Consider the following 55,721-nt stretch of genomic DNA (forward strand, 5'->3'; position numbering starts at 1 on the left):
CAGTCCTCACTAAGACCAGGAAAGTAGATCCTAGAACTCCAGTCCTCACTAAGACCAGGAAAGTTGATCTTACATTCCCAGTCTTCACTAATACTAGGAAAGTAGATCCTAGAACTCCAGTCTTCACTAAGACCAGGAAAGCAGATCCTAGAACTCCAGTCCTCACTATGACCAGGAAAGTAGATCCTAGAACTCCAGTGCTCACTAAGATCAGGAAAGTAGATCCTAGAACTCCAGTCCTCACTATGACCAGGAAAGCAGATCCTAGAACTCCAGTCCTCACTATGACCAGGAAAGTAGATCCTAGAACTCCAGTGCTCACTAAGATCAGGAAAGTAGATCCTAGAACTCCAGTCCTCACTATGACCAGGAAAGCAGATCCTAGAAGTCCAGTCCTCACAAAGACCAGGAAAGCAGATCCTAGAAGTCCAGTCCTCACTAAGACCAGGAAAGTAGATCCTAGAACTCCAGTCTTCACTAAGACCAGGAAAGTAGATCCTAGAACTCCAGTCCTCACTATGACCAGGACAGCAGATCCTAGAAGTCCAGTCCTCACTAAGACCAGGAAAGTAGATCCTAGAACTCCAGTCTTCACTAAGACCAGGAAAGTAGATCCTAGAACTCCAGTCCTCACTATGACCAGGAAAGCAGATCCTAGAAGTCCAGTCCCCACTAAGATCAGGAAAGGAGATCCTAGAACTCCAGTCCTCACTAAGACCAGGAAAGTAGATCCTAGAACTCCAGTCCTCACTAAGACCAGGAAAACAGATCCTAGACCTCCGGTCCTCACTAAGACCAGGAAAGTAGATCCTAGAACTCCATTCCTCACTAAGACCAGGAAAGTAGATCCTAGAACTCCAGTCCTCAGATCTTTACACTGGTTTCCTCCCTGTTCACAAGGACCTGAAGGGTTTAGGACCAGAATCCATTCAGGATCTTCAGTTTGATTATGGATGAACCAGATCCCTCAGGTCATCAGGGTCAGGTCTACTTTCTGTTCCCAGAGTCAGAACTAAACATGGAGAGGCAGCGTTCAGCTTTATTCTCCTCACATGTGGAACAAACTTCCAGAAACCTGCAGGTCTGCTGACTCAGCAGTTTTACGTCAGGGTTAAAACTTTTCTATTTGCTGCCTTTTATCAGAACAGCTGTTAATTCCCCACACTGGAACTTTATTTCTGGCTTTTATCTGCTTTATTTTAGATTTTTCTTTCTGTTTTGATTTCATTTTTCATTTTCTTTCATATTTCACTTCACTGGAAGAGAACCGATCCAGGAGACTCCCAGACCAGAGTTAGTTTCTTTAGTCCGAACCAGGTCCAGGTTGGTCAGTGACAACATTAAAACAACAAACGGTCTCTGCCACGAATCCTTTCATTATTAGTTGATTGATCAGTGATTGAATTTTTTTTATTTTCCATCTGAATCCATGGATCATGTGACTGATCACTGAGCGTGTGTGTGTGTGCGCGCGCGGGTATGTGTGTGCGCATGTGTCTCCCCTCCTCTGATTGGCTTGTGCTGTGCAGCATCCTCTGCTGCACGCGCTGCTTGGTCAGTGTGGACTCGCGCTTACAACGAGTCTACAAGGGAGATTATGACCGGGATAAACCCGGACCAGGACCAGAATACAACCGTTCTAACTAGTTCCGGCGCAGCAACATTGGAGCGGCTTGGTCGTCCTCAGTTGTGGGTCTGTGGCGTTAATCCGTCCCGCCACGGACCGACATGCGGTCAGACCTGAACCGGACAGGATCGTGCGACACGAGGCTCTGAACGGCTGGTCCGCCGCGTGCCAGAGCGCGCGCGTCCGATGGGATGTATGAATGATGAAGATCGAAAAACTCCTAAGTCAGGTAGGAGGGGGTGGCGCGTGCTGCTGCGTGTGTGTGTTTCTCAGGAATAAACATTGTAACTGATAATGGAGACAGACAGGGGCGTCGCGAGAAGTGAGGCTCTGGGGTCCCGGCCCGCACCAGCCAGGTTTCTATGATAAAAACCCCTCTGTCCACCTCGGCCATTTTTTACTGATCAGCAAACAGATAAATAATAACAATAACATGAATATGAACAACTTTATTGATCCAGAATGAAATTTTTGCCAGAGTACAGGAAAAAAATCTAACAATTATAAATAAATAAATAAACAAACAATAAAAGTACGAGAATTAGAAACCACTATACAGTGTCATAAGCAGCAGATAAATAAGGAATGCTGAACTAGATCGAGAGACATTCATTCATTTATTCATTGTCTGAACCGTTTAGTCCATTGCGGGTCGCAGGGAAGCTGGAGGCTAACCCAGCATTTAGCAGGTGAGAGGCAGGTACACCTGGACAGGTCACCAGTCCAGTGCAGGGCCGACACTGCAGGGAGAATCCAGGGTGACCACTTAACCTCACATCATGTGTGCGGATGGTAGGAGGAGCCAGAGAGAACCCATGCATACATGGGGAGAACATGTAAACTCCACAGTTGAGGTTCGAACCAGCGACATTCTTGCTGTGAGACAACTGTACACTTTAAAGGTCCCATATTATGCAAACATCATACGTGTGCTCATAGTTTGTGTATGAGGACCAGAAATGAGAAAATTCTGTCTCCTCTTTTCACTTGCTGAATGTGTGCTCAAATGGGTGAGTCTGAGATCCTTCCCTTTGTGACCTCACAAAGGGAAAGAGTGGAAATGAGGAGCCAAACAAAAAAACAACGCTGGTGAATCACGTGTTGGGGTAGCGAGGCGGCTTAAATCAAAAACCCAATATAACAGCTACTTTCCAAATTCAACTCAAAACAAGCCAGTAAAAAGCAAAACCAAGAATAACCAAAAGGGTGAACAAAAAACTGGCCAAATAATCTCCCATATAATGACAAAAGGTGAAGCAGCTCCAATATGTACAATTTAACCAAAAAGTACTATACACAACTACAAACCTAACTAGCCCAACACATCAACTACAACGGAGAAGCCAAAAGTGCTTTAAGTCTTACCAAAAAACAGAAAACAAGACTCATCAGTCAGTAAACCAAAATCTAAACACAAAGCCAAACAGTTTTAACACTGTTGGAAGAAAACACTAATCCTACCAGTCAAACACCACCAAATCCAAGCAAAGCACATGGTCACAAAATTCAGCAGCCAAGGGCAGACTGTCTGCAAACAGTTGCTGACGAGTCCACAGCTGCAGCTGGCTTTTATTTCCTCAAAGTGGGGCTGCAATGTTGATGATTGGCCAGCGAGTAACCAATCAGCCGGTAGAAGGCCAAGGTGTGTTGAGCATAGCCAATAGCTGATGGGTGATGGCACACAGGTATTTACATGCAAAACAAGAGGGTAATTAGAGAAAGGACAGGCAGCCGTAACAGTTTCCTCTGTTGCTGTTAGATGGTAGTCCATACCTGTCAGTGTGCCTCCATAGATCTTTGTTGTTAATTTTACTTTGTTAAAACCTTTTCCCTACACGAGTTCTTATGTCCATGGCTTTCTGACAGAATGAACAGGCCATACGGACCCAGCGGGGCCTCCCAACTGGTGAGCGGACTGGGGCAGTGTGCCTCTTTGATGGAAGATGCTCCCAAGAGGTTGCTGTTCTGGGGGTCCAGACTGGCGATCTGGACACCTCCTGGCAGACCCACGTCTCATGGATCTGCACTGACTGCAGCAGGAACCAGAAGGAAGGGAGGCTCCAGCTTTCCACCATTACCTCCATCTCCATGGTACACATCTACAGTGTCGCCTCCAGCTCCATAGTACACATCTCCAGTGTCACCTCCATCTCCACGAGTCAGTACTGTAGCAGTTGCTGAGTCTATGGTATAGAAGTCGCTGAGTCAATTGTATAGAAATTGCCGAGTTGGTACCGTAGAAGTTCCTGAGTCGGTGGTGTTGAAGTTGCTGAGTCGGTGGTGTTGAATTTGCTGAGTCGGTGGTGTTGAAGTTGCTGAGTCGGTGGTGTTGAAGTTGCTAAGTCGGTGGTGTTGAAGTTGCTGAGTCGGTGGTGTTGAAGTTGCTGAGTCAGTACTGTAGAAGTCGCCCCCAGCATCCATCTGATGGCTGCTCATCTCCTAGCTCCTCTTTCCTCAGTTCCATGTCTCCTTTCCTTTCTAATCATCTTTTCTCTCCATGTCCAGTACTGGACAGCTAGAGTAACTGGTTTAATAAACATGTGTCTGCTATGGTTGCTCCTCCCTGAGCTGCCACCTTACCGTGGTGGAGGAGTTTGTGCGTCCTGATGATCCTAGTGGCTATGTTGTCGGGGACTTTATGCCCCTGGTAGGGTGACCCATAGCAAACAGGTGTCTAGGGAAGGGACCAGAAGAGGCGCGGCTCCCTTACCCCGGTAGACGAAAGGGTAGCCTCCCTCTGCCTTCAGGTGGGGGGACGGGTCCTGACTGTTTGTGCTGTGTTGGAGAGCACTCCTTCCGGGGATCCCTCGTTCTGCTGGGGAACTTCAATGCCCATGTGGGCAATGACAGCGAGACCTGGAGGGGCGTGATTGGGAGGAACGGCCCCTCTGATCTAAGTCCTAGTGGTGTTTTGTTGCTGGACTTCTGTACTCGTCATGGACTGTCCATAACGAACACCTTGTTCAGACATAGGAGTGTCCACATGTGCACTTGGCACCAGGACACTCTAGGCCGCAGTTCAATGATCAAGTTTGTTGTCATGTCGTCGGACTTGCGGCCACATGTTTTGGACACTTGGGTGAAGAGAGGGGCGGAGCTGTCAACTGATCACCACCTGGTGGTGAGTTGGCTCAGATGGTGGTGGAGGCAGGCCAGGCAGACCCAAGCGTGTTGTGAGGGTCTGCTGGGAACGTCTGGCAGAGTCCCCTGTCAGAAAGATTTCAACTCCAATCTCCGGCAGAGCTTCAACCATGTCCCGGGTGAGGCGGAGGACATTGAGTCCAAGTGGGCTGTGTTCCGTGCCTCTATTGTTGAGGCGACCAACCAGAACCGTGGCCATAAGGTCGTCGGTGCCTGCAGTAGCGATAACCGCCAAACTTGGTGGACACCAGCAGTGAGGGATGCCGTCAAGCTGAAGATGGAGTCCTATCGGTCTTTTTGGCCTGTGGGACTCCAGAGCAGGGGCGTTTCCTGGACCTGGGAACATTAGGGGCTGAGCCCACACCCTCGTAAAGAAATCTGAGTGAACCAACAAAGTAAAAATGGCTTTTTACTTAAGCTTTCTTGAGCATTGTTTAAAGGCAAATACTGTAATATGTGCTTCAATATGTATTTATTTTCAATCCTAAACGTGACCATGTAAACAAGATCTCTAAACTTTTACTTTTCCAGACATCTGCTGTTTATCTCCACAACCTGCTCTTTAGTGCACATATTCTGCAACAAAACGATGAACGTGAACTGTTTTCAGTTACTTGCAATTTTCAGAATAAAGATGATGCTTTAGTATTTACTGTCTCTATCATCTCATCTGTCTCTTCCTTCTTTCCCTACAGGCTTCATCACTTGTTTTCCTTCCATCATTTCCCTTCTTTCCTTCTTTCACTTGTTTTCCATCTTTACCATTACTACTTTTTCAGTAGTATAGCCGAGTTTAAACTAGTGGTATACTCTGATTTTTCCTCCCAGTCTCGAACACCCCTGTCCTGGAGCAACATACAAGAACCACCAGCCTCATTAATACATAAAGTAAACACCCACACAAAGGTGAGATCACGAAAGACTGGTTTTTATTCCAAATATAAATGTAGCAACATAAAATGTAAAACACTCTTTAAAACTCTTTAACTACTGACGAGCCAGTGACCTGGAGGTAAACAAAAACATAGTAAATAAATTTATAATAAAGCTGTTTATTATTTATTTATATTCAAACTAAAGCAGCATCTAGAAACCAAACATCCAACACTGGGAAATCCGTTTCCATCTACTACAACACAAACGCATGCACGCGTGCGCGCACACACACACACACACAGCAGCGGGTAAACCAGCGAACCACGTAGACTTCACCACTGGATTTAATGTAAATGTGTAGAACAGAAAAGGGCAGGGCTAACGGTTTAGTACAGCTAGCTTAACCTTCGAAGTACCAAGTACTGTCATGAATGATCTGCTTAACGTTCATTTCATTTTAAGACATACAGAGTTTAAATTATTTGTGGTTTACCTGTTTCATGTCTTGGCTCAGAGTCTTGCTGCCCATCGGCAGCGACCACAACTGAAGAGTTTCTCTCTTCTCTAAATAAAAAACTGTCTGATGTCCATTTTTCACCCCTAATAATGACTCTCGAAATAACACCAGAGTTCAGATTAGGGATAAAACGCCGGGCTGTCAGCCAACACGGAGGATTCCCTGCTTCCATAAAATTCCTCTGTGATTGGTCATATTGTACCTGTGTTGCATTCACATAAGCCAGGAAATTACAAAACTACCATCTTCTTTAATGTCATAAGGTGGCTGAGAGAATGTAAACGTATCCTGGGATGAAAAAACATTCGGGGCTTGATGTGAAATGTTTGAGGCTAGAGCCGGGAATGCCCAGGCCAGGCCACGCCCCTGCTGCAGAGGCAGCTGATGGGTATCGGAGGGCTAAGCGTAGCGCAGCCAGAGTTCCTTAAGGTTTCTGGATGCAGCATTGCGGAGTGCCGGGCCCACTTGAACGATCTGTCTGGTCCCTTTACAACCAGTGTCAGAGCTTGGTCTGTATTACAAAACAGAATCGTTTCCAGTGCGGGTTGGACTCCACCAAGGCTGCCCTTTGTCACCGATTTTGTTCATTACGTTTATGGACACAATTTCTACGCGCAGCCGAGGTGTTGAGGCTGGCTAACTCCTGACTAACCTCTGACTCACTGCTGTCTAACTGCAGGCTAACTCCTGACTAACTGCTGGCTAACTGCTGACTGTTGACTAACTGCTGATTAACTGCTGACTAACTGGTTACTAACTGCTGACTAACACCTGTATAACTGCTGACTAACTGTTGACTAACTGGTGACTAACACCTAATTAACAGCTGGCTAACTGCTGACTAAATGTTGACTAACTGTTAACTGATCGGAGACTAACTGCTGACTTACTGTTGACTATCTCCTGACTAACTGCTGGCTAACTGCTGACTAACTGTTACTAACTGGTGACTAACTCCTGACTAACTGCTGAGTAGTTGCTGGCTAACTCCTGACTAACCCCCAACTCACTGCCGACTAACTGCTGGCTAACTGCTGGCTAACTGCTGGCTAACTGCTGACTAACTCCTGACTCACTGCTGAATAACTGTTGACCAACTCCTGACCAACTGCTGGCTAACTGCTGACCAACTCCTGACTAACTGTTGACTAACTGCTGACTGTTGACTAACTGCTGGCAAACTGCTGATTAACTGCTGGCTAACTCCTGTCTAACCCCCGACTCAGTGCTGATTAACCGCTGACTAACTCCTAACTAACTTTTTACTAACTGGTGATTAACCCCTGACTGTTGATAAACTCCTGACTAACTGCTGGCTAATTACTGACTGTTGACTAACTGCTGGCAAACTGCTGATTAACTGCTGACCAACTGTTGACTATCTACTGACTAACTCCTGACTAACTGCTGGCTAACTGCTGACTGTTGACTAACTGCTGGTTAACTGCTGATTAACTGCTGACTAACTGGTTACTAACTGCGGACTAACACCTGAGTAACTGCTGACTAACTGTTGACTAACTGTTAACTGACCAGAGACTAACTGCTGGCTAACTGCTGACTAACTGTTGACTAACTGGTGACTAACTCCTGACTAACCGCAGACTAACTCCTGACTAACTGCTGACTAACTCCTGACTCACTGCTGAATAACTGCTGACTATCTCCTGACTAACTGCTGGCTAACTGCTGACTAACTGTTGACTAACTGGCGACTAACTCCTGACTAACTGCTGACTAACTGCAGACTAACTCCTGACTAACTGCTGACTAACTGCTGACTAATTGTTGACTAACTGTTGACTAACTCCTAACTAACTGCTGACTAACTGTTGACTAACTGTTGCCTAACTGTTGCCTAACTGCTGGTTAACTGCTGACTGTTGACTAACACCTGACTAACAGCTGGCTAACTGCTGTCTGTTGACTAACTGCTGGTTACCTGCTGATTAACTGCTGACTAACTGCTGACTAATTGTTGACTAACTGTTGACTAACTCCTAACTAACTGCTGACTAACTGTTGACTAACTGGTGACTAACACCTGACTAACTGCTGGCTAACTGTTGACTAACTGCTGCTGACTAACTGCTGACTGTTGATTAACTGCTGACTAACCGCTGGCTAACTATTGACTAACTGTTGACTAACTGCTGGCTAACTGCTGACTAACTGCTGACTGTTGATTAACTGCTGACTAACTGCTGGCTAACTGTTGACTAACTGTTGACTAACTGCTGGCTAACTGCTGACTGTTGACTAACTGCTCGCTAACTGCTGACTAACTGCTGGCAAACTGCAGACTAACTGTTGACTAACTGGCGACTAACACCTGACTAACTGCTGCTGGCTAACTGCTGACTGTTGATTAACTGCTGACTAACTGCTGGCTAACTGCTGACTACTAACCATCTCTTAAAATGAACGTATTGTCATCCATGTGTTTTCAGGTGGTTTCTGTGAGCCTGTTGCTGGTTGGAGGAGTTTCTGCAGCTGAGTTAACTTGTGAGACTTTGACCCTGTTGTCCACCAACCTGTCAGGTAACATCCTCTTAGTTTTAATTCCCAAATGTCTGATTAGCTGATGAAAGGACTGACTTTTCCTATCTTTCTTTGTCAGCGAGAACATTGGTGTTCCTGAACCAGACCTTTATTACCAGGAACTCTTCAGGTCAGTAGTGACAGTCAGTCTGATTCTTCTTCTTTACAATTAAGAGCATCACCTTGTGGGTAAGATGTGGGAGGTGCATGTAAGGAGAATCTGACTTCTAATACTAGCAAAAATAATACAGAGCTTAAAAATACAACATTCTCTTTCAATTTTTATAAATTAACCCAGACTGACATGGAACCTCTCAGGACAACAACACCACCATCTGTGTTCTCAGGATTATTTTTAATTAAATATTTATTTGTATGATCCTTTTTTAAAACCAAAGTAATCAGTTCATTATATTCTACATCAGTCAAATCAAATTTATTTATTTGATTGGGACAAGTATGTTCCATGAGTCCTGTCACACCACAGCATTTTAGCCAAGGCTAATTCTTTATGCCCGTCCCTAATCTGGCTTTTACACAAAACACAGACAACAGTGACTGTACACGATACATTACAATGCAAAACAATAAAAGATCCCAAATACAACATGGGATGTTCACGTCTGACCTCTCAATAAAACTGCCATTTAACATCCACACATGAAATTACAGTATTTAAAAATGAGAACAGTCCTGGTTTGTCTTTACCAGTTCTTATGCCATTGTAGCGAGAGTGGATCGCTGTTTGCCGTTTTTGGATCTCGGCATCTCTCCAATGATCTCCTCATGGTCTCAGATAAAGGACTCTGGTCTGAACTCATTGTGTTAGATCTCATCATAGCCCAGAGACAGACCCTGTGAAGGTCACCTATGATCTTCTCATGGCCTCAGATAAAGGACTCCTGTCTGGACTCATCCTGTTAGACCTCAGTGCTGCATTCGACACCATTGATCACAACATTCTGCTACAGAGCCTTGAACAACTTGTTGAGATAAAAGGAACTGGATTAGGCTGGTTTAGGTCATATTTATCAGATAGATTTCAGTTTGTTAAGGTAAACGAGGAGTCTTCCTCACACACCAGAGTAAGTCATGGAGTTCCTCAGGGTCCTGTACTTGGACCAATACATTATACATGCCTCCCTTAGGTAATATCATTGGACAGGATGGTATAAAAGTTTATTGCTATGCAGATGATACTCAGATTAACGTCTCCATTGTCATAACCCGGCTCACAGCTATAACAAAATTACGCCAAACAACAGATAAGGCCAATTATGATAATTTATTAACAAATGATGAACCAAAACTAAGGCAAAATAAGATAACCATGAAGTGTGGCTGTCTGCAAAATCAGAAGTGTAGGTGCGTGCATGGTTGTGTGTGGAATGTAATGAGTGCAGTGTTGTATGGTGTAAAGCTAAACTAAAAGTAAAGCTAAAGGCAAGGTGCAGCGGGCGCAGGTGCGGCCTGGGAGCAGAGCGAGGAAAAGAGAGAGGGAGAGGCCGGCCGTAGGCAGGTCTTTTATAAGCGCGGAGCGTCGGGCCCTTGACTCATGCAAGCACAGCCAGGTACACTCCAGCTTCACCTGCACACACACATAATTAAAGAACACGGCCACAAGGAGGAAGGGGCCGTGACACCATAAAGAATTAGAATGTGTTATTGTCATTGCATGTACAACACAAATGCCTGGTTTCTCCTGAGAAGAACAACCCATTGCCCTCCCTTCATCCTCAACTCTCCCACAGCATCAATCAAAATACTCCTGTGTCAATAAAAACTGTCGCTTGCTTATTGAGTTGAATTAAGGCAAGATGTCTTACAAAGCACAGGGACACATGACCCTAGACCTGACGCCATTATCTGGTCTATCTGCAGGTCTGTACTGTGACCTGTCTGTGGATGGTATCGGGACCTGTTGGCCTCGCAGTACAGCAGGAGAGCTGATTTCTAGACCATGTCCAGAGCAGTTCAACGGTATCCACTACAATACCACCAGTAAGTATTACTGAGTACCCCACTTGATAGAAGTCTGTCATGTATCATCTGTATCTGCAAGGACTGATCAGGCCCAATTCCTCCTAATTGGGCCTGATCAGATTGGGTTCTTGCGGAACGAAGGGTTTATAGAGACCAGAATTTTAACACCACACACCGGGTTCACATGCAGATTTCCACCTACAGCTCATTTTCAGGAAAGATGTCTGTCCAGTGAATACAAGGAGCTGCTGTGTTTCCTTCACCTGAGCAAAGACACACACTGGGTGGTAAGTTTGGCATGAGGGTGGAGGTTTCCTTGAAACATTCAACGAAACATTCACAAACATAGTTTTGGAGCTTGACATGAGTGATGGTCAGCTTCATGTTCCATCAGTGCAGTAGTATGTTTTACTAAAATGCCTTGGTACTGGAATTCAAACCGTTCTGATGGATGATGTCAGATTGCTAGCTAACAAAATGGTTGGAGGTCTTTTACACGTCTGTGCGCGCCAACATGAAGTTAACTCATATTTGCAGCTCTGCTTCAACACTTTCTACATGGAGACGATTTCTCTATGTTGTCTATGAGGTTGTCATTGAAAAGCTGCATTCTGTACATGCACTGCTGGGTGGAGAAGATGTAGCCGCATTCCTCGGCATCACCAGTGGGACGTCGGCTTTGGAAAACAGCTTTAGATAGCCCTCCTCCTTGTGGCAAACCTCCTTTTCTGGGGAGCTGAGAATAGCTTCCACCATGCCAGATTCCTCATGGAGTTCATCCATGCCAATGTTTTTCAGTTTGCAGACCTGGACTTTATCACAGCAGTGGTGAGGCTGAGCTTGTTGCTGTGAATGCTGTTCTCACAGAAGTCACACCTTTCACCCACACGTTTCTTTGCTCTTTCATGGAACTGAATGAAATCAGCCTCAGATTTCTTCTCTAAATGAGGAGTTACCTGTTCACAGCACAGACAAACAAATGCTCCTTCAGCCTCCTCTGTAATAGTGGGGCAACCTAGTAAGTGGGTATAGCCAAGCAGGTCGGTATAACCTAGAAGCTGGGTATAACCTAGTAGGTGGGTATAATCTAATAAGTGGGTATAAGTTAGTAGGTGGGTATGACCTAGAAGGTGGGTATAACCTAGAAGCTGGATATAACCTAGACAGTGGGTATAACCTAGTAGGTGAGTATAACGGAGACAGTGGGTATAATCTAGTGGGTGGGTATAATGTAGACAGTGGTTATGACCTAGATAGATAGATAGATAGATAGATAGATAGATAGATAGATAGATAGATACTTTATTGATCCCGAGGGAAATTCAAGCATCCAGTAGCATATACATACATCAAAGGTTAGTACTTGACATTAGGGGTTAGTACTTAAGCATACCTAGACTAATTTAAAATTAAATAGAGGCAACGGTAGATAAAGAAGACCATTATTATGGTCTATGTACATATATACTGTACAGGTGATCAAGTATGTACATATGTTGACGGTGGTAGCCAAACAAGGTGCATGAGTGAAAAAGTGCAGGATGTGCAAAAACTGCTGAGACAGTGTTTACAGAATGGGATAAGAGCAAATGTGCTTCCAAATGAGAAAAAGGCACATGTCCATAAAAACTATTCAGACTATGGTAGTGGTTGTGACCCCTGCGCCCTCAGTGAGATGTTGTACAGCCGGATGGCCCGGGGTACGAAAGAGTTTTTGAGTCTGTTGGTGGAGCAGGTCAGGGACAGTAGTCTGGGGCTGAACACACTCCTCTGCCTGCTCAGAGTTCTGTGCAGAGGGTGAGAGGAGGAGTCCAGGATGGTCAGGATCTTGTCCAAGGTCCTCTTTTCTGCCACTGAGACCAAAGAGTCAAGCTCTGTGCCCACCACAGATCCTGCCCTTCGGATCACTCTGTCCAGCCGTGCTGCGTCCCTTTTCTTTATGCTGCCTCCCCAGCACACCACAGCATAGAAAAGGACACCGGCCACCACAGTCTGGTAGAACATCAGCAGCAGTTTCTTGCAGATGTTGAAGGACCTCAGCCTCCTTAGAAAGTACAGACGGCTCTGTCCTTTCTTGTGGATAGCGTTGATGGTCTCTGACCAGTCCAGTCTGTCATCCAGCTGCAGTCCCAGGTACTTATATGAACTGACCGACTCCACCTCCACACCCTCTATGGAGACGGGCCTCAGGTCTGATCTGTTCCTCCTGATGTCCACCACCAGCTCCTTGGTTTTGGAAGTGTTCAGCTTCAGGTGGTTCGCCCTGCACCAGCCAACAAAGTCTTCCACCAAACTCCTGTACTCCTCCTCCTGTCCATCCTTAATACATCCAACTATGGCAGTGTCGTCCGAGTACTTCTGCGTGTGGCAGAGCTCAGACTCGTACTGGAAGTCTGATGTGTAGATTGTGAACAGGACAGGGGAGAGCACAGTGCCCTGTGGTGCTCCGGTGCTGCTGACCACAGTGTCAGATGTGCAGCCACCCAGCCTAACGTACTGTGGTCTCTCTGAGAGGTAGTCCACAATCCAGGAGACCAGATGTGAGTCCGCTCCCATGTTATGCAGCTTGTCTCTCAGAAGAGTGGGCTGGATGGTGTTGAAGGCGCTGGAGAAGTTGAAGAACATAACCCTTACAGCGCCACTGCCGCTGCCTAGACAGTGGGTACAACCTAGTAGGTGAGTATAACCTAGTAGGTCGGTAGAAGCTAGTAAGTGGGTATAAGCTAGTAGGTGGGTATAAGCTAGGAAGTGGGGATAAGCTAGGAAGTGGGGATAAGCTAGTAGGTGGGTATAACCTAGAAGGTGGGTATGACCTTGAAGGTGGGTATGACCTTGAAGGTGGGTAGAAACTAGAAGGTGGGTTTAACCTAAAAGGTGGGTATAGCTTTGAAGGTGGGTATAAGCTAGAGTATGTGTATAACCTAGTAAGTGGGTATAACCTAGTAGGTTAGTGTAGCCTATTTGGGGAGTATACGCTAGTGAATGGATATAACCTAGTAGGTGGGTATAACCTAGAAGGTGGGTATAACCTTGAAGGTGGGTATAACCTAGTAGGTGGGTATAACCTACACGGAGGGTATTAGCTTATAGGTGTGTCTAATCTAGAAGGTGGGTATAACCTAGAAGGTGGGTATAACCTAGACAGTGGGTATAAACTAGTAGGTGGGTATAACCTAGAAGGTGGGTATAACCTAGATGGTGGGTAAAAGCTAGTAGGTGGGTATTACCTAGAAGCTGGGTATAACCTAGACAGTAGGTATAACTTAGTAGGTGAGTATAAGCTAGTAAGTGGGTATAAGCTAGAAGGTGGTTATAACCTAGAAGCTGGGAATGACCTGGACAGTGGGTATAACCTAGTTGGGGAGTATAAGCTAGTAGGTGTGTATAACCTAGAGGGTGGGTATAACCTAGACAGTGGGTATAACTTAGGAGGTGGGTATAAGCTAGTAAGTGGATATACCTAGTAGGTGGGTCTAACATAGACAGTGGGCATAACCTAGACAGTGGGTATAAGCTAGTAGGTGGGCATAAGCTAGAAAGTGGGCATAACCTAGCAGGTGCGTATAACATAGATGGTGGGTATAAGGTAGTAGGTGGGTATAACCTAGTAGGTGGGTATAACCTAGACAGTGGGTATAAGCTAGTAGGTGAGTATAAGCTAGAAGGTGGGTATCACCTAGAAGCTGGGAATAACCTAGACAGTGGGTATAATTTAGGGGGTGGGTAAAAGCTTGTAAGTGGGTATAATCTAGTAGGTGGGTATAACCTCGATGGTGGGTATAACCTAGAGGGTGGGTATAACCTAGTGGTGGAGTATAAGCTAGTAGGTGTGTATAATCTAATGATGGGTATAAGTGGGTATAACCTAGTAGGTGGGTATAACCTCGACGGTGGGTATAACCTAGAGGGTGGGTATAACCTAGACAGTGGGTATAATTTAGGGGGTGGGTAAAAGCTAGTAAGTGGGTATAACCTAGTAGGTGGGTATAACCTCGATGGTGGGTATAACCTAGAGGGTGGGTATAACCTAGTGGTGGAGTATAAGCTAGTAGGTGTGTATAATCTAATGATGGGTAAAAGTGGGTATAACCTAGTAGGTGGGCATAACCTCGACGGTGGGTATAACCTAGAGGGTGGGTATAACCTAGACAGTGGGTATAACTTAGGAGGTGGGTATAAACTAGACAGTGGGTATAAGCTAGTAGGTGAGTATAAGCTAGAAGGTGGGTATAACCTAGAAGCTGGGAATAACCTGGACAATGGGTATAACTTAGGAGGTGGGTATAAGCTAGTAAGTGAATATACCTAGTAGGTGGGTATGACATAGACAGTGGGCATAACCTAGACAGTGGGTATAAGCTAGACGGTGGATATTAGCTAGTAATTGGGTATAACCTAGAAGGTGGGTATAACCTAGATGGTGGGTAAAAGCTAGTAGGTGGGTATTACCTAGAAGGTGGGTCTAACCTAGAAGCTGGGTATAACCTAGACAGTGGGTATAACTTAGGAGGTGGGTATAAGCTAGTAAGTGGATATACCTAGTAGGTGGGTATAACATAGACAGTAGGCATAACCTAGACAGTGGGTATAAGCTAGTAGGTGGGCATAAGCTAGAAAGTGGGCATAACCTAGCAGGTGCGCATAACATAGACGCTGGGTATAAGCTAGTAGGTGGGTATAACTTAGACGCTGGGGATAACCTAGACAGTGGATATACCTAGTAGGTGGGTATAACATAGACAGTGGGCATAACCTAGACAGGGGGTATAAGCTAGTAGGTGAGTATAAGCTAGTAAGTGGGTATAACCTAGACAGTGGGTATAACTTAAAGAAGAAGAAGAAGAAGAAATACTTTATTAATCCCTTTGGAAAGTCGTTAGGGAAATTTGTGTTTCCAGTACAACCCGTCCAAGACTACACAGCAACAACATATAACACAAACAGGATCAGGCTTACTGAGGCAGCAGCCGTTTCTACAGCGCTCCTTTGTATTAGATATAGGAGAAAGATAACATTAGGGGAATAAGATGTGGCTGGAGAGAAAAAAAAAGGCATCTCCACACTGGGCCTCAGGGCCCATTATTGAGATACAAAAAAAAACTCCTCGGTACATAAAACACATAACTCAGACATTCACAAAATCAGAAACACGTGGCGGGGGGGAGAGGGTCTCCCATCGCAGCAAAGTGTGGACGCAGCTGAGCGCCTCCAGTCAACCCGCTGCCCGAGAGTGGAGGGAGGGGGGGAAGGGACAACCAAGGCAGTGAATCATTGGGGGAGGTGCATCTGTAGTGGTGTATGTGAGTGTGGTGCATGTGTGTTTGCAGTAAGTGAGCATGTGAACTTTATCCAAGTTCTCCATCTCCAGTCTCTGCCACCTGATGATAGTGGGCGTCCTTGGGAGCTGATCCAGGTAAAAGTCCACTGCCCGTGAAGAGGGTGGGGGGACTGAGCATCCGTTAACATAACATTCCAGGGAGCTTTTTAACCAGCCATCGAAGGCCAGCACAGGGAGCCGAATTCGATAACAGCATTTGTTTTGGTTTCAGGCCAGAGCTGTTTCGTCTGCCTTGAGTCTATCAGTGGTCATAGACATAAACAGTGGCTATAACCTAGTAGGTGGGTTTTACCTAGACATGACTTTTGAAGCGTGGTCTGTTGTAATACAAAATTGAATATTTTTCTATTGTCTTGCGTCACGTCATGGGCACGTCTATGTGAACGAGCGCAACATTTTTACATGCACGAATGTCTCCTGTCGCCTTATTGCGTAAGTTCCATAGAAAATGAATGGAGAAGGAGCAAAGTGGCCTCCCGTGTGTCCAGCCCATAACTTGAGAAGTGTTTGCAACTCGACTTGAATAAAACCAAAGTGGCTGGGACTATGGGAGGAGTCTGCAGCAGAAAACTGCAAGTGGAGCTCGATTTGCAACTGAAAACAGCACAAGACTTAACTGAAAAGGAGCAAATAATTCTAACATCTCATTTTTATGATTGTTGAAAACCCAGATTGTAATTGGGATTAAAATTTGATTTATCGCCCAGCCCTAAGGTGGGTATAACATAGAAGGTAGGTATAACCTAGAAGTTGGGCATAACCTAGACAGTGGGTATAGCCTAGTAAGTGTGTATATCCTAGTAGGTGGCTACAAGCTATTAAGTGGGTATAAGCTAGGAAGTGGGTATAACCTAGTTGGTGGGTATAAGCTAAGACGTGGGTATAAGCTAGTAGGTAAGTATAACCTAGAAGGTGGATAGGACCTTGAAGGTGGGTATAAGCTAGAAGGTGGGTATTAACTAGTAGGTGGGTATAACCTAGTAAGTTATAAGCTATCAGGTTGGTATAAGCTAGTAAATGCGCATAACCTAGAAGGTGGATATAACCTAGAAGGTGGGTATACCCTAGTGGGTGTTTAAAGTATGGCTCCACCGTGTTTAAGGTATGGCTACACCATATTTAAGGAATGGCTCCATTGTATTTAAGGCATGGCTACACCATGTTTAAGGCATGGCTACACTGTGTTTAAGGTATGGCTTCCCCGTGTTTAAGGTATGGCTCCACTGTGTTTAAGGTATGGCTCCTCTGTGTTTAATGTATGGCTCCACCGTGTTTAAGGTATGGCTCCACTGTGTTTAAGGTATGGCTCCACCGTGTTTAAGGTATGGCTTCCCCGTGTTTAAGGTATGACTCCACTGTGTTTAAGGTATGGCTCCACTGTGTTTAAGGTATGGCTCCACCGTGTTTAAGGTATGGCTCCACTGTGTTTAAGGTATGGCTCCACCATATTTAAGGAATGGCTCCATTGTATTTAAGGTATGGCTTCCCCGTGTTTAAGGTATGGCTCCACCGTGTTTAAGGTATGGCTCCACTGTGTTTAAGGTATGGCTCCACTGTGTTTAAGGTATGGCTCCACCGTGTTTAAGGTATGGCTCCACCGTGTTTAAGGTATGGCTCCTCTGTGTTTAAGGTATGGCTCCACCGTGTTTAAGGTATGGCTCCACTGTTTTTAAGGTATGGCTCCCCCGTGTTTAAGGTATGGCTCCACCTTGTTTAAGGTATGGCTCCATTGTGTTTAAGGTATGGCTCCACTGTGTTTAAGGTATGGCTCCACCGTGTTTAAGGTATGGCTCCACTGTGTTTAAGGTATGGCTCCACCGTGTTTAAGGTATGGCTCCACTGTGTTTAAGGTATGGCTCCTCTGTGTTTAAGGTATGGCTCCACCGTGTTTAAGGTATGGCTCCACTGTGTTTAAGGTATGGCTCCCCCGTGTTTAAGGTATGGCTCCACCTTGTTTAAGGTATGGCTCCATTGTGTTTAAGGTATGGCTCCACTGTGTTTAAGGCATGGCTCCTCTGTGTTTAAGGCATGGCTCCTCTGTGTTTAAGGTATGGCTCCACCGTGTTTAAGGTATGGCTCCTCTGTGTTTAAGGTATGGCTCCACCGTGTTTAAGGTATGGCTCCACCGTGTTTAAGGTATGGCTTCCCCGTGTTTAAAGTATGGCTCCACTGTGTTTAAGGTATGACTTCCCCGTGTTTAAGGTATGACTTCCCCGTGTTTAAGGTATGGCTTCCCCGTGTTTAAGGTATGGCTCCACTGTGTTTAAGGTATGGCTCCTCTGTGTTTAAGGTATGGCTCCACCGTGTTTAATTTATGGCTCCACCGTGTTTAAGGTATGGCTCCACTGTGTTTAAGGTATGGCTTCCCCGTGTTTAAGGTATGGCTCCACTGTGTTTAAGGTATGGCTCCACCGTGTTTAAGGTATGGCTCCACTGTGTTTAAGGTATGGCTCCACTGTGTTTAAGGTATGGCTCCTCTGTGTTTAAGGTATGGCTCCACTGTGTTTAAGGTATGGCTCCACTGTGTTTAAGGTATGGCTCCCCCGTGTTTAAGGTATGGCTCCACCTTGTTTAAGGTATGGCTCCACTGTGTTTAAGGTATGGCTCCTCTGTGTTTAATGTATGGCTCCACCGTGTTTAAGGTATGGCTCCACCGTGTTTAAGGTATGGCTCCACTGTTTTTAAGGTATGGCTCCACCGTGTTTAAGTTATGGCTCCACTGTGTTTAAGGTATGGCTCCTCTGTGTTTAAGGTATGGCTCCACCATGTTTAAGGTATGGCTCCACCGTGTTTAAGGTATGGCTCCACTGTGTTTAAGGTATGGCTCCACCGTGCTTAAGGTATGGCTCCACTGTGTTTAAGGTATGGCTCCACTGTGTTTAAGGTATGGCTCCACCGTGTTTAAGGTATGGCTCCACCGTGTTTAAGGTATGGCTCCACCGTGTTTAAGGTATGGCTTCCCCGTGTTTAAGGTATGGCTCCACTGTGTTTAAAGTATGGCTCCACCGTGTTTAAGGTATGGCTCCACTGTGTTTAAGGTATGGCTCCTCTGTGTTTAAGGTATGGCTCCACCGTGTTTAAGGTATGGCTCCACTGTGTTTAAGGTATGGCTCCTCTGTGTTTAAGGTATGGCTCCACCGTGTTTAAGGTATGGCTTCCCCGTGTTTAAGGTATGGCTCCCCCGTGTTTAAGGTATGGCTCCACCTTGTTTAAGGTGTTACTGTGTGTGTTAGTGTGTGTGATAGTGTCTGTGTTAGTGTCTGTGTTACTGTGTGTGTTACTGTGTGTTACTGTGTGGTAGTGTGTGTGTGTTAGTGTGTGTTAGCGTGTGGGTGGTAATAAATATACTGTTTAATTAGCGGTTTGTTGTTGATCTGACTAAATAGCATGTATTTTGTGTGTGTGTGTGTGCCTGTGAACCAGCTGGAGTTTATGTCTCACTCCACCTTCCTCCTGCTGCTCATCATCATCATCATCACTTCTCAGACAAAGGAATACTTTGATGTAATCAAGAATCTAGTCTCTGATTGGCTGCTGCTCAGCAACCACTGACTCAGCGGACCAGTGAGTTGTCTGTCAGTGGGAGTATTGATACACACAGGTGATCAGTTGTTGGAGCACTGATCAAACAACATACACACTCCTGTACTCTATGGGTGGGAGGCAGTAGTAGGGACCAGAACTTGTGTCGCTATGGTTACAGAATGACTGGCTGTTGATTTGTCAGTGATGAGTGGGAGTTTGATTTCTCTGTAACTGTGAGGATTTGTTACTGTGAGGAGTAGATGAAACCGACAAAACTTTCTGATCCACAGGTGATTCAAGCATTCTGCATTCCACAGGACCACCTGTCCAGTCACACACCTGTGCAGCTCCACACCCCTTCATCTCAACACGTGTTCATCACCATACGTGTTCATCTCCACATCTGTTCATCTCCTCACATGTACATCTTCACATCTGTTCATCTATTCTATTATATTCTATTCTATTCTACGGTCACGTAGCAGACGCTTTTATCCAAAGCGACTTACATTTGAGAGTAAGAACAACACAAGCAAGAATTCAAACAAGATGGACGTCATCATTAAGTGATAGTCAGACTGCTGGAGTCCAGGTGGACCAGGTGGTGTCATGTAGTGCTAGAGGCAGTGCATATAATATTTTTTAAGCTTTTTGTAGTTTTTTGGTTTTTTTGTAAGTGATTTTGTTTAAATACAAACATCACAATTTCATCAAACAACATCATCTTGGGCATAAGTGCAGCAGCTTCTTCAGTACCTGGTTGAGCCAAAGAGCTGGACAAATCTTTCTAACTCATTCAGAGCAGAAGAGTTAAGCTAAGTGTGGAAATGCTCCTTAAACAACTGAGTCTTTAGCTTGCTTTTAAAAGTGGATAAGGACTCTGCGGATCGGACGGAGTTTGGTAGATGGTTCCACCACCGGGAAACAACAGAGGAGAAGAGTCTAGCTACTGATGTGGCGCCACCTTGTGGTGGGAGCACTAGGCGTCTTTCCCTGGCAGAGCGTAACTGTGGAGCGGGAGTGTAGCTCTGGATTAAGGAGTGGAGGTAGACCGGAGCCATTTGGGTTATTGTTTTGTAAGCCAGAAGCAGAGCTTTTAATCTGATGCGCTGCAACTGGAAGCCAGTGGAGAGCGATTAGCAGCGGAGTGACATGAGCTCTTTTGGGCTGGTTGAAGACCAGACGTGCTGCTGCTGTGTTCTGGATCATCTGCAGAGGTTTAACTGAGCATGCAGGCAGGCCAGCCAGTAAGGAGTTGCAGTAGTCAATGCGTGAAATGACCAGAGCCTGGACCAGGAGCTGGGCCGTGTGTTCAGTCAGGTAGGGTCTGATCCTCCTGATGTTGTAGAGAGCAAATCGGCAAGATCGAGCAACCAAGGCAACATGGTCCTTAAAGGTCAGCTGGTTGTCTACCATGACACCAAGATTCCTGGTAGAAGACGTAGACACAAGCGTGATGGAGTCAAGCTGCACGCTTATCTGTGGAGGTAAGGAAGGATTGGCTGGAAAGACAATAAGCTCGGTCTTGGACAGATTTAGCGGAAGGTGGCGATCCTTCATCCATGCGGAGATATCAGCAACATGCTGATATTCACATTGAGACGGTTGTGTCGTCAGTTGGGAAAGAAAGGAAAAGCTCAGTGTCATCTGCATAGCAGTGGTAGGAGAAACCATGAGAGCTAATGATGCACCGAGTGAGGATGTGTATAGTGAAAAGAGAAGAGGGCCAAGCACCGAGCCCTGAGGCACCCCTGTTGTCAGCCCATGTGATCTGGACACGCCCCCTCACCAAGATACTCTGAAGGATCTTCCTGTGAGGTAGGACATAAACCATGAGAGGACAGATCCTAAGATGCCAAGCTCCGAGAGTGTGGAGAACAGTATATGATGGTTGACCGTGTCAAAGGCAGCAGACAGGTCCAGCAGTATAAGGACTGAGGATTGACCAGTGGATCTGGCAACCCGTAGGGAATCAGTAACTGACAGGAGAGCAGGTTCAGTAGAGCGGCCTTGCCTATAGCCAGACTGATATGGATCTAACAGGTTGTTGTCTTGGAGTAACGGTGAGACCTGACTGAAGACGGCACGCTCTAGTAGTTTAGACATGAATGGAAGCAATGAGACCGGCCGGTAGTTTTCAGCCTGGACTGGGTTGAGTGTGGGTTTCTTCAGCAGCGGGGAACCCGAGCTTGCTTGAGGGCAGAGGGAAAGACAACGGATTTAAGTGAGGAGGTGATAATATGGGTTACTGCAGGTTTGATTGTAGGTAAAATGCTCTGCAGGATGTCAGAGGGAACAGGATCAAGAGGACAGGTCGTGGGTTTTGATTTGACTAGAAGTTTAGAGACTTGGTCCTCATTTAGAGAGCAGAAGGAGCAGAGTGAGGCACCAGTAGCTGGTTTGGTAAGGCTGGTCAGGCACACATGTACATCTTCACACATGTGCACTCATGTTCGTCTCCACATGTGGTTATCTGCACACCTGTTTATCTTTACATGCGTTCAACTCCACACCTGTTTATCTCCACACATATTAATTACCAGACATGTTCATCTCCATGTGTTTGTCTTTACGTGTGTTAGACTCCACACGTGTTCAACTCTACATGTGTTCATCACCACACCTGTGTAACATTTTGAATAATTTCAGATCTGAAGTCTTGATGGTAGATATTTGATCCCAGTCATGTGACTTGTCTAGTTTTTTTCTCCAGACCGGGTCTACAGGGAGTGTCAGTCCAACGGTTCCTGGGCTCTTCGAGGAAACTACAGTCAGTGCACTGAGATCATTGTCCTGGTGAGTTGTATGAAGACATCAGTCTGATCAATATCTTCTGATCAGGTGTTGGCCTCTCATGCTGTCCTCCATCAAACAACATTCTGTTTTCTCTGAGTGGTGTTTTCTGCAGATGAACCGGACTGAGCAACTGGCACATTAGTTCTTCTGTTTGCTTTTTATTTGTCTAATGCGTGTTTTAGTTTCTCTGTTTCTTCTGTTTTTGTTTGCATGTTGCAGGTTTTTAGTTTCTCTGTTTCTTGGTCCATTTGTTTGTCTATCATTTCGTTTGCTTTTCTGATTTTACCTGATTCACAGCATCACTGGACAGAAAGTTCTTCCCTTTTCATCATAGTGGATGTCGAGTATTTTGTCCCTGATCTTCACCAAACCAACAATTAGCCACGCACACAAAGACACATGCTTATGCGCGCACACACACAGGCACACTCTGAACCAATCAGAGCTCAGCTTTGAAACATGGCTCAGAGATGAAAACACCAGCAGGACCATCTGGACTCTGAGTGGGTGGTTGGTGTGTAAGGTTTGAGTCTTACATCTTGTGAGGACATTGTCCTCATGAGCTCAGACATATAAACAAGCACTGATTTCAGTCAGCGTTGGTCCAGTCAGTTTGGTGAGTCACTGCCTGAGTTTCTGTCTTGGTTTCGGGTTATTGTTTACATTGCTGGTGTGGGGCTCTGTCGTTAGCACATTCTCTCTACAACCAGTTGAGGCCGTAACGCGGGTCACACCCACTGTGTACTGCTCAGGGCAACGCAGATAGAGGCGGTTTCAGCCGGTTGCAATCCAGCAAAGTGACATCAGCTGTGTCAGCTGCAGGTACTTTACCACACATGGTGCACTGAAGCGTCAGCAAGGCGTCGGCCATTGTGTCAGCCCAAGTCGGGTTAAGTTCTGTGAGTCTACCTATGCGAGTCCACCAAGCAAGGGCACAAACTTAAACCTCCTCACTACTGAATCAACGCACAATGTGCTTCAAACCATCCCTGTCAGACATGGTACAAACCAAGAAGTGTCACCCATAGACACCACGATCCACAAAACCCGTCCTTTCCAATGGCATGCACGTCTGCCACATCCTCTGTTACCTTCGGTCTCTGGAACTGTCAGCCTGCAGTGAACAAAACAGAATTTATCAGATCATTGATAAATGTCTCTGACATTCAGGTCCTAGTCTTGACTGAAATATGGATCCGTCCAGAAAACACAGCTACACCAGCTGCCCTTTCTCTCAATGCAGAATTTACCCAAACACCTCGCTCAGCTGGACGAGGAGGTGGAACGGGCTTTCTTATTTCTACAAAGTGGAACTTTACCTCTCCGTCCTATGGCTACCTGCTCATCACCTGAGTATCACCAGTAAAGGTCTCTACACCCATCACTGCATACATTCTGGTCATTTACCGCCTCCGGGTGGCAGTATAGATGAGTTTGTCTCTGAAATGGACATGATTCTCTCTGACATTCCTGATGATGACACACTACTAACTGTCATGGGAGACATGAACATTCACATTGACAAACCACAGCGACTGACTTTCTGGCTCTCATCTACTCTTTCAATCTCAAACTGGTTCAGACTCCTCCAACACACAAAGCTGGTAATACTCTTGTCTTGGTACTGACCAGAAACTCCTCCACAGCCGATCTGTCCGTCACCCCGCTGCACCTCTCAGACCACTTCCTGGTTAAATTCTCTGTCTTCCTTCCTCATGTCACTCAAGCGGCTCCAAAAATGGCGTCCTACCGCAGAAACCTGAGATCCCTCAGATCACATGAGCTGACAACAGGGGTGCCTCAGGGCTCGGTGCTTGGCCCTCTTCTCTTTTCACTATACACATCCTCACTCTGTGCATCATTAGCTCTCATGGTTTCTCCTACCACTGCTATGCAGATGACACTGAGCTTTTCCTTTCTTTCCCAACTGACGACACAACCGTCTCAATGTGAATATCAGCATGTTGCTGATATCTCCGCATGGATGAAGGATCGCCACCTTCCGCTAAATCTGTCCAAGACCGAGCTTATTGTCTTTCCAGCCAATCCTTCCTCACCGCCACAGATAAGCGTGCAGCTTGACTCCATCACGCTTGTGTCTACGTCTTCTACCAGGAATCTTGGTGTCATGGTAGACAACCAGCTGACCTTTAAGGACCATGTTGTCTCGCTTGCTCGATCTTGCCGATTTGCTCTCTACAACATCAGGAGGATCAGACCCTACCTGACTGAACACACGGCCCAGCTCCTGGTCCAGGCTCTGGTCATTTCACGCATTGACTACTGCAACTCCTTACTGGCTGGCCTGCCTGCATGCTCAGTTAAACCTCTGCAGATGATCCAGAACGCAGCAGCACGTCTGGTCTTCAACCAGCCCAAAAGAGCTCATGTCACTCCGCTGCTAATCGCTCTCCACTGGCTTCCAGTTGCAGCGCATCAGATTCAAAGCTCTGCTTCTGGCTTACAAAACAATAACCCAAACGGCTCCGGTCTACCTCCACTCCTTAATCCAGAGCTACACTCCCTCTCCACAGTTACGCTCTGCCAGCGAAAGACGCCTAGTGCTCCCACCACAAGGTGGCGCCACATCAGTAGCTAGACTCTTCTCCTCTGTTGTTCCCCGGTGGTGGAACCATCTACCAAACTCCGTCCGATCCACAGAGTGTTGTCTTGCAGGCCTGGGGGGGAGGTAACTGATCTCACATGATGGCTGAAATGTTGGCAGCTCTTCAGTAGCTTCAGCAGAGGACATGTCCACTGTCCAAGAGTTTATATGGCACATTGTAGGCTACTCAAATACACGTGTAATAACAACAACAACAATAATAATAATAATAATAATAATGGCAAACAGGTCTCTTGGGAAGGGACCAGATAAAGCAGACCCCTATGATGACTCAAAAGAATGGATCCAGGTTTTCCTTGCCCATATGTGGATCACTGGGGCCCTCCTCTGGAGCCAGGCCTGGAGGAGGGGCACGGAGTTGAGCACCTGGTGGCCGGGCCTTTGCCTATGGGGTTGTCCACGTAATGATCTGTTCACATTGGTGGACAGGTCTGTAAGTACTGTAGCAACTAAATACAACTAATATTGATATTCAATCTTAGTAAAACAATTCCCTGTTTCCTGTGTTCAATCGTCCAACGATTACAAGAAGAAACCGCTGCACAGAGCTCTGGCTTCTTTCATCTGTAGCAGCTGCTGTGTAGGTTGGCTGAGCTGGGACCATCCCAGGATCGCGGCAACATTTCTCACGCTCCAGTAGATGATGTGGCATCTACCCCTTATGTCTGGTTGTGAGACCTTCATATGGCTGCTGGAGGGTTCATTTTAAACACAGGTTGACTCTCATCATCCTTCATGTGTGTCTCAGAGAGTCCTCATGAAGACATAAACACCAGCATGATGTGTTAGTGTCCATATGGTGTGTGTCTCTCCCACTGAGAGGATCTGTTACCTTCTTCCTGCTCTGCTGTGATTGGACCACAGAGCTGGCTGTTAGCCAATCGGTGCTGTGATGAATGAGAGAAGGACCGATGTGTCATAAGTCTGCCTCGAATCCTCAGAGGAGGCAGCGTTACATTACACTTCACACAATTCATTCCTCATATCACACACACACACACACACACACACACACACACACACACACACACACACACACACACACACACACACACACACACACACACATACACCCACAGATGCATGCTCAACACACACATACATACAAACACACTTGTTTTACTTGTTGATGATTTTCAGTTTGTCCTGTAGGTGCTCCTGATGTTTGTCTGATGGGTTTCCCTACAGGGTCTGTCTTTTCCATTTCTGTGTTTCAGAACCAGCAGAGGAAGAGTAAAGTCCACTACCAAGTGGCTGTGATCATTAACTATCTGGGCCACTGCATATCTCTGGGAGCTCTGCTTCTCGCTTTCATCCTCTTCATGAGACTCAGGTAACCTACCATCCAGCTGTTCATTGGGTCGGACAAGAAACGAGAGCCCTCTAAAAGCCAATCAGTCCTGACAGGCTGCTCTGTGGGACTGGGTTAAGTTTACTAGATTTTCTGTCACAAACTTCTTGTTAATGTACAGCCAGTCTGACACTGAACCATGACCTCTAACACAGAACAGTGACCTCTAACACAGAACCGTAACCTCTAACACAGAACAGTGACCTCTAACACAGAACCGTAACGTCTAACACAGAACAGTGACCTCTAACACAGCACAGTGACCTCTAACACAGAACACTGACCTTAACACAGACCAGTGACCTCTAACACAGAACCGTGACCTGTGACACAGAACCGTGACCTCTAACACAGAACACTGACTTCTAACACAGAACCGTGACCTCTAACACAGAACAGTGACCTCTAACACAGAACAGTGACCTCTAACACAGAACCGTAACGTCTAACACAGAACAGTGACCTCTAACACAGCACAGTGACCTCTAACACAGAACACTGACCTTAACACAGACCAGTGACCTCTAACACAGAACCGTGACCTGTGACACAGAACCGTGACCTCTAACACAGAACACTGACTTCTAACACAGAACCGTGACCTCTAACACAGAAACGTGACCTGTGAAACAGAATAGTGACCTCTAACACAGAACCGTGACCTCTAACACAGAACAGTGACCTCTAACACAGAACAGTGTCCTCTACCACAGAACCTTGACCACTGACACAGAACACTGACCTCTAACACAGAACCGTGACCTTTAAGACTGAATAGTGACCTCTAACACAGAAATGTGACCTCTAACTAAGAACAGTGACCTCTAACACAGAACCGCAACGCCTAACACAGAACCGTGACCTCTAACACAGAATAGTGACCTCTAACACAGAACACTGACCTCTAACACAGAACAGTGACCTCTAACACTGAACAGTGACCTCTGACACAGAATAGTGACCTCTAACACTGAACAGTGACCTCTAACACAGAACTGTAACCTCTAACACAGAATAGTGACCTCTAACACTGAACAGTGACCTCTAACACTGAACAGTGACCTCTAACACAGAATAGTGACCTCTAACACTGAACAGTGACCTCTAACACAGAACAGTGACCTCTAACACAGAACAGTGACCTCTAACACAGAATAGTGACCTCTAACACAGAATCTTGACCGCTGACACGGAATATTGACCTCTACCACAGACGCGAGACCTGTGACACAGAACAGTGACCTCTAACACGGAAGAGTGACCTCTGACACAAAACAGTGACCTCTGACACAGAACCTTGACCTCTAACTCAGAACGCTGACCTCTGAAAATGAACCATGACCTCTAAAACAGAAGCGTGACCTCTAACACTAAAGCGTGACCACTAACACAGAACCGTGACCTGTGACACAGAACCGTGACCTCTAACACAGAACCGTGACCTCTAACACAGAAACGTGACCTGTGAAACAGAATAGTGACCTCTAACACAGAACCGTGACCTCTAACACAGAACAGTGACCTCTAACACAGAACAGTGTCCTCTACCACAGAACCTTGACCACTGACACAGAACACTGACCTCTAACACAGAACCGTGACCTTTAAGACTGAATAGTGACCTCTAACACAGAAATGTGACCTCTAACACAGAACAGTGACCTCTAACACAGAACCGCAACGCCTAACACAGAACCGTGACCTCTAACACAGAATAGTGACCTCTAACACAGAACACTGACCTCTAACACAGAAAAGTGACCTCTAACACTGAACAGTGACCTCTGACACAGAATAGTGACCTCTAACACTGAACAGTGACCTCTAACACAGAACTGTAACCTCTAACACAGAATAGTGACCTCTAACACTGAACAGTGACCGCTAACACTGAACAGTGACCGCTAACACAGAATAGTGACCTCTAACACTGAACAGTGACCTCTAACACAGAACACTGACTTCTAACACAGAACCGTGACCTCTAACACAGAACAGTGACCTCTAACACAGAACAGTGACCTCTAACACAGAACCGTAACGTCTAACACAGAACAGTGACCTCTAACACAGCACAGTGACCTCTAACACAGAACACTGACCTTAACACAGACCAGTGACCTCTAACACAGAACCGTGACCTGTGACACAGAACCGTGACCTCTAACACAGAACACTGACTTCTAACACAGAACCGTGACCTCTAACACAGAAACGTGACCTGTGAAACAGAATAGTGACCTCTAACACAGAACCGTGACCTCTAACACAGAACAGTGACCTCTAACACAGAACAGTGTCCTCTACCACAGAACCGCAACGCCTAACACAGAACCGTGACCTCTAACACAGAATAGTGACCTCTAACACAGAACGCTGACCTCTGAAAATGAACCATGACCTCTAAAACAGAAGCGTGACCTCTAACACTAAAGCGTGACCACTAACACAGAACCGTGACCTGTGACACAGAACCGTGACCTCTAACACAGAACACTGACCTCTAACACAGAACCGTGACCTCTAACACAGAAACGTGACCTGTGAAACAGAATAGTGACCTCTAACACAGAACCGTGACCTCTAACACAGAACAGTGACCTCTAACACAGAACAGTGTCCTCTACCACAGAACCTTGACCACTGACACAGAACACTGACCTCTAACACAGAACCGTGACCTTTAAGACTGAATAGTGACCTCTAACACAGAAATGTGACCTCTAACACAGAACAGTGACCTCTAACACAGAACCGCAACGCCTAACACAGAACCGTGACCTCTAACACAGAATAGTGACCTCTAACACAGAACACTGACCTCTAACACAGAAAAGTGACCTCTAACACTGAACAGTGACCTCTGACACAGAATAGTGACCTCTAACACTGAACAGTGACCTCTAACACAGAACTGTAACCTCTAACACAGAATAGTGACCTCTAACACTGAACAGTGACCTCTAACACTGAACAGTGACCGCTAACACAGAATAGTGACCTCTAACACTGAACAGTGACCTCTAACACAGAACAGTGACCTCTAACACAGAACAGTGACCTCTAACACAGAATAGTGACCTCTAACACAGAATCTTGACCGCTGACACGGAATATTGACCTCTACCACAGACGCGAGACCTGTGACACAGAACAGTGACCTCTAACACAGAAGCGTGACCTCTGACACAAAACAGTGACCTCTGACACAGAACCTTGACCTCTAACTCAGAACGCTGACCTCTGAAAATGAACCATGACCTCTAAAACAGAAGCGTGACCTCTAACACTAAAGCGTGACCACTAACACAGAACCGTGACCTGTGACACAGAACCGTGACCTCTAACACAGAACAGTGACCTCTAACACAGAACGGTGACCTTTAAAACTGAACCATGACCTCTAACACAGAACCGTAATCTCTAACACAGAACAGTGACCTCTAACACAAAAGTGTGACCTCTAACAGAGAAGCGTGACCTCTGGTACAGAACAGTGACCTCTAACCCAGAAACTTGACCTTTAACACAGAAGTGTGACCTATAAAACAGAACCATGACCTGTAACACAGAACAGTGACATCTAACACATAACAGTGACCTCTAACACTGAACAGTGACCTCTAACACAGAACCGTAACTTCTAACACAGAACCGTGACCTCTGACACAGAACTTTGACCTCTAACACAGAACACTGACGTCTGAAAATGAACCATGACCTCTAAAACAGAACAGTGACCTCTAACACGGAAGCGTGACCACTAACACAGAACAGTGACCTCTAACACAGAACAGTGACCTCTAACACAGAATCTTAACCGCTGACAATGAACATTGACCTCTACCACAGACACGAGACCTGTGACACAGAACAGTGACCTCTAACACAAAAGCGTGACCTCTGACACAAAACAGTGACCTCTAACACAGAACCTTGACCTCTACCACAGAACACTGACCTCTGAAAATGAACCATGACCTCTAAAACAGAACAGTGACCTCTAACACGGAAGAGTGACCTCTAACACAGATCCATCACCTCTAACACAGAACAGTGACCTCTAACACAGATCCGTCACCTCTAACACAGAACAATGACCTCTAACACAGAAGCGTGACCTCTAACAGAGAAATGTGACCTCTGATAGAGAACAGTGACCTTTAACAGAGAACCTTGACCTTTAAAACAGAAGCGTTACCTCTAACACAGAACCATGACCTCTAACACAGAACAGTGACCTCTAACACAGAACAGTGACCTCTAACACAGAACAGTGACCTCTAAAACAGAACCATCAGAATAGCTGTGGAATCAATGCCGTGTCTCCTGATGGCATCCCCAAGAGGCAACATGTACAAATTAAAAAGTATCGGGCCTAAAATTGATCCTTGGGGAACCCCACATTGGATGTTATGGCTTCTTGAGGCGCATGTATCTATACTTAGATAAAACTGTCGATTTGTGAGATAGGAGTTAAACCATTTAAGAACAGTTCCTGAGAGGCTCACCAGACTTCTGAGGCTGTCTAGTAAAATCTGGTGATCAACTGTATCGAAGGCGGCACTAAGATCCAGTAACACCAGGACAGAACGTTCTAAGGTCATTAACAATTTTTAAAAGGGCCGTCTCTGTACTGTGGTTTGTCCTAAAACCAGACTGATATTTTTCTAAAATCTTGTGTTTATTCAAAAACTCATGCAGTTGAATAAAAACAGCTTTTTCTGTCATTACTTAAAAATGGTAAGTTGGATACAGGTCAGTAATTATCAAGAATGTTTGGATCTAAATTACTCTTCTTCAGATGGGGTCTCACCACTGCTGTTTTAAAGGCAGCAGGGAAGACGCCCGTCTGAAGAGAGTAATTTACTATGTTTAAAAGCTCAGGCTCAAAGAAACCAAAAAGTGATGTGGGGGTCTAAAAGGCAGGTTTTTGGGTTTAGTTGGGAGAAAACTCTACCAAGCATCTTTGCATCAACCAGGACAAAACTCTCCAGGTAAAAACAAATATTCAGTTCTGTTAAAATCAACAAGTCGTTGAGATAAAAGACTGGATCTAATAGTATTGATCTTACTTGTGAAGTGTTCTGCAAAGTCCTCGCATGCAGTGTCTGATGGAGGCATGGAGGACTTGTTAAAATCTGGATTTATTAAAAGATCAATGGTTTAAAAAAGAATTTTGGGTTGTTTTTATTATCTTTAATTAGGTTTTTTTTTTTTTTTTAACTTGTCCTGTCCAGCATCATAGCAAGCAAAATGATAACCTGGTTGCTGTATCGTGCTGAACAAATTTGCTCTGCCAAGGGGAGACCTATGGGTAAGGCTCCTCTTGATAATGTGATTAATTTATTTATTTTTTTACTTTGAATCACGGAATCTATGTAATCTTGCTGGACCTGACCGGAGGGGACAGAAAAAGATGGAAAATAGCAAAAAAAGAGCAAAAGGGAAAGAAGAAAGGAGACAAAAAGATCACAGACAGAAGGAAAACGACCCTTCAATCCACACCATCACCAGACAACAAACTGTTACACCTGTACATGAACACACCAGAAAATTTTCTACAACTTTTAGAAAAGCAGAAACACACACACACAGAAAAAAAAACAAAAAAACAAAAAAAAAAAACAAAAACAAAAAAAAAAAAAACAAAAAAAAAAACAGGGCTGCCAGTCATTAAGAGTTTGTAAATAATAACCAAATCAAATCAAAAAGACATAACAGCGACCAGATACTAACTCACAGGAAAAATACCATTTTTTTTTTTTTTTTTCTTTTTTTTTTTTCCTTTCCTTTTAATAATTATCGCTTAATATTAAAGACCCACTGGACAACTCAGTGACTGTGTCAGCATGCAGAGCATGAGAAACAAGGAGTGATCAGTGATGAAGAGTGGTGAGTGAAATCATACAAATGCGACCTCGCCTCCACGGAGGCCAGAGGCAGACCAGGGCCTGGGCCAGGCCCTCAGCAGCAGACCCGGAGCACCAACCCATGCCACCCCACCACAAAGACAACTCCAGCCCCACCCGAAGGGCGGCAGAGGAGAGCCCCAGCAAGAGCCCCCCACGGTCCCGGGGCACAGGCCCCAGTGGGCCAAGATCAGCAGCCGCCGGCCCCGCCAGGGACCGGCCCACCCAGGGCAGCCCAAGCAAAGGGCTCAGGGCCCCAGGAGCCCAAAGGCGGCCGCCCCACCCCCCAAAGGCAGAGGGCCCGCAACATGCCCAGGAGGACCAGGCCCCCCCAGACAGCCACCCGGCGTAGGCCAGCACACACCCCGATGGTCCAGCTGCACACCCCGGGAACCAGGGTGCTATCGGCCCCCTCCCCCCATTCCCCATCTACTTCAACCTGCATCCCATATAACCCCACACTCACACCCTCCCCCGTGCCGCACCCACAATCGCTCACCACCACACAATCACGCCACACACAACCCTCCCACCATGCCCCGTGGGGGACACCCCAGGCGGACCAGCGGACAGCGGGCCCCAACCCCCATAGAGCCAGCAGCCCACCAGCGCAGCCATCCCGGGACCCGGCCCGTAAGAGGTCTCCAATACCCTCTCCCTCCCCGCTCCTGACTGTTTATGTAGTGTGTGTTGTGTGCAATTAAAATTGAGGGGCAGTGACTGCAATGAGCCTCGAGCCGGGCCACCTAAGTGGCCCCGCCCGCCATGCACCGCATGCCATGCCCCCCAGGTGTTGTTTGTGTGTTGTGTTTCTTGTGTTTTGGTGTCTTGGTGCAATTAAAACTGAGAGGCGAGCAGCCACGGGGTGCATCCAAGGAGACCACTGAATGGTCTCCTCCGTTCCACCCCTCATGGCCCCATGCCTCCCAACTCCCTACGTGTGTGTGTGTGTGAGACAGAGAGAGTGGGAAGTAAGAGGGGTCCGGGGATGTACGTCCAGAGGGAAGCAAACTTCCCTCTGGATGATGAGCCTTTAGTGGCATTAGGCACCCCTGCTCCCCAGGAGGCCCCCCAGGGCAAGACAGGCCAGGAGAGGCCGCCCCCCACGACCGGGCCATTCAGGGACCGCAGCCAGTGAGCCGCCACCCACCCCAGAAAGTTCCCACCCTCCCACACCCCTAACGGGGAATGAGAGGATGGGGACAGCGGCAGACCCACGGCCCACCACCCCCAGGCCCGCCCAGGCCCCTCCCCACAAGTGCACTTAACCCCGCCCCAACCACACACAGAAACACATGCACACACCTATTTCCTTGCACACTCCCACTCATCCTAACTCACATATGCCCTCAACCTAAACTTTAATTAGGTTTGAATAGTAGAGTTTTCTTGCCTGTTTTACTGAATTATTGTAGATTTTGAGTTGTTCTTTTAAGATTTCATAATTGACTGTTAATTTTGTTTTTCTCCATTTCCTCTCTGCTCTCCTGCAGCTTCTTTTTAACTCATTAATTTCCTGGCTTCTCCACAGTGTTTTTGATTTTACTCCTAATGTTTTTTATTTAAGTGGAGCTGCTGAGCCAATGGCTGATTTTAGTTTGTTGTTAAAATGGTCAACAATAAAATCACACGATGCAGGTAAGATCTGAGCAGGAGTTGGGTTTAAAATGTTAATAAAATTTGCAGCCACTTCAGAAGTAATATATCATTTCCTCACAGTTCTCACCGAGGTCTCCCGCTGGCTAAAACTGGTGATGTTAAAAAACACACAGTAGTGGTCTGATACAGCCAGGTCAACAACAGAGGACACACCAGTGGAAAGGCCATAAGTTAGGACCAGGTCCAGGGTGTGTCCTCTGTTGTGAGTAGCCTGTGTGACATGTTGATGAAAACCTAGGCTGTTTAAAATGTTTAAAAACTCGTTGGCATGGGGATCACTACTGTTGTCAATGTGAAGGTTAAAATAACCAGTTATTAAAATTTTATTGTATTTAAAATGTATGGTTGATAAAAACTCTGAAAACTCTTTAATAAAACAGGAAGGAGGGTTTGGTGGTCTATAAATTGGGATATGCCTGTACTGTCTACTGGTAATGTGTACTGGTATGTGATGTGTCTGAGAGGAAGTTTTAACTGGGGGAGGTGTGTACTGGCTGGGCTGTCAATCTGAGAAAGCTTTGCAGGACTTGAGGGTGAGATCAATGTTCATGGTGAGAAGATGAGAACCTATGTGATTTGGATGTATGCCGTCTGATTTGAAAAGATGAGTTCTATTGTAGAATGTGGTGAAGTTGTCAATGTATGGGATGTTGATGGAGTGACAGTCACCTTTTAACCAGATATGATGTTGGCAGATGCGGCTGAACTTGACGTCACCGTTGCCGGATGAAGGAAGTGGACCAGAGATGATGCAGTGTTTATTTACCTGTTTGATGCTGTTGATGATGTTAATAAAATCCATTTTTAGAGTTTCTGACTGTTGGAACTTGAGATCATTTGTACCTGCATGTATTACAACAGTAGAAGCTGAGAGGTGTTGATGGAATAGATGGTGGGCGGAGTTGATGTTTGCAACAGTAGCCCCTGAATGTGAAGATGTGATGCACCAGCTCCAGGCACTGAGAGCGTCCGTTTTTTCATGCTCATAGTCCCACAGGGTGAGGTGCAGGTCTTTGCAGGAGCGGCAGTGGAGGTGATCCTCATCGAATCAACGGCAGGAGCAGAGGCCGAGGACCATACATGACTGACTGCTGGAATGGAAGCGGTGTTCCTCGTTGGTGCAATGGCTGGAGTTGCAGCTGAGTTTAGTGCTGCTCGGGTGGAGGTGATGTTCTCCGTGGTACTGACAACGGGACTGGAGGTGGAAATCTCCGCTGCAGCAACTGCAGGTGGAAATGTGGCCGTTCCAGCCCCCGCAGGAGCACACTCTTTGTCCGAACGGCGACGGGACCCAGTGTGACCACTCACTGCATCTTTTAGGAGCTGCCGACGCTTTGCTGAAGATGAGCGTCGGGATTCTCCGTCATTACGGATGCCAACAGAAGCAGTCGCCTGTGGAAAGCCACCCTGACTCTCGTCCCCATTATCGGCTTTAACTGAATCACAGCTGGTTGGAGGAGCTATCAGCCCTTCCTCCGATGCGAGTGCAGACAGAGTGTCAAAGCTGTTGGAGAAAGCAAGTCTACCTCTGTCTTTCTTTCTGCGGCAGACCACCTCGGACCAAAGTTGTTGTTTTGGTGTGGAGCTCAAAGAGGGACATGGTGAAGTGTTTGAGTCCCATTATCCTGGAGAGCCGCCTTTAATGAGGCAATATGTATGGAGCGCTGTTGGTGGGCCAGGTCCAGTAGACTATCAAGCAGCTCATTTTTTGATCAAAGTTCATCAATGAGCTTGCTAATATATTCTTTGAGGTAAGTAATTCGCTTGTCAGTGTTTGTAGATTCCATGTCATCATAAACAGGCACTGAGGCAGCCATTTCAGAATCCTGGACTCGAACCAGATAAAACTTTTTTCTGAATTAAAATCGCATTTAAAAGTAATGTGGACTTAAAATGCAATGTTTTAAAAGGCTTTAGTGCTGGTAAAAACAAGTAAAAGATCTGTTAAAATCCATAAAAACATTAAAAACGGTCAGATTCATCAGAACGTCTCACCGGTATAGGAGCAAAAACTCTTGTCCCTATGGTTCCACTGATTCCTTTGGTTCATCTGGTCCCTGTGGTTCCGCTGGTTCCTTTGGTTCATCTGGTCCCTGTGGTTCCGCTGGTTCCTTTGGTTCATCTTGTCCCTGTGGTTTCGCTGGTTCCCTGGTTTACCGTGGTTCCTGTGGGTCCTTGTGATCCTGTGGATCAGCTGGTTCTTGAGGTTCTTTAATTCCTCTGGTTCTTTTGGTTCCTCTGGTTCCTGTGGCCGCTGTTTCTCTATCTTTCTGTAAAAGTGTTTCATTTTGTGTGTGTGTGTGTGTTTGCATGTGTGTGTTCAGGAGTATTCGCTGTCTAAGGAACATCATCCACTGGAATCTGATCTCAGCCTTCATCCTGAGGAACGCCACCTGGTTCATCGTACAGTTAACCATGAACCCCTCAGTTACCGAGGGCAACCAGGTGACCACACACACACACACACACGTACACATTGTGCCTGTGGACATGGAGATAAGCAGTGATTCCTAGAGCAACAGATTTCCGCTCAGCTTTTTCTCCTCCTCAGGTGTGGTGCAGGGTGGTGACGTCGGCGTATAACTACTTCCATGTGACCAACTTCTTCTGGATGTTTGGTGAAGGATGTTACCTCCACACAGCCGTGGTCCTTACCTACTCCACCGACAGACTCAGGAAGTGGATGTTCATTTGCATCGGCTGGGGTGTGTCCACCTGTCTGTCCACCTGTCTGTCATCTTGTCTGTGTTCTCTACTCACCTGTCCACCTGTCCACAGGTATTCCATTTCCTATCATCATGGCATGGGCTTTGGGAAAGTTTTACTATGACAATGAGAAGTAAGTCACATGATCAAACGGGAAGTTTACTGACATGTCTCAGCCAGATGACTCTCATCAGGTTACCAAACCATCTGATATGGAAGAAATACCATACATTCAGAGAATTGGATTCTCTAAGGTCGTCGAGTTGAAAAATTCCATTATCTGATTGTTATTGTCTTTTGATTGATAGGTGCTGGTTCGGGAAGAGAGCAGGTGTTTATACTGACTATATCTACCAAGGTCCAATGATTCTGGTACTGCTGGTAAGAACACCACCTGTCTGCTTAAATTTCATGAGCCCACCACCATAAACTGCCCTAGCCAACCACAAATTGGATCAGATCCAGTAAAAACCAGTAACTACATGATTTAACCAGTGAAAACCAGTAATCATGTAACCTGAGCCAGTAAAATCTAGCAACCACATGATCCAACCCAGTAAAAACCAGTAAGCACTAGACTTTTGTTTCATCCTCAGATTAATTTCGTCTTCCTGTTCAACATCGTTCGGATCTTGATGACCAAACTGAGGGCCTCAACGACCTCCGAGACCATCCAGTACAGGTATGAACACAGGAAACACCTGGATGATGGGTGAAACCTGGAACAGGTGTTGAAAACACGTAGATGATGGGTGAAACCTGGAACATCACAATACCAAGCGATTGCAACATCAGGAAAAAGGAACATGAGAAACTGGAGAAATACCAAGGCCTGAAAGAAGAACTTGAGAAGGCCTGGAAAGTGAAGGCAACAGTGGTGTCCGTGGTCATCGGAGTACTCTGGGCAGTAACCCCCAAACTGGAAGAGTGGCTACAGCAGATCCCAGGACAAACCTCAGACATCTCAGTCCAGAAGAGTGCAGTCCTAGGAACAGCCAAGATACTGCACAGAACCCTCAAGCTCCCAGGCCTCTGGTAGAGGACCCGAGCTTGGATGGATGAGAGATAATCAAGAGCATCGGTCAAAGGAAATACCTTAGGTTGGACACCAAGAAAGCTGCTGCTAATGCCAAACTAACAGTGCTACAAGGCAGCAGTAGAGGTAGCATTGCATCTAAGCACTCTGATGGAACTGTCTCATTTCTGAAAGGAGCCATGCCCAGGGTCAAGCCCACTCTTCATCAGCCTTTATAGCAGCACACCTCTCATCATGCGTTTCAGGGACATGCTGCGCCGTGGTTGGATGAAGATGTTGCGACTGATCCGAATGCAGCCTGTGATCACTACAGCCCAGACCGTATAGGCAAAGCCTCTTGTAGCACAAAAAGGTTCACCTGTTGGCCCAGGTTCTATGCCCCCTTCTTTTATGTTACTTAAAAACTCAGCTGTCACCCAGAACACCCCACCTCCACCAAGTCAAAATCAACCAGCAGGAGATCACCGCGGTGTGTTAAAACACCAAGATGACATGACAGCTCTCCTTGTTCCAATGCAGATGGCTCAGTTATTGCCCCACAGGGAAATCCCTAACCTATGATGGAGATCCACTTCATTCATGAAGACCTGTGAGCCCTGTGGGGAGGCGAAGACAAGCTGTAAGGACATTGACTGCACCAAGGGACATAGTATGCAGTTGTCTTCACATGACTGCATAGAAGGGACATGCTGTGTGTGGAAATGAGTTTAATATAACAGCAGCCTACATGGGGAAGGTCACTGGCTGGCCACGTGTCCAAAGTGAGGATGTTAAGGCCCTAAAGGCATGTGGACTTTTTCTTTGTGGGTACTGCAGTGCTAAGGAGGAACTGCAATATTTGGAGGAATTAAGCATGCCAGCTAACATGAAAATCTGAGTCAGAAGTTTCACTACAAACTCAGAGAAATGTGGAGAACAGAGGCAAGTGAGCTTCTTTAATTAACTGGTCAAATATTTTCCCAACATTGTTAACTTCACTGAGCAACAGGTCAGGATTACTTCAGATCCAGTTTTTGGCATCATACAAGACACACCACCTGGCAAAGAAACAATAAGAGCAAGTCTCTTCTTTCCTTTTGGCCTTTTCCCTTTAGGGCACAGGTGTCAAACTCCGGTCCTCGAGCGCCCGTATCCTGCAGGTTTTCATTGTTTCCCTGATCTAACACACCTGACCCATATTAATGGGTTATTGTGAAGAAGTTGACAAGAAGCTGTTGGATCCATTTAATTTTATTCAGGTGTGTTAAATCGGGGAAACAATGACAACCTGTAGGATACTGGCCCTTTAGGACTGGAGTTTGACACCCCTGCTTTAGGGGAAATCACTCACTTCTATCTGGCCCGGTATGGAAGTCATAGGATGCATTCACACACTCCTTTGGCACGTTTTATGCTGGATACCCTTCCTGACACAACTCTCTGCATTTATCCGGGCTTGGGACCGGCCCCCAGAGATCACTGGCTTGTGTCACGGAACAGCAAACTGGACCACAATAACGTCGGAACTGAGGATTGGGTAAAACGGTTTTTATTGTAATGGTGAGAATATCTCCAGTCTGGTCTCACAGTCAGCTAGCCTGGGTAGGAGAACCAAGATGAGAATCCACCGTGATCAGACAGGAATGTGCAAGATAATTTGCTCACGTACCAGCAGAAGGGATGGAAGCCGGCCGGGTGGTTTTCTGGAACCAAGATGACAGCAAAGGGGCTCCACCGGGGCTGTGGAAACTGCTGAACCAAAAACAGTTAGTTGGTTCTGATAATTACAAGAGCTGAATATCCAGACTGAATAAATCCTCCAGAAAGATCCAGGTAATCCTCAAGATTTTCCAGACGGGAGAGAGACAGGTTCCGTAATCCAAATTCAAATCCAGGAGACAGTCCAAGGGTCAGAGTACCAGCAGAATCAAACGACAGACAGAGTTACCAGACAGGGGGCAAGCAGAGTCAGGATATCCAGGTCCAAAAACGGGTCGAAGATCAGAGAACAGGTTGGCAGGCAGGAGATCAGGGCTGGAAACGTGCAGGGATAAACCGAGACAATCTGGCAGGGAAGAGTTGTCACAGGCTGGTATTTAAGGTGCATAGTGCAGGTGAAGCACATCAGCAATCAAGGCTGTGCTGGAAGGAGAATGCCTTCAGGGACGGCTGGGAAATCTCAGCGCCAGCTATACACCGTGACAGGCTTGTGTCCCTCTTGGGGCTGCAGATGCCAGGGATTAAACCTGGGAGCACATACATGCAAAGCATGTGCTCTACCACTGAGCTACAATAAGAGCAAGCACCATGGGTCACAATAACACAGTGAAGACCTCCATCAATCAAGGCCTGGAGATTTCAGCGTTATCTGGAAAACATTTCTATCACCTTCCTAGTGTGTTCACACAAAAAGAGATGCCTGTCTCTACAGACATCATCATCAATGAAAAGAAGCTTCTAAATGTCCCTATCAGACAAAAGTTAAGGTTCCTCATGTAGATGCTGATGTTGATCTACTAGTTGGCACCAATGCATCCAAACTAATGGAACCTTGGGAGATGGTAAACAGTCTGGGTGATGATCCCTATGCAGTCAAAACCCTACTAGGATGGGTCATAAATGGCTCGGTACAGGGTTGCAGTGATGGTGAGTGTGGCTGCCCATCACTCCAACAGGACTGCAGCTGACAGAACTGAGGCGTTATTAACCAGCCAGTACAACTATGACTTCAAAGAAAGGTCTTCTGCCAAACAAGAGGAAATGTCAAGGGAGGAGAAAAGGTTTTTAGAGATAATGGAATACTCTGTTCAGTTTGAGAAAGGACACAATAAATTCCAACTGCCCTTCAGAAGGGAAGATGTCTCTTGAGTGCTTGGAAGAGCTCTGAAAACATTCCCAGATAAGAAAGGACTAGTACATGTGGCTTGTCTCCAGACCAAAACAAATGTGTTTGAAAGACCTGTAACACAAAAATGTCTACTATGTGAAGCCAGAGCTTGAGATAAACTTGGATGATATGAGTGTGATATGTGGAAATTTACACTCAAGCTTAGGCAGGCATTGTCTCCCAACCAGCACTGGAACCAGCTGGGCCGAAAAGCCCCTAACAGATCTGACTCCTATAAGGGACCTGGCTCCTAAGGGACCCAGTTTTTCTAAGGGATCCTGCTCCTCTAAAGGACCTGGCTCCTATAAGGGACCTGGCTCATCTTATATGTTGATGAATGAAATATTCCAGATGAAAATTATCCTTAGATTGTGGAATGTGTTGAGAAGAAAACAACACAAAATGATGAATGGAAACGAGAATCATGAACCCATGGAGGTCTGGATTCAGACTTCAAATAAAAGTGGAAAGATCACAGTCTGACCTGGTGTCCTGTATGCACTCCCTATGTCTGAGTGCGATGTTCTCCTGAAAGATCTCCTTCCAGATCTGGATCAGGGCATCAGTCAATCCCTGGACAGTCTGTGAAGAACGTGGCAGTGGTGGAAGGAATGAGACATGATGTCCCAGAGGTGCATGACATGATTCAGGTCTGGTGAACAGGCAGACCATATTACCCACTCCAGCCACATGAGACCAAGCATTGCCAGAAGGAACCCAGGACCCACTGTAGCAGCAAATGGTCTGACAATGATCTGAAGATCTCATCCTGGTATCTAATGGCAATTATGGTACCCCTGGTTAGCACATGGAGGTCTGTCCTTTAAGGATCTGCCTCCCCAGACATCACTGACCCACTGCCAAACCAGTCCTGCTAGAGGATGCTTCAGGCAGCAGAACGTTCTCCACGGCGTCTCCAGAGTCTCTCATGTCTGTCACACGGTCTCCATGTGAACCTGATCTCATCTGTGAAGAACACAGGCAGCCAATGGCTAATCTGCCAATCCTGGTAGTCTCTGGTAAAGGCCTATCGGGCTGCACAGTGTTGGGCTGTGAGAACAGGCTCCACTTGTGGACGTGGGACCTTCAAACCACCCTGATAGAGTCTGTTTCTGACAGTTTGAGCAGAAGCATGCACATTCTTACCTAACCCATGCACACATTCTTCTTCCGGCTCTCAACCGAGGCAGACGCTTTTTCTTCTCCCTCCCTCTCACTCTGCCCTGCTGCTACTGTCCTGTCATCTCTGAGCCTCTCTCTGCATTTCCTTCCAAAAACTAAATCTTGGATATGGATTTGATCAGCTGGTCCCTAAATGCAATCGACCAAATTTATTCGAACCGGAAAACAGGCGTGGGGGAGCCTGCTTGCCCTGGCGGAACGTTTTCGGCTGGATATGTGATGGATTCCTGGGGAGCGTGGAAAGTCATGTGTCTGTCGATTCTTTCTGTCGAGGACGTGGAGGACATCTATACATTCGGTTTCATGATAACTGGGTTTCTGCTGTTTGGAGCGGGCGGTTTCCTGGCATATCGCAAAATTCGGACACTGTCGGCAGTCACTGGCAAGCTGCCGGATTTCTGTGCGGGTGTGTGCCGAGCTACGAACAATCAGGCTGTGGCGGTACAGGAGCTGAATCGTAAACTGGAGGCTATTCCAGTACTGGATGGCAAACTGGTTGCGCTTTCTGGGCTTGTACGTGAGGTGGTCACCAACTTGGAGAAGTTGTCAGCTCGGCTGGATGGAAATTGACCCAAAATTCGGATCATTGGGAGTCGCCAGTGGGACCACTGAGAGACTTAAGGCAGACGAAACAGCTCTGGCCTGAACCAAAACAAATGCTGTTATCAAATTTGGCTCCCTGTGCTGGCCTTGAATGGCTGGCTGAAAGCTCCCTGGAATGTTTTGTTGATGGACGCTCAGTCCCCCACCCTCCCCTCACCCTCTTCACGGGCGATGGACTTCAACCTGGATCAGCCCTCAAGGATGCCCCACTATCATCAGGTGGCAGAGACTGTGAGGGAGAACTGGGGCAAAGTTCATATGCTCACTTCTACGCACACACACGCACCACACTCAAGTACACGACTACAGATACACCTCCCCGTTATTCACTGCCTTGCTGTCCTTCCACCTCCTTCCACTCCCGGGCAGTGGGTTCATTGGACGCGCTCTGAGAATGCAGCTGCGTCTGCACTTGCTGCGATGGGAGTCCCCCCCCTCCCCCCCCCGCCACGTGTTTCTCATGTTGTGATTGTCTGAGTTATGTTTTTGTATGTACTGAGGAGTGTTTTTTTGTATCTCAATAATGGGCCCTTAGGCCCAGTGTGGAGATGCCTATTTTTTATCCTCTCAGCTACATCTTACTCCCTAATGTTCCTTTCACCTATACCTAAGACAAGGAGCGCTGTAGAAATGGCTGCTCCGTCAGTGTATGCCTGTTCTGTTTGTGTCATCACATGTTGTTTTGTCTAGTCTTGGATGGGTTGTACTGAAAACATGAATTTCCCTGCAAAGGGATTAATAAAGTATTTTTCATTTCATTTTTCATTTCATTTCATTAGTGGCTGCTGGAGGTCGTTGGGTAGGATTCTGGCAGTGATCCTCCAGGTTCTGCTGCACAAAGGAGAAGATAGAAATCCTGATGGTGTGGGCTGTTCTGACAGGAAATGATGTTGTTGTGTCAATGGACTGCTCTCTTCTGCTGTCTGCTTCTGCAGGAAGGCGGTGAAGGCGACTCTGGTGCTGCTGCCATTGTTGGGAATCACCTACATGCTGTTCTTTGTGAATCCTGGTGGAGAGGATGAGGTCGCTCAGATAGTCTTCATCTACTTCAACTCCATGCTGGAGTCCTTCCAGGTGGTTCATTCCAGACCCATTCTCCATTCAAACCTCCATCACATTCACACTTGAAATCACATTCACCATAAAGCTGAACCCAGTTTTAGACTCCAGCTTTTGCATCTGCAGACTCCTTTTACAAAGCAAACCTGAATCCAAACAGACCTGGTGGTGATGGGGAGATCCAGTAGAGCTGGTTTCAGTGTTTATATGTGTGAACATGGTGTGGATTTCTGTGGAACTGGGAGCAGCTGAAGCTTCAGACCAGAACTAGATGATGTTCTCCAGATGTGTTCAGAACTACAGCCAGACCAGTTTCACATGTTATTTTTTAGAAGAAATTGGCTCAGTTAGCATTATTTTAGCTTAGCTTAGTTTAGCTTCACACCAGCATATCATCAGCTGGCTAACCTTCATCCTCTGTGTCTCTGCAGGGCTTCTTCGTCTCTGTCTTCTACTGTTTCCTCAACAGTGAGGTAATTCAGAGTTCTGGGTGGTCTTCAGGGTACTGTGAGATTTTTCAGGATTCTGCTATGTTCTCCAGGGTTCTAGTATGTTCATCATGGTCCTGGGGTGGTCTCTAGGGTTCTGGGAGGTTCTTCAGGGCTCTGGGGTGGTCTCCAGGGTTCTGGGAGATTTTTTTTTTTTTAGGATTCTGCTATGTTCTCCAGGGTTCTGGTATGTTTCTCAGGGTTCTGGTATGTTCATCATGATTCTGGGGTGTTCTCCAGGGTTCTGGGAGGAGGTCCTTCAGGGTTCTGGTATGTTTTTCAGGGTTCTGGGAGGTTCTTCAGAGTTGTGGGAAGTTTCTCAGGATTCTGCTCTTTTCTCCAGGGTTCTGGTATGTTTCTCAGGGTTCTGGGAGGTCCTCCAGGGTTCTGGTATGTTTCTCAGGGTTCTGGAAGTTTCATTAGAGTTCTAGGAGGTTCTCTAGGGGTCTGTACTAAGCAGAATCTTATTTTGATTCACAGGTTTTCTATCATGTCAACAATTTTTATCATACACCATGTTCTTACCTGTCTGTCTACCTGTGTGTGGGTCCAGGTGCGCTCAGCAGTAAGGAAGCGCTGGATTCGTTGGCAGGACCGTCACTCAATCCGCAGCCGGGTGGTGCGAGCTACATCCCTGCCCACATCGCCTAGCAGAGTGTCCTTCCACAGCATCAAACAGTCTTCCAACCTCTGACAGACTACACCATCCAATCCCAAGCTGTGATGTGACTCCACTCAGCTTATCAGAGCACGTTATCTGCTCAGGACCAGAATACCACGGTGAAGATTAGAGTAGCCAGTCACAGAACATGACAGAGGCTTACGGAGAACATCAGACGAGGGTCTGTCCGTCAGGTTTCTATTTGGCTCCATCCCTCTTCATTTTCTGACCAATCGCTCAACTCAGACAAACAGCAGCTTATGGAGTGTCACAAGTCATATCAAGCAGCTGGACTTTTTGTTGTTTTTGATTAACATTTATTTATTCATAAGTTATGGCTATATTTATTGGAATATTGATTAATAAATTTTAACTGAAACATGCTGGTTTGATTTTACTGATGGTGCGGAGGTGAAGGAAACAGGACTGGCTGACTTTATTAATGTGAAGATGAAAATTAAGACTGGAATCAAGTATAACACCCAGGTTTCTGGCAGAGGGGGTGATGTTAGAGGAGAGAGGACCGAGACGGTCTTCAATACGGGCAGTGGAGTGAGGAGGGTTGATGAAGATCATTTCAGATTTAGAACTGTTGAGTTGTAGAAAGTTTTGTGCTTCCAGCGTCCCCTGGTCTCAGCGGGAGGTAAATCTGTGTGTTGTCTGCATAGCAGTGGAAGGACACGTTATGGCGGCTATAACGTGTCCTAGAGGGACATATAAATAGAAAACAGAATGGGACCTAGAATAGAACTTTGCGGTACACCACAGGCAATGAGGACAGAGGAGGACGTAAAATTACCTGTGGTAACCGCAAAAGTTCGATCTAAAAGACAAGAATAAAACCAATCAAGTGCAGAGTCTGTGATGCCAACCCAGGTTTTAACATGATCACTTAAAATATTGTGATCAACGTATCAAATGCAGCACTGAAATGTAAAAGAATTAAAACTCTCTCCTCTATCTGAGGCTAAAAGAAGCTCATTAGAGGCTTTGAGGAGAGCTGTTTCAGTGCTGTGTAGAGCTTTAAAACCAGACGGAAATTTCTCCTCATTTCCATTTATAAAACCTAAAATCTGATTAGAAACAACTTTCTCTAAAACTTTGGATAAAAAGGGAAGCTTTGGGATCGGTCTGAAGTTGTTAAAATCATTGATGCTTAAATGAGGCTTTTTAAAAAGCGGTTAGACCACAGCATGTTTAAAACAAGGAGGGACATAAAACCAGGAGGGACATAAAACCAGGAGGGACATAAAACCAGGAGGGACATAAAACAAGGAGGGACAACACCTTCTGACAAGGACAGGTTAATGATGGATAACATGCTGGGCCCTACTGTACTAAAAACATGTTTGAGGAATTTGGTGGGTTTGACATCAAGACTGCATGTGGTTGTTTTCATGTGAGATAAAACATCAGCTAAAGAGGAGATGAAGGAGTAAAATTAGTAAAACGATTAAAACACTTGGGAAATTCTCTTCTTACAGTGATGGTGTGACTGGGAGCAACTATTTAATTTCTAATGTCATTGACCTTTTTAACAAAGTGATTTAAAAACAGCTCACACACTTCTGTAGATGCATCATTAAAATGACGGCTTAGTGTTAGTAACTGAGTCTAAAACCTTAAATAAAACTCTAGGATTGGATTGATTTTGTGTAACAATGTTAGTGATATTGGTTAAAAATACAAAAAGTGTTTAAAGGTGGTTCAGTGTATAGAACGATTACTTTAGTCTCCAACTAATCGGATAATTTTTTTATGTTTTATGCATTTGTGTAATTTTATAATGTGAGTTCAGTGAAAATGTTTTATTTATTTTGGGAAAGTGCCATGCTTATTACCTGTCCCTTCTTCTTTTCTTTCTTTGTAGGTCATCATACATGTTCTCATTGAGGGCAATAATTTTCCTGGAATTTTGTCGCCAAAATCCCAGCCCTAGACAGAAACGGATCATGAAGCAGGTTTTCTGTTTTTAGTAGTTTTATGCCAGCACAGGGTACTGCATAACTGTTGACAAATATGAATGGTAAATACTTAACTACTTCCCCAGAGAGAAAAAAGTTTTCTGAACAACAGAGCATTCTGAACAGTAACTGAACAAATGAAATGGAGATTTACTTTATATACACTATTAAATATTATACCTGTTGTTCCAGTCCCCTCCACAATTCTGTTGCCCTAATGTCACAAAGAACAATGGCTTCTTCTGTCCTCAAATCGTGCTTCACCTTTTCGGTTATGATAGGGACAGTTGCCTCACGCTCGGAAAAGTCCACTATCACGGTACCACCATCAAGATGGACTGCCCCTGCCTCCACCCTTCCTATAGAAATGCTCCTTTTGAGACAGAAAGAAAGAAAAAGACAGAGAGACACAATAATAACTGAATTCATATGTCTGTGCCATCTCCAATTCCTAAATAAATAAATAAAAATAGAAAAAAATTAATTATCATGATTAGAAATTCAATTTAATTAATTAACCAGTGTGATTGAGATATTTTATTGGTTTCTTACTTGGAGAAGGATTTTGTTGGAGGTGGGGGTCTTTGCAAGCTGGCTGAGGTTGTTGTCCTTGAAATGAAAATCTGGGAGTGTGAGTAGTAGGAGGTCCATGGCTGAGCGGAGCTGTAGAAGTGGAAGGGCCTTCTTCATCACCAGCAACCTCAAATCTGCCCCCTCTTCTTCATCATCCGGTGTGGTCAGGGAAAAGTATGGCTCCATTTTCATCCACCAGATAAACCTTTGATGGATTTAGCTGAAAATACAGTAATTACAGTATTTATGGGATTTTAATAATCTATTCATCATCATCAACGCCTCCCAAGAGAGGAGGTTTATTTGTCACATGCACAGTTACAATTGTACAGTGAAATGTGTTTTTTCAGTACAACCCATCCAAGACTAGACAAAACAACATATAAAACAAACAGGACAGGCAGTCTGACGGAGCAGCCGTTTCTACAGCGCTCCTTGTCTTAGATATAGGTGAAAGGTAACATTAGGGGAGTAAGCTGGAGAGGATAAAAAAAGGCATCTCCACACTGGGCCTAAGGGCCCATTATTGAGATACAAAAAACACTCCTCAGTACATAAAGAACATAACTCAGACAATCACAACATCAGAAACACGTGGCGGGGGGGGGGGGGGGGGGGGGGGGGGGGGGGGGGGGGGGGGGGGGGGGTCTCCCATCACAGCAAGTGCAGACGCAGCTGCATTCTCAGAGCGCGTCCAATCAACCCGCCGCCCGGGAGTGGAGGGAGGGGGGGAAGGACAGCCCAGGCAGTGAATCTCGGGGAGGTGTATCTGTAGTGGTGTACTTGAGTGTGGTGCGTGTGTGTGCGTAGAAGTGAGCATATGAACTTTGCCCCAGTTCTCCATCACAGTCTCTGCCGCCTGATGATAGTGGGCATCCTTGGGAGCTGATCCAGGTTAAAGTCCATCGCCCGTGAGGAGGGTGGGGGTAGGATGGGGGGACTGAGCATCCATCAACAAAACATTCCAGGGAGCTTTTTAACCAGCCATCCAAGGCCAGTACAGGGAGCCGAATTTGATAACAGCATTTGTTTTGGTTCAGGCCAGAGCTGTTTCGTCTGCCTTGAGTCTCTCAGTGGTCCCACTGGCGACTCCAATCATCCGAATTATGGGTCAATTTCCTTCCAGCCGAGCCGACAACTTCTCCAAGTTGGTGACCATCTTACGTACAAGCTCAGAAATCGCAACCAGTTTGCCATCCAGAGCTTGAATAGCCTCCAGTTTACGATTCAGCTCCTGCACCGCCAAAGCCTGATTGTTCATAGCTCGGCACACACCAGCACAGAAATCCGGCAGCTTGCCAGTGGCCGCCGACAGTGTCCGAATTTTGCGATATGGCAGGAAACCGCCCGCTCCAAACAGCAGAAACCCAGTTATCATGAATCCGAATGTATAGATGTCCTCAGCGTCCTCGACAGAAAGAATCGACAGACACATGACTTTCCACACTCCCCAGGAATCCATCACATATCCAGCCGAAAACGTTCTGCCAGGACAAGCAGGCTCCCCTACGCCTGTTTTCCGGTTCGAATAAATTTGGTCGATTGCATTTAGGGACCAGCTGATCAGATCCATGTTCAAGATTTGAGTTTCAGAAGGAAATGCAGAGAGAGGCTCAGAGAGATGACAGGACAGTAGCAGGGCAGAGTGGGAGAGGGAGGGAGAAGAAAAAGCGTCTGCCTCGGTTGAGAGCCGGAAGAAATTCATAATTATGAATCAAGAATATTAGTATAGTAAAAGCAGTTTTTAGCAGTATAGTTATGGTCATTTCATCAATTATATAGGCCATATCCTTTTTTGCGTGTGAATGGTGCTCTATGTCAACGCAAAATAACCTAATAAAAAATACACATTACAATTTCTCTCAAAAATAAATCATTTCCATCAACTTTGTAATCATCACTAATGCCAAACAGAACTGTCACCCAGTTTTTGCAAAACGCATGGTACATTAGAGTCCCTGTATGCTCAGTATATTTATCTAAGATGGCGTTGATATAACATTAATACAAAAAAGTGGGCTAAGCTTTCAGATAAGTACTGATAATTGTCAGTGTGTCATCTATTGGCTAATGTGCGATTATTACTTCGTGATTTGTCAATAAAAAAAAAGCATGATATTTCAGGAAGCCACGCAAGGCCTCTGTTAACTCATAACTCCTTTATTAACAGAAAAAATGAAACAGAAAAGTCTGGATAACCGGCTAATAGACAACATGTTTACCTTAAACCAATAGTTTAACAGGTTTATCACGCCGGTATAGGCTAAGCTAACGGATACTAATTGTTAGCATTATTTAAGTCCACATCTTGTTGAATACAAACCTTGAATATTCTCGCTACATTACCGACGCTGAAGTCCACACTTCTTACTCTCACTGTTCTTTCCCCTCGCCAAACTACGACTCCTCTCCCGGTCCATCCCTTCATCAAGTTTGATCCAACTTTACTTCCCGCAATTTTAAGGGTAAATTAGCCTACAAATGGATGACCTTTCACCTAGTACCAAAGAGCGCAATAAATAAAAAAACAGTCAGTCTTTCACACACACACACATATATACACACACATATATACACACAGACATATATACACACACATATATACACATACACACACATAAAGCAGCCCCTCTTCCATTCTGCACAAACATGACTCAAATGTAGGTATAAAATACTGTGAGCGATAAACATCTGGCTTGATGCTGCTTAACTTAAACCCTATTTCTGGAGTACTGTCTAGATTTTCAAATTACCTCAGGACTTACTTCATATTACAAAGGAAATATTAAATAACACCATAGAGACTAAATAACCAGTTTCTGAATACAAAATGTGGTCGTTACATTATTTAAAAATGAAATACTGTAATAGTTAGTGCTACCTATGCTCAGGCTGTGGCATGAGGTGAACAGTTTTTCAGCAATGATCCAACATTTTCCAATAAATATGCTTGTTGTTGAATATGGAGTTTTTCTATGTAATCTTTTTTTTACACACAAAGTGTGTACTTTTACTTTTTATTCAGTTTTTGTACGATATTATCTCAGAGGGTCATATTTGGACCATGAGGTCATGCATAGTAGTTATGACTGCTTTTATTTGTCACAGTGGAAGCAACGTTTCTCTTTCTCTGGATGCTAGCTTTGTGTATGGCAACCCATGTCTATATCATGAATGATTTGTAATTATGTTTTAACAGGACAAAATTAATATTGGTGACTTCTACCTCTAAACCTAAATATAGTAAAAAATAAACATTGAGTAATAATAAAAATATGTAATATGTCCACAAATATCCAGAGTTGCAGCAGCCGTGGGGTCGTGGGTCAGTTCAACTGCAGTTTCTGTTCCACTTTCCAGATGGAAGCGGCACAAACAGCCCCTTGATATATAGTCTGTGCATAGGGGGAACTTCATTTGTGTAGTGACAGTAGTGTTGTGTACTTTTAGAACAAACAAACCTGCTCAAAATACAACTCATGAAGTTTGGCATTTGTGTAGACATTTAAAACCTGTGTTGATATATTCTTTTGGAGAAATGTTTTTAATTTTAACAACAAAAAACTCACACAGGCAATATAATCACAAAAACAAAAAAAAAACAAAAAAATAAATAAAATCTGTGATGGCAACAATGAAATAAAACAGCATCATGGATAGCATAATCCAACAAACTGGCAAATAATTCAAATTAAATGAACAAAGAAGGCGAGTGTTATCATCAAGCTACACATTTCTTTTAGTTATGTCTATGAGGTCAATTAAAGATTCCTGGAATCGTCTGTAGTGCCTATTCACAGTATTGTTAAACAGAACTTCCAGGTCAGGGTGAAGGAACCTGAACAGTGTTTCAGCCCTAATCTTTTCTTCCTCTGAGTGAAATGGGTCAGTGCCAAATACTGACTCTCTGGTTAAAGAGTTTCCCATTTCTTGTCTTAACGGTCTGCAGCTGCAGGGTCCAGGCAGTAGGTCCTCAGGTACCCTCTTCCTGCAACCATCTTGGGCCAGGACATGGGGTATGCCTTTCCCTTAAAATAAATAAATCAATCCATGAATTACCCAAAAGACATCGTACAGAATAACTGCATTGCCTTCCTGTGTGATCGAGCAAATTTACATTTGTGTTAATTATCAGTTTAAAATAGGACTGATCATGGTGAGGTTGTAGAACATTTTCATTCCCCTTCTACTAAAACTTTACTTCTACTTAGGTTATCAATGATGTGGTATTGACAATGTTAAGCTATTGATACTGAGCTATAGTAATGACTTGATTACCAGCCTGAGTTGTGACTTGTCAAACTTTGCTGGAAACAGACACAAAGACAAACCTGGTCCAGATGGCTAGAGGTGGCCACGTCGTAATAATGTGACCCACATCGGTTAAAACATGTGCTGTTAACTACATTCAGCTCTGATCTTCAGAATTTTGTGAGAATATCAAACTGTTAGTGAGTATATTTAGTAGCACAAGGCTCATGTCTACCTGTCTGTCCCTCAGAAAGTGGGACAGAACAGCATGAAAGAACTGTGATGGAGGATTAGGGTTAGAGGGTACATGGGAGTAACATTTTACACACCTGGGATACGATGGGCGTTCCATGCCTGCACCGCTCTCTGCATTCCAACGCTGCTGACCTGACAGCTCAGATTTGATGTGCAGTATCTTGTCAACTGGTCATCCATGTCCAGTGTCTCTTGGTCAATCATTTGAACAAGAGCCATTTTCACTGGATAACTTACCCTTTGGTTAATCTCAGGCCAAATCCTCTCCACTGTATGGTTCTGAAAACGACAGAAAAGAAAGAAAGAAAGAAAGAAAGAAAGAAAGAAAGAAAGAAAGAAAGAAAGAAAGAAAGAAAGAAAGAAAGAAAGAAAGAAAGAAAGAAAAAGTGATAATGAAAAGTGGTATGGATTTCTCTCCCAGGGATGGACAGATGTGCAGTAGATGCCACGTGTAAAGAGAATGTCATCATCAAGCATATATGGAGTTATACATGGGTCTTCATAAACTTTAGTTATACTGAGCTCATGGGTTTAGTCCATGTATAAGGTATCACAGGTAATAGAAAAAAATGATCTGTGAGTCAAGGTGCATTTCTGGATATCCGAATATGGAGCTCTGGGCCACTCGGCCTTCTCTCCACAACACAGACACAGATCATGCCCCCACCAGGCCAGTGAACCTCAGACAGGTGGACCACAACCAGAATCAGTGTGGAACCTGCGATACTGGAGAGAACAGGGAGGACTGGGGCTCCAGCAGCAACACACAGTTTACATGATATCAGTGTATTCACTTTTACCACTTTTATAAGCGGACTCCATTTTGCATTACCAGACATAGTGCCTAGTCTCTGGTGTGGCATGTGACATACAGTATGATGGCCACATACAAATGGCTAACAGTACATTAGCCAGCAGAAAGCGTGAAACAACTGTGCTTTTTCTTAATGGAATCTCACTTTTGTTGATGTTGTCTGGATGTAGGGCCGCCTCTCTTGGTTGTGCCTTTGCTCAGCCAACAATTCCTGGATGAACAAGCTGAGGTAAAACTCCGTTCCATGGTCCACTCCGACCTGGTCCCACAACCCATAAGTAAGGACTGCATGTCTAAAAAAACAAAGCATGACACCAAAGCAAAATTAACTTCATGAAATGCAGTTATGGTAATAAAGTTATCAGTTATCCAATGACTGCTATGTAATAAAAAAATGTAATATCCCTTGTTTTTACAAAACTTTAAAGGAAACTTGCCCTTAAATATGGAGCCTATTGTTGGAACATAAATGACTAGTGTGTTGATTTGCATAATGTGCAAGCAAATAACCCTGTGCTCGAAGTAATTGTTCCAATATATAAACCTGTGGGACAGTCCCAACAACACTGTGCTCTGTAAGCTCTTGTCATGGCAGTACAACTGTTGCAGGAAAACGTAAAGTGAAAGTATCCTAGAGCACTGTGTTGTGACAGCAGCCAGATAGCCGTGCAAGTCTTGTTCAGTTCTGCACTTCTTACGGAAATTACTACAGTATTATAGTAGTATTAATGGAAAAACACACCCGTTAGGCTTACCTGTACATGTCTTCATAAACTGTTAAATTATTTTTGATGGGCATAGTAGAGTATGCCACCACTTTGCTGCTGAAGCCATCAATCGCTACAACATGTGTAACACCGTACATGGCCAGTTTCTCATTTTGGTCCATGTGGAGTTTGTGACCCATATAGTCGGCTTGATATGGCTGAGGGTTCAGGTTTCTTGTACCCTAAAAAAAATTACACCTTACTTTCAGTGACTACACATAATATCTGCATTTTTAAACTTTAGGGTTTCGCTTTAGACTACAGCCGCAACTTAAAGCGTAATAAATCTGGCGTGTAATTATCCAACTGTACAGTAAAAGTTACTGTCCGCTGTTAAGGTGAAATTTATTGAAATATGCCCAGCACAGCTTGCAAAATATCAGAGTAAACGTATAAATGTGATTGCCATGTTTAGCTATGTCTGATGACAAGTGTCTTTACATGTGACTTCAGCCAGCCTGTTGTTGATCTTGATGGTAGGGCTCATGCACTTTAGCCAACATCGTCCCCACTCGACCCTCCGATGCATGGACACCCTGTGCTGCCAAATATCCAGTCATCATTTTTCTGCCATAGCTTGGGCCAGCCTTTTAGAAAAGGTGAGAAAAGAAATACAGGTTGTAAGGTGGTTACTTATATGTATACATTTTAATTTTATTCTTATTTGTGTCATTCTGTAAATAAGATCATATTTTTATTGATCCCACAGTGGGGCCATTTAACAGTTACAGAAGCTTAACAAGAATTAAATATAGAAGTAAAATAAATATAAAAAGACAAAAATAATATGTACAATAAATATTAATAATAAGATTAAATATCTATATCTCGAGGTGGTAAACATACCTTGTCTATGGCCTCTAAAACAGCCTCCAGTTGTTGGTCGGAGATGGACTTTTTGAGGTGTCCCTGATCTGTACGGTACGCTTCTTTCTGAAGCTCCCCTCCGCACTCCGATCTCCATGATAAGGTGGTTCCAAATTTGCTTGTCTGAAAACCCGTTTTCATACATTTGACGTATGGTCTCCTCATGGGGCACCAGACTTGCCATTTTGAGATCTGGACGAATACCCGCCCAAACATACAGTTGGCGGTATTGTGGCTGAAGGTCACATGACCACAACGGAAAACGTTCCGAGGGACTTCTGGTGCGCTAACCACTATGGCGCAAATCAAATCAAATCAAATCAAATCAAATCAAATCAAATCAAATCAAATATTATAACATGAATTTATCAGGAGCAACAACATATTTGAAGCGTGATTATCCAAACAATGGTTCCTGGTGTGTACCGCAATGCCCAGTGTCAGGGAAATTAAACTCTTAATTTGAATGGTTGGAAATGGTGATTTTCCACCATTTCCCAAAGAATGACATAAATAAAAAAAATATGGATACGCAATTTTATTTATTTATTTATTTTTTGCAATAATGGCAAAATAAGTTAAGTTTCAGACTTTGGTTTTGATTTTGATGGTGCACGAGCTCTTTAAGGTAGTTACCACTTGTATGGGAGATGATGTTAAATATGAAAGGCTGCTGGCAACAGCTGATGAAAACTAAATGCTGGTTTTACAGTGTATGCTAGTCTAACAGATGTAGCTGTCCGTTTGCACTATACATATGCCTATCTGACAATGTACTAAACTGACAGAACACCAGACCAAGTGTTTGGGAGAGGACAAAATGGACAGAGGTGTACAGGAGGACATGGATGCTGAAGTGCTGCTTCAGTGCCATGATTATGATGTGAAACCAGAACCAGGAGCTTTAGGTACAGTGCACAAAATCATGGGGCTCAATATGTTTTTCACTTTTAAGGTTTGCCAGTTACCGTCATCTACTGACATTTTGGCGTCACCCTGAACAAAGAGCTGGTACACATCATCTGCCTCCAGTGCAGCAGCTCCTGACAAGGCCACGGATCCACTGCATCGACCAGTAGGAATAGTTTATAATTCAAGTTTTTGGTTTAACTTTTAAAACAGCTTTCTGCCAAGTAGCCCTTGAAAACACTGTTTTTCATTTTAATAAAGTTAAAATTTTCTTTTAAATGACCACTATCCCTTCTTCACTTCACCAGAACCAATGTCTTCCAACAATTGTTGAATAGTTCCAGTTCTTGCTGTACCTGTCTCTCGGTCTGAAGGAGAAAGATCTCAGTGACCGTTTCAAAGTTCATCAGTCCACTGTAAGCAGGATCATTACAACCTGGATGGGATATGGATGTCTCCTGACATGATTAAAGCCACAATGCCAAACGTGTTTGGAAAGTACTCTGACACCCCAGTAATTATTGACTGTACAGAGATGAAATGTCACATACCTTCATCTTTTCTCTTACAGAGTGAGATGTTTTTACAGTACAAACCCCACTCTGCCATGAAAGGAATGTGTCCCCACATGGTGCTATCACTCCTGCTTCTTCTTTGGATTCTGGCTCTATTAGTGACAAAGAATTGTTTAGTTAATCTGGCATTATCCCTCTTCTGGAAAAAGATATGGCCATTATGCAGAATTTTAGAATAGATGACCTGGTGCCCTTCAAAGTTTACAAACCACCTTTTCTCACTAAAAACTCACAGCTATCACATGTGGGAAAA

At 45.1% G+C, this 55,721-nt stretch overlaps 1 protein-coding gene and 2 long non-coding RNA genes across 6 annotated transcripts; 2 read left to right on the forward strand and 1 right to left on the reverse strand.

Annotated features, from left to right (window-relative positions):
- Positions 1-1,546: 1,546 nt before the first annotated feature.
- On the forward strand, positions 1,547-44,875 carry crhr1 (corticotropin releasing hormone receptor 1). The gene is made up of 14 exons (XM_041971899.1): positions 1,547-1,856; positions 8,612-8,702; positions 8,782-8,832; positions 10,584-10,703; positions 22,262-22,344; positions 26,188-26,303; positions 36,217-36,337; positions 36,444-36,597; positions 36,671-36,731; positions 36,907-36,979; positions 37,195-37,280; positions 43,221-43,359; positions 43,776-43,817; positions 44,386-44,875. The coding sequence occupies exons 1-14, from the start codon at positions 1,827-1,829 to the stop codon at positions 44,524-44,526; spliced, it is 1,308 nt and encodes a 435-aa protein (XP_041827833.1). The 5' UTR covers positions 1,547-1,826; the 3' UTR covers positions 44,527-44,875.
- On the reverse strand, positions 6,798-8,561 carry LOC121631186. Of its 4 annotated transcripts, XR_006008697.1 has the most exons (5): positions 8,535-8,561; positions 8,313-8,398; positions 8,056-8,066; positions 7,172-7,579; positions 6,798-6,813 (listed from the first exon to the last, which is right to left on the reverse strand). It is a non-coding gene; the product is annotated as an uncharacterized LOC121631186 (long non-coding RNA). The 4 variants fall into 4 exon arrangements; XR_006008696.1 differs by lacking the exon at positions 8,535-8,561 and having other exon boundaries at positions 8,313-8,495; XR_006008700.1 differs by lacking the exons at positions 8,056-8,066; positions 8,313-8,398; positions 8,535-8,561 and adding an exon at positions 8,206-8,241 and having other exon boundaries at positions 7,172-7,619.
- LOC121631197 lies at positions 17,292-17,747 on the forward strand. Its single transcript, XR_006008701.1, has 3 exons — positions 17,292-17,433; positions 17,500-17,543; positions 17,698-17,747. It is a non-coding gene; the product is annotated as an uncharacterized LOC121631197 (long non-coding RNA).
- Positions 44,876-55,721: the final 10,846 nt, after the last annotated feature.

Source organism: Melanotaenia boesemani, chromosome 2, assembly GCF_017639745.1.
Source record: "Melanotaenia boesemani isolate fMelBoe1 chromosome 2, fMelBoe1.pri, whole genome shotgun sequence".
NCBI lineage: Eukaryota > Metazoa > Chordata > Actinopteri > Atheriniformes > Melanotaeniidae > Melanotaenia > Melanotaenia boesemani.

Bases quoted from the DNA above. Each gene is read 5' to 3' on its own strand.
- crhr1 (XM_041971899.1), top strand. From the start codon at position 1,827: ATGATGAAGATCGAAAAACTCCTAAGTCAG. The intron at 10,704-22,261 runs GTAAGTATTACT...TTTTTTCTCCAG, and splicing joins TATCCACTACAATACCACCA to ACCGGGTCTACAGGGAGTGT. The intron at 36,732-36,906 runs GTAAGTCACATG...TTTGATTGATAG, and splicing joins TTTTACTATGACAATGAGAA to GTGCTGGTTCGGGAAGAGAG.